The sequence below is a fragment of the Ruditapes philippinarum genome, unplaced genomic scaffold (genome assembly GCF_026571515.1).
Source record: "Ruditapes philippinarum isolate M1 unplaced genomic scaffold, ASM2657151v2 ctg3280_1_1_1_1, whole genome shotgun sequence".
NCBI classification, from domain to species: Eukaryota; Metazoa; Mollusca; class Bivalvia; order Venerida; family Veneridae; genus Ruditapes; species Ruditapes philippinarum.
Window position 1 is genome coordinate 264,196 of NW_026856131.1, and position 72,089 is coordinate 336,284.

Here is a 72,089-nt window from a genome sequence, read left to right on the forward strand (position 1 = left end):
TAAATGGTCCGATGAAGACTTTTGTTATATGTACGATGAAATGGAAAATCTTAGGAATGAGAATCGTAGGCTGAAATTCCAGAGAGAGATTGATAGTCTTCAAAGACAAATTGACCAGACAAGTATTGAGCTGGCTACATCAACACCTGCTATGGTAAAAACAGAGAATACTTATGAAGGTTTTACACCAAGTAGGAAGACTACCTCAAAGCCTAGACGTCTTTTGCCTTCATTGCCTGTCCAAAGTGAAAATTATGAGAGGGATGTGAAAGACAGAATGATCACCCAAAGAAGGAGGATTGTTGACTTGCTACCCCCTGAAACTCAAAAAGAACAACATAAATTGGATAACTATCAAACTTCAGACAAAAGTTTTGATTTCAAAGTAAAAGATGCCAGGTCTACTTTCATGAAACCTGCTACTTATGACGGAACTTGTGAATGGACAAACTATAAAGCACATTTTGACGCTTGTGCAACTTTGAATGGTTGGAATGAAAATGAGAAAGGTTTATACTTATCTGTATCTTTACGAGGCCAAGCTCTAGGAGTGTTCGGAAATTTGACAACAAAGACACACAATTATGAGGAACTTGTGAGAGCACTTGAAGATAGATTTTCACCAAGAAATCAGACTGAGTTATATAGAGTTCAGTTGAGAGATAGACATCAAAAAGCTACTGAATCAATGTCTGAACTTGGACAAGATGTTCGTCGACTTGCAAACTTGGCGTACCCTCATGCTCCTATAGATGTTCGTGACACTTTAGCTAAAGAACAATTCATTGATGCACTTGTAAATTCAGACATGCGTCTCAAGATAAAACAAGCCAGGCCCATTGATTTGAATGATGCAGTAAGACATGCTGTAGAACTTGAAGCTTTCTACAGGGCTGAAAAGAAGCAGCAGGGAATGATAAGAAGTTCGCAGACAGATAACTTGTCAAAAGAGTTTGAAGAACTTAAAACTGTTGTATCTTCTTTAAAACAAAGTGTTGATAGAATGCAGCGTCAAGGAAGATATGAACGGCAAGATAACAAATATGTTAAGACACCAAATAGTTATGATCAAAGGCGTTTAAAACATTTTCCACAAAATTACTTTCAACATTGTTATTACAATAAAAAAGACAAAGAAAATCGTACATTAATAACTCTGTTTATAAGCGGTCTGATAGTGATAACAAAAGAGAATATGATACAGTGCGAAATTGTAATGAAGAACATGGACATAATTTACAATTCATAAGTACTCACGCAACTCACAAAACAACAAGGAGCGTAAATGACAAACAAAATATCAATTCGTCAGGACATTTAATTGCTGGTTTATATGCTTATGCAAAGGTTGGTAATGTGTCAGTCAATTGCTTAGTAGATACTGGAGCTACCGTTACTGTTATCTCAGAAAATCTTTGGCTTAAACTTAAGAGCAAGAACAAAATTACACCTTTTGAACTTTCTGTATCATCAACAAGTGGTGATCTATTAAAAGTCAAGGGACAAACAGAGATAGACCTGAGGTTTAAAAGACACCTTTATAAGACCAAGGTTGTAGTGGCTGAAATCGAAAATGATGTTGTTTTAGGTCTTGACTTCATGCAACAGCATGGTGTATGTATTGATGTTATTGGTAATACAATGAAATTGAAAGGACATATTGTTAATTTATATTGTACCGGTAAAATAGGGTGTTTTGGCATTGATCTGTCTGATCAAGGCTATAAATCTTCTGCATCTAAAACGATGGTCAAATGTAGAGAGACAGAATCAGAAGTAAAGCAGAAATATAATTTTCAAGTTGAAACAAAAAGAAAACAACGTAAAAATCGAGATAGGGCTAAGCATTATGAAAGTTCTATTTTAAGTACTTCAATGGCGGGGACAAAGACAAGCGAAATAAAAGAAGGCAGTGTGAAAAATGGAAACCGGATTATGCGACCACTGTGCCCTGTATGTAAGACGAGCATTCCGGAGACTGTAACCTTCGAGGGACATATAACTGAATGTAGAAAGAGAGAAGAAATAAGAAGAACCTGCATGAGATGTAATAAGGTTTTCCTTAAATTACCGTACCTGAAGAGGCATATGAAAATAAAACATGGGTTAGAATCTGATTTTCAAAGATGACAAAGTTATTCAAATTCAATAATGATAAATAAGTTAAGAAACATGTGTTCTTGGTTATTGTTCTGAATAACAATTATAATATAGTTCAAATGATACGTATCATGCGGGACGCATGAATTTTGAGAGACGGGGGTAATGTGACGATTGTTCTCTTCTACCTTGATTCTGTAATGATATTTAGTGGTTTTGTACCTAAATTGTCGGTGAATTAAATTGTAAACAAATATGTTATCCTGTGTTTAAATGTATAGTTTGATCTTTTATAAATAAGTAAATAATACATAAAAACTAAATGAATAGATTTAACAACTTATTCGTAGCAATAATTTGATATAACGGGCATATTTTTATTATTTCTAAAATATCAGAACAATTCGTACTTAAAATCATTCGAACTCAATTCCATTCGTACCAATATTCGAACCATTACCAATATCCCTTGGATGCTTGATTTCTTCAACTTCAGTAAACGATATTATATTATTGGGTACAAATAGAGCTCAAAGCTGCGGACAGTCAGTCTCTATCCAGCTGCCGAAGTGTCAACACCACAGAAATAATTAATTAATATTTTAGTCTAATTACTTGGGTTCTTGCACTATTTACGAAGTATTTCAATTGCATCAATTTAACATTGCGTTAGGTGTAATTGTTATTACTAAAGTATTGAAAACTCGATATCCAAGTGGTTTTTCTATATATATGAAATAGCCTTAAAAGTGTCACCCCAATTTTATATCAAGTTCAAGGTCCACTTATTACCTTTCAAGCACGTTACTGTTATAACATAAGTTAATTAAACTTGATTCCAAAGTTTAAACAAATTATTGCATAATCATTTGTAACTAATCAACTGGCAAAGTAGCCACAAGAAAAATTATATATATAACAGCTAGCCCGTGCACGTTACACAAGGGCCACAACTCAAATAAATCAAGAGAAAAATATCTCCGCATTAAACATCTCTGCAGAAAAGAAACTAAGTTAGCCTATCAAAATTACTTAGAAGATAAACTAAACATTAACAACAACATCTCTCAAGAACATGAACAAACTCAAACCAGACCAAACACCAAAAAGCTATATTCACTATTAAAACACTCAAAACAAGATTCTTTTGGCATTGACTCACTGAAAAAACACAATAAACTGTATACATCAGATCAATACAAGGCAACAGTACTAAATGAACAATTTCAATCAGTTTTCACTCCTAAATCCCCTGTTTCTCTTAAACTCCTGGCTGATATGAAGGTACACTCCAGGACCAGGCAGATACAGGTAGAGAGGTTCCACACACATCATTTAGCCCCCATAATCCCATGTGTGATATTTATATCTCTGTAAAAGCTGTTGAGAAGCTTTTAAAAAACCTCAACCCCCAATAGGCTGCAGGACCTGATCAAATTAGACCCATTGTGCTCAAAAATACCAGTAAAGAATTAGCCCCTATAGTGTGAAATCACTGCAGTCCAGCACTCTACAAGACATTTTGTCGCCCCGGCTTTAAAAAAGGTAGCAAGTCAGACCCAGCCAACTATCGCCCTATCTCTCTTACCTGTATCTTGTGTAAAACCCTGGAACACATTGTCTCCTCTAGTATAACAAAGCACTTTACTAGATGAATTGCAGCATGGTTTCCGAGAAAAAAATGTCATGTCAATCCCAATTATTAATGCTTATAGATGATATCCTACAGTCAGTAAATCAGAGAAGCCAAGTAGACTTTTAAAATACTTCTTGACTTCTCTAATGTCTTTGATATGGTCAACCATGAACAACTTCTGTATAAGCTGCATTTCTACGGTATTAGGGGTCAAACTCTTAAATGGATCAAAGGTTTTCTTGATAACAGGTCACAGTCCGTAGTCGTAAATGGCTTCACATTCAGCTCCATACCATTCTCCTCCGGTGTTCCCCAGGGCTCGGTCCTCGGACCTCTTTTATTTCTTTTATACATCAATGACCTTCCTGAATATGTCCAATCCTCTAAAGTCCGCCTATTTGCTGATGACACGACCATCTATCTATCTCTGACTGTCTCGCTTCTCATTCTAGCTTACTGCAATTAGAACATTGGGAGACAAAATGGGACATGCAATTTAATCCATCAAAATGCCAGGTTATCCAAATCACAAATCGAAAAACAGTCATTCCAACACAATACCTCCTACACAATACCACATTAGAAACAGTTCCATCTGCAAAATACCTTGGCATTATAATATCAAATGATCTAACATGGAACAAACACATAAACAATTAACATCACAACAAAATAGAGAAATACAGAATCCCTAAAGAAAGCCCAACACAACAAATTGAAAATGTTGCAGGCTCGGTTTGATTGAGCCTGTTCATGGACGGTAATGGAAAGTGCAAGTTACCGTACACGCCCCCTAGCACCAGCTTAAGCAGAATTCAACATTTAACACAAAAATAGTGTCTAAACTTTTGAATTTAGAAACATATCCGCAGATGTGTTAAAGGTGAATCAAACACTTGGTTTTCTACGCCGAAACATCAAAGTTCACTCAGAAAGGTTAAAGTCAACCGCATACAAGACACTTGTCAGGCCCCAGCTCGAGTACAGCTTCACCCCTTTTCCGTTTCCCAAAGTATATCACCCCTCTTACAAGATCATCTCTATGCATTCAAGCAAGTCCAAACTAAAACTGATTACTATTAATATTCATTTTTCCCAAGAACAATAGTCCACTGGAATGCTTTACCACCTGATATCATAAACTTGTCTGGCCCTGAGTTCAGTCTGGCTTTAAGCCGGACTGAACATACGTCTCCCTAAAATACCTCTTCTGTTTTTAACCTGTTTTTAACAATATACTCATTTCCATTACTTTTATATTATTTCATTTCAGGTTTTTACTAACATTCTTGTCAGTTGACGCGCGTCAAGTCTAGGTCCCCAGCAGGTGTTTGACTAAATCAAAGATACATGAGATAGATAGAGATAAAACCGTTCCATTTTCCACCGTCGAAGACCGGATACCGTCGATTAGTGGGTTCCGCATTTCAGTACGGAATAAACACGAGAATAAACAAAGCTGTAAACGAGGAAGAAATTTTCTGAATTTTACTTTTTAGATAGACAATAATGGCAGATGAACTGGAAGAAAATGTCTCTATGTATAGGCTTCAGTTACAACAGGTATATGTTTTTTCTCTCAATATTCCTGAAATATACTGAATTGAGCTTTAGATTCACATCATTATTTTTTCATGGAAATGTTCACGATTCGTCCCACTCATGACTCGCCCCATAACGAAATGCATGGCATCATTTCAGTGATGATTCGCTCAACAAAAACATCATCATGTACATCATACTGTTTCAAAGTCGTTTACAATTACACTAAGCAGTCTTCAGATATACATGGAATTGAATTGAGAGACAGCTAGGAGATACATCTACATTGTATGGAATGACAGACTATTCTCTCCCTTACCAGTTCCTCCCCCTGACGGTTCTCTCCCTAACCGTTTCCTCCCCTGACGGTTCTCTCCCAAATTTGAAATATGCAGACAGTTCTCCCCCAATTTTATTTTTATAAGTTATCATTTTAGTTTTGACTTAATCTAATAATATTTCTTAATGAAGATTATTAAAAGAATGTGTTTGATATTAACTGCATTCTATGTTTTATGTTTATCAGCTGAAAAGTGTTTGTAAATTTAATACCTTTTTTTCAGTATTTTAATCCTATCAACACCTTTATTGTGAGAGATATAGATCATTGGACAGTGATTGATATACACCTGTAATTATGTTAAGGTCTAGCTTGTGATGTTCATTCATTTGTTAAATAGTGAATAAGGTGGAAACAAGCATGTTCAACAAAATAAATAAACAACAACTGGTATGCAAACACATTCCAGTCATTAACTTGAAACAATATATAATACCAAATAACTAATATAATACTTATTCATCAACACCTTTTCACAGCTACATGTATTTTAATCTAATCAACACCTTGATTCTTGAGTAATGAATTAATAAACACCTCAATTATCACTGACAGCAAACTTAACGCATACATGTGTGTATTGAACTCCTTTTTTCATTATACAAAAGTTTAGCAATTAAAATTTATTAATCATTTTTTGCCTATAAATTTCATTTTTATTTATTAAAAAAGAAATTTAGAAAATAATAACTTATGATTACTGTATCCTAATCAAGTAAATTATTCATTAATTATTTTCAATGACTAAACACGTTAAAAAGTATACATTACATCCAATTAAAAAATCAGAATAATTAACTAATATCATCATTGATCAATTATTATTATATGTTAAAAAAAAGTTTTTCTAATTCAATTTATATCAATTGATAATAAAGTTACAAATTTATTAAACATCTAAATACTTCAATAAAATATTTTTTTCTCTAATTTATATTAATTTTTGATAATAAACTTACCGATTTATTGTTGCTGATGATGCTAACAAAATTGAAACTTGAATTAAACATCTGAATACTTCATTAAAGTATTTTTCTCTCTAATTTATATCAATTTATAATAAACCTACCCATTTATTTAACATCTAAACACTTCAATAAAATCTATTTTTTTCTAATTTATATCAATTGATAATAAACTTACCCATTTATTTATCATCTAAATACTTTAATAATAATGTAATTATAAAAATAAGAATGGGGAGGAACTGTCTTCTAATTTGCAAATATGCAGACAGTTCTCCCCCAAAATAGGGAGAGAACCGTCAGGGAGGAAACGTCAGGGGAGGAACTGGTAAGGGAGAGAATAGTCTGACTACCCATTGTATGTCGGCACAATCACACTTGATTATACCGCGAACAGTCCCTAGCTCCTATTGAATTGACCCGTTGGTTCTTTCACATGCCCAGTTGATTCTAAGCAGTACACCTCTAGGTAGGTGGGAAACATTGAAAGTGTCTCTGTAAAATCCTAAGGTTGTTACCATGGATCAAACCTGGGACCTCAGGAGTGGTCTAACCAACTGAGCTATTGTGCCACCAACTCTCATATTTAATTAGATATTTTTAAATGTTTTATAAATTTTAATATACATCCCATTAGATTTCTTTTTTTTTAATTTTTAGGTAGAAGATTCACTGTCATTAGACCCGGAGAATGAAGATCTGCAAAAGTTGAAAACTGATTTACAGGTGAGGTTTTACTTCTCAGGTTCATTACTTATCCTTCATTTCTTATTATCATAGCTTTGTGTATAAACTTTATTTTCCTGAAATTCAATATGTGTTCATACATTTAAAATTCTTATTAACAAAAGTAAAGATGCAAAAATAAGTTTAAAAAATACACTTTTTCAAACTTGCTAAATCGTATGCAACTTTTAGGGAAGTGAAGAAGTATTTATAGATGGTTATAATTGAAGTTAAAATGCAGCTTTACTCACTGTTTCAATGTTACATGCATACCGATACAGACAAAAGTATTGACATTCTCTAATAGTAATACCTGTGTATGGGAAATGTGTTGTCTAGAATCTACTTAACCGAAAACCAATTATTGTTTACCCAATAAATCAGTTGCTGAATTTTGTCTGTATATTAAATGTAATTTTGAAAACTGATTTTTCCTTGGCAAAATATACTTCATTTTTTTCTGGCAAGTTAAGTTTTAAATCTTCGTGTACTCTTTGAATTTGAATCATTTTAAAAATGGCGGATACAAAGTACTATTGTAAGTGACTCAGTTAGTGAACATTTTTAATGTGATATTAGATTGTATTTTATAGATGAACAAGAAAATGTAAATGCTAAAGGGGCAGTCAGTTCTTGCTGTGTAAGTATATGCAATATGGGTAAAGATAAACACCAAAAAACCCTACAAAAATTCTTGATGCAAGACCACAAGAAAAATGAATAAGATTTGTATTTGATTTTTGTTTCCCATATCGGAAAGGTTTGGAAAAATGTTATTAAATCTGTCTTAGACTGCTGTGAAAAACCAAACTAATTTGATTGAAAGAGAAGATAAGAAATTGCATGACCAACTTTTCTATACAAACATAGTCTTAGTGAAATGGTCATTGCATATATGTATAAACATATAATATATTCTATTTATTTTAAATATGGTTAACTTCCATCAGTCTGCAGCAAAAGGTACTAAAAAGGTAGAAAATGAATGTCATAATATATGAAAACATTTAAGAGGCAGCATGTGAAACAAAAGACTCATTTCTTTATATGATTTATGTTAATTAAACAATTTATGCACAAAACTGTTTACGTTGTTAAGTACTTTACAATTAAAAAACGTTTGTTAGCTTGTTGGGTAATATTCTTTATCTAAAGTATTGTTGTTCTGTGTGTTTCCCTGATGTAGGAGGTGATACAGTTGACTGTTGATCTGATTGGACAAAAGCAGACGCCTGGTACCACCGATACCACAGAGTCTGAGACGGGAGACAGTGAACAATCTACAAGCTTGAAACGGGCACCAGTAAAACACTGGCAACCTGGCGAGAAATGTTTGGCTATTTGGTCAGAAGATAAAAAGTAAGTGATTATATATAAAATGATTATTATATTGATTATTATGTAAAAATAGAAGAATGCTTTCATTTGTGTAATGTGGCTAATTTGTTTATATTGCTGACTTAGAATTAGCACTTCTGGTATGAATCCGGATTCCTTTTTATGCTGCCCGAAGGGAGAGTATATAGTCATCCCTTTGTCTGTTTGTATGCCTGTTTGTCTGCATTTTGTCCGGGACATAACTTTGAAACTACATGTACATGAGGTATAAGTGTGGTTTAACCCATTACTTCATGAGCATTTTGTGAAAAATTGCTGTTTTCATTGAAAAGTCTCCCGTTACAAGTTCAAATTGCTATAATACTATAAAAACTGCGTCAACACTAATCAAACTTGGCACAAATGTTGACTGGACCATTGCCCTTGAAACAACATGCTCAGGCTTAAATTTTCTGTTACCATGGCAACGTGGGGACATCTCAAAATTGCCAAAAATCACTATTTTGCGTTGATTTTTTCCATCAAAATTGATTTCAAAGTGCTGCAATTTCTCAATGGATTGAGATAGAGTCAAATGCTTGTCAGCGTTGGTTACACGTTACGGTATGATCAATCTGGGGTCATTTATAGCCTCTCACAAGTCCAAAATTTTCTTGGCGATGAGGGGGACTCCGCCCCCCTTCAAACCCCCCCCAAACAGAAGGGAAAACATCCCCCTTCTGGCAACCTCCTGATGTATCTTTTGGTTGCAGGGCCGCGCCGAAAAAGTGGTCACTTTTTTTAACAACATTTCTCAAACAAAAACAAGTGTTGGGGGCCTAAATAAGGCATTTTTTCACCATTAGAGACAACAAAAAAAACGGGGGGGGGGGGGGGGGTGTTTGGTGAAAAAGGCGTTAAAAAGCGTGTATATCACGTAATGGGTTAAGTATAAGTGCAGTGCATAAGAACTATATCTCTGCATTGCCTAATTCTTGAGTTATTGCCCTTTTTTTCTTCATTTTTACACTTTGAAGGTGTCAACAAAAAAGTGAAGGGTCAGACTTACTATTTCTGATAATATACTGGTCAAACAAAAAAATATATATTCATTGTATTGAACTATATATATTTTGTTTTTGATAGTTACTATGAAGCTACTGTAGATGAGATATTAGAAGATGGATCATGTACTGTAACATTCGATGAATATGGTAACACAGACGTTACAGAGGTATGTACACAAAAAACACATCTTTCAAGTGGCGGCATGGCCAAGTGGTTAAGGGGTTAAGGCGTCATACTAGTTATCTAATGATCGCTAGCCACATGGGTTCAAACCTCACAAGGTCAAGTCATTGCTTCCTCAAGCAAGAATCTTTACACTCATTGCTCAGTACTGGTGGATTCTAGGAACAGATTCGAAAGTGTATCTAAATTATAATAAGCTTATAGCTTCCTACACAATCAAATTGAAATAAATTCTGTATAAACCAAAATACATCTTATTATAATACTACTTATTATTATATACCCCCAAAACGAAGTTGGGGGGGGGGGTATATAGGAGTCACTTGGTGGTCGTCGGTTGGTCGATCAGTCCAGGGGTCCGTTGCATTTTCCTTGTCCGGAGCATAACTTGAAAACAAATGGTTGGAATTCAATACAACTTCATACAGTGGTCAAGCACATTGAGAGGAAGTGCAGTGCACAAGAACCATAACTCTATCTACACTAATTACAGAGTTATTGCCCTTTGTTACTTTTCCTTGTCCGGAGCATTACTTGAAAACTACTGGTTGGAATTCAAAATAACTTCATACAATAGTCATCACAATAAGGGGAAGTGCAGTGCACAAGAACCATAACTCTATCTAAAGTTATAACAGAGTTATTGCCCTTTGTTACTTTTCCATTGCTTTCTTTTGTCCGGACCATAACTTGAAGAATAATGGTTGGAATTCAATATAACTTCATACAATGGTCAAGCACATTGAGAGGAAGTGCACTGCACAAGAACCATAACTCAATCTCCACTTACTACAGAGTTATTGCCCTTTGTTACTTTTCCTTGTCCGGAGCATAACTTCAAAACTACTAGTTAAAATTCAATACAACTTCATATAATTGTCAAGCACATTCAGCCGAAGTGGATTGCAAAAGAATCATAACACCATTTTGACAAATTACAGAGTTATTGCCCTTTGTTACTTTTCCTTTGACGGAGCATAACTTGAAAAGTACTGGTTCAAATTCAAAACAACATCATACAATGGTCAAGCACAATAAGAGGAAGTGCAGTGCACAAGAACCATAACTCTGTCCAGAGTAATAATAGAATTATTGCCCTTTGTTACTTGAAAACTACTGGTTGGAATTCAATACAATTTCATAGAATGGTCAAGTATATTGAGAGAAAGCGCAGTGTACAGAAACCAAAACTCTTTCTTGACTAATTTAAGAGTTTTTGCCCTTTGTTACTTTTTATTGTCCAGTGCATAACTTGAAAATTAATGATTGGAATTCAATGAAACTTCATACAATGGTCAAGGGCAGTGAGATGAAGTGCAGTGCACAAGAACCATAATTCTATTTGGACAAATTACAGTTATTGGCCTTTGTTCCTTTTTTGTCCAGTGCATAACTTGAAAACTAGTTGTTGGAATTCAATACAACTTCATACATTGGTCAAGCGCAATGAGAGGAAGTGCATTGTACAATAACCTTAACTCCATCTTCAGTATTTGTAGAGTTATTGCCCTTTGATCCTTTTTCTTGCATAACTTAAAAACTTATCTTTAGAATTCAATGCAACTTCATACAATGGTCAAGCCCAATGAGAGGAAGAGCAGTACTCAAGAAGTGTAACTCTTTCTGGACTTATTACAGAGTTATTCAATAAAACTTTGGTCTACATGATTGAAAGGAAATGCAACATACAAGAACCACAACTATCTTTAATTGCCCACAACCATAACTCTATTTCAATTCTTTTGCAAGGTATTCTTTTACTAGTAACTTCCTCATTTCCGAAATCTTGAGGGGGTATTAATCACATTTAGTGATAGTTCTAATTTTAAATGAATTAATTCTTATTTTCATTGAAGAAATGCAGTGTGATAGAAAAAACTTTTGCTAGGTTTTATGACATTGTCTAGTTTAAAAATATTTATTTAACCCTTTCCCCCATGAGCATATTGTGAAAAATGGCCATTTTCACTGAAAAGCCTCCTCTTACAAGTTCAAACTGCTATGAAACTATGAAAAATGCTTCAATACTAATCAAACTTGGCACAAATGTTGAGTGGACCATTGCCTTTGTAACGACATGCTCAGTCTTAAATTTTCTGTTACCATGGCAATGAGGGGACATCTCAAAATTGCCAAAAATCACTATTTTGCCTCGATTTTTTCCATCAAAATTTATTTCAAAGTGCTGCAACTTCTCAATGGATTGAGATAGAGTCAAAGGCTTTTCAGCGTTGGTTACACGTTACTTTATGATCAACCTGGGGTCATTTTAAGCCTCTCACAAGTCCAAAATTTTCTTGGTGATGAGCCCCCCTTCAAACCCCCCAAACAGAAGGGGGCACATCCCCCTTCTGGCAACCCCCTGATGTATTAATTGGATGAGGGACGGCGCCGAAAAAATGGTCACTTTTTTAACAACATTTCTCTAACGAAAAACAGTGTTTTGGGTCTAAATAGGACATTTTTTCACTGTTTGAGGCCTCAAAAGGGGGGGGGGGGGCAAAAAGCCGTCGAAACACGCTTATATAAGGGAAAAGGTTAAGCTCAGTTGGGCAACAAGTTCTTGCAACTTATATTAATCACTTTCGAGTCTGCTACCTGCAACCAATCAGTACTTGTGTCATATGAAGATACATGGTGTGTGACCCGAGTAGGGTATGAACCCATGATCCCTCGGTTGAGAGGCAGACACGTTAACCACTAGGCCACTGCTCACCTGCAATGTTTAAATGATGATTTAGAGCTTGTGTTATTAACTTATATAAGCCAGCAACTGTTGACCTCATTTAATTCTGGGCACAATAAGTTGTCAAAATCTTTATTACAGTACTATAATACCTAAGGTGAACTTGGCTGATCGACTACGAACATTTATGGAATGTATAGTCTATTTTTCTCTCCATTGTGTAAAACTATGAAAAATCAATAAATCAATTAATATCCCAATAATAATAAATGAGTGGTTAAGGTTGTTGATTTCAAACCACTTGCCTGTCACTGCTGTAGGTTGGAGCCGGGCAAGCATAGTGAGATTCTACATGAGAGAAAGCTATTCAGCTAGCTTACGGAATGTCAGTGGTTCAACACAGGTGTAGGGTTGGATATCGTTCTTCACGAAACGGTCCGATACCGATACCGGTACTGACGAAACGATACGGGTATTTTATCGATACTGATACTGATACTTTTACAATACCAAACCCGTTGCTGCAAGTATAAGAACTGAAGAGATATAACATGTAGTAATAGAAAATAAATATGTTACATTACTGGTCTTTCTGAAATTTCATGCTGTAAAGTATACTTTTCTTTTGTTGTTTTGTGTTTACTCTTTTTTACAACATTTACACATGTTAATTGTAAAATACTTTTACTTTTTCATCAAAAGAACATGACATAATTTAAACACAGCAAAATATCTTATGCAGGACAGCAGTCTGCAGCTGAGAAGTCTACAAATTATTGTCTTAATCTTGATATCTCTACATCTTAAAAAATTTAAGACAGTTGGTTATCTATTATTTTCTTACAGCTATTATTATTACTGTGTAGAAATTTTATTCTGATGCTGATATTCTTTTTAAATCACATTATTGTTTACTGTAATAAATGAAATCACTGGATTGGTTGGCTTACTTTGCAATTTGGAATTACATGTAAGAAATTTCATTAGATGTTTTTTCAAAGTCACTTATGATTCCAGTCTGTTCTACTACAACAGCACAAACATATTTTCCACCAGTAATTAACCTAAAAATTTTGAAAAACATGTATATGCACAGTCAGCACAGACTGTTTGTTTACATTTCCATGTTAACCTAATATTAGTCCTTGTAGAAGTCATAAAGCAAATACCTATGCTTTACAAATAATAAGGATTTGGTATTTATTAATATTGAATTTACCCTTCAATTTTATACATCTTTTATTTTTCAATAGCATGCACCGTGAACATCTTGCTACAGAAAAATAAAGTATTGTCCTTACCAAATTGCTTAATTCCATTGCTCAAATACGCAAAAATACTAGCCAACATTTGCAAAAAATCCTACAAAACACTATATGAAATATGTCTCAGTTGTTTAAAGTATCACAGATCTAAATGTGTAATACACACAAGTTGACCTTTGACAGGTGCATAATAGGCTATTCAAAAGAATATGCCTCCCTTTGATGTTGTTACTCTATCACCATCAAAGAGCCGCCGACATTCACACTTTTTGATTGAAGTTCTGTCAGCATTCTTTTGTTAAGAAAATGTATACATGTTTAATAATACTTCAGTGTTACACCAAAAACAAAAGGAGGCATATTTTGTTGGAATATTTCGGTCTCATTTATGTTAAAATCGTAATTCACGTGTGGATTTGTACATGTGGTAATGGATGAAAAGAACTTGGAAACATTAAATATGTATTCATTATGAGTGATTAGAGCCTTAACTGAAAAAAGGATTTAATTATTTTTTAAAAGCATTGTTTGAATAAACAATTGTCATATGTTGGATTTACATTGTCATTACGGCAAAAGCTGTGTGCGATGTGTTTGGAAGGACTGTGTGCGATGTGTCGATGATTACTCAAGTATTTGATTTGTTTTCTCGTTGTTTCTTTGACATTTAAAACTTACAAACTTTTAGCAAAATCAGTTCAAATAATTATATTTTCCTGCCGAGTACAAAAATATTATTATCTTGAACATAAGCGGCACAAAACTTTTACAAAAATATCGCCGCGTCACAAACTTCAAGTTTGCCGCGAAAGCCGTACTCGCCGCATGATAATAGTAATTCATAGTTTGTTTTACGTGTTTGTAGGCTGTTTTTATTTAAAAATCTTCTTATTTTTTTTGACATATTGACTATTAAATTATTTTTTTTCACAAAATTACAAAAGTATCAAATCCAGTACCGGAATTTTACGAAACGGTATATACCGGTAATTTACGAAGTTACTATTCGGTATAGGACCGATACCGGGAACCGGTGTCCAACCCTACACAGGTGCCCGTTTGTGCCTGAAATAATGTACAGAGGGGCACCCGATGTCTTCCTTTTACCAGTAAAGCTGGAAAGTCATCATAAAACCTATACTGTGTTGGCTGGACGTAAAACTAAAAAAATAAATATCCCAGTAATAAGTATACTCATATTGTTGCCAAACAGATGATTCTATTAGGAAGGGTATATTCATCTTGCAGTTTAAAACGACAATATAGATCAGCTTTACAGATTATTTTCTTTTCTCTGTATGTTTAAGCACTTGTTTATTGTTTCCACAGATGAAATTTCTTACTGCATTTTCAATTTTTAGGTGTCACTTTTGAAACCCCTAGAAACAGAATCAGGGAAGAGAAAAATGGCCGAAGGTGCGGGTGATTCGAAGAAACCTCTATCAAAGTAAGTTAGAACATCAGTAAGATCAAAAGAAGTCCTTGTAACCAAGTCGACTATCAGTTCTTTTACCTTCTTTTACTCAAAGACATTGTTTACTGATAAGGACTCTATTGAGGTGTTTTAACAGGACGGGATGAAAGTCCTTTTTATATGCCCGAAAGAATTTCGGAGCATAACTTTAGTTCCATTTGGCCCACAATATTCAAACTTCATAAGATGATGGTCCAAAATGAGTAGAAGACCTCAAATTGATTGACAAGGTCAAGGTCACTATTACCTTAAAACTGAAAACAGTTTCTGCTCAATAACTTAAGTATTAATCAACCTACAGCTGTAAAATTTTATAGAATGAACAGCCATGTGCAAAACATGGCCCCTATTAATTTTAGTGTCATAAGGTCAGGGTCACAATGATCTTTACACTGAAGATTGTGGTTTCTTGAGCATAACTTAAGTTCCATTTGGCTTACAGTGTTCAAACTTTATAGGATGATTGTCAATATTGAGAAGAAGACCCCTATTAATTTTTGGGTCACAAGGTTAAGGTCACTATTACCTTAAATCTGAAAACGGTTTTCGCTCACTAACTTAAGTATTAATCAACCTACAGCTGTTAAATTTTTTAGGATGAACGGCCATGTCCAATACATGACCCCATATGACTTTAAGGTCAAAGGTCAGGGTCACAATGACCTTATCACTGAAATTTGTGGTTTCTGGAGCATAACACAAGTTCCATTTGGCTTACAGTGTTCAAACTCCATAGGATGATTGCCTATCTCGAATAAAAACCATATCTATATTGGGGTCACAAGGTCAAAGGTCAATATCAAATGACCTTAATATTTACTTTTCAGGCATATAATGCTCTGCCTAGCGGTGCTCTTGTTGTGATTTGTGTTCCATTTCATGTAGGTCTTGACTTATGGCTCATATGCCAAATTTCAGATCAATGATGCAAACCCTTTTTCCAGAATAATTATTTAATTTAAAATGACCCAAAGTTGATCTGGCTAAAAATCATTCAAAAATAAAGTTTTTTTTAATTAAATACTAAGTATATTTCTTTATTATCTTTTGCATGTTTTTTTCCCGTTTCAAGTCCTCCAAAGGATCTAATTAGGAATTTCAAATCTTATTTTTTAAGACTTTTGGTCGAGGTATTTCTTATTTCCCTACCGTTAATCTGTAACCCCTTGCAAGAACGAAGACATGCATAGCTTATTATGATGTTGGTGGTTTTCACCCCAGATCACTGCAGTAAGCCACATTGAATATACTAGAGCTCAGTTCAGCCACCGCAATGTTCCTGGGCAGGCTGTCGAGCAGTTTGCCAGTACTACTTTCGCAAGGAAATGTAACTTCTGTACATGCTAGATCAGAGGTACAGTGCATATAATGATATACAGTACATATTTATATACTTACATTCCATTCATTTCAGAAAAGACAAACTGGCATTAGAAAGAGAATACAAACGTAAGAAGAACCAAAAGAAAGCTCAGAGACAAAAACAGTTAGAAGAGGAAAGAGAAACGGAGAAAAACAAATGGCTAGATTTTAATGCAAAGGTGAGGTTCTGTTTCAATAAGCACTTCTGATTTAAACTCCTGCTGAGTAGGGGTGTCCAATTCGCTTAAATGCTAACCGTTTAAACGGCAACTAAATAACCGCAACTAAATAACCGTGCTAATCATTTAAACCATACAACCATAATTCTTACATTTTAAACATTTAAACTTTGATAATATAGCACACTTTGTTTGTATTTTGCTTTTTTTGACAAGAATCACAAAACATTTACAATTATGGAGAAACTGTTGTCCGTTAGCATCATTCCGTACACAATAAGATAGCATGCAATCGGAAAAATACATTTATAATTCAACAAAATGTCATAGCATGTCATAAAAGAAACAAAGGTAATGTTAAAATCCAGTCTAAAATTTCTTCAGCTGTTGGTCTGATACTAGCTTCAGTTTCCGGTTATTTAATTTCCTAACCGGTTTTTGGTTAAAAACCGACCTTGACCTGTTTTAAACTGATAAACTAAACTTGACACCCCTACTGTCGAGTTTGTGTAATCAATATGCCATGCATTGAATTTGGAACAGTCCATTTAAAGGTAGAGGGTAAACAAAATACAAAACTATAGACTCCGACAGTATTGGTTTTTTTTGGTGGTTTGGTTTTATAGCGCTGGTGCTGTTTTTGGTACACAGTAAAGCTCATGATAATGGTACCGAAAGAGGACTGATGATTTTGGCTAACCTAGGGTGTTACAAACTTCAAAGCAAAACCAGGCCCGGTGTTCACAAAGAAAAGATCAGGATCAGGATCAAGTGATCCTGATTTTATTTTCTTTGTTTTATAAAACTAATATTGATCGTATTTTGTAGAATTAAATGGTACATAAAGATAATGTAAAACTTTGCTGATTTGCAAAGAAACAACCCTATTTTGGGATAAAATAGACAAATATCGAAACAAATACAAAAATAATCGGATCAAAATAAGGATCAATTTTAAGATAAAGATCAATATTTGGATTAACTGTAAAATGCCCATATCTTGCAAAATAACAATAAATTTATTCTAAAATTTCAAAAACATGCTATTTCAAGTCCAGTTTTATCATATTAATATTAAATATTTAATCTATGAGAATAAACAATGGAGAATATTTGAGTTTTTAGATTTGATCCTGATCCTTAAATCTTTGTGAACACGGGGGCCAGGGGTCAAAACCACCTCACCTGAAGCTAAGAAATGCTGTATTCATAGACTCCAGTTATTTGAACCCATTTAGTTGCCTCTTATGATCATTCAGGGATAATTTTTGGCTGCAATTCTTATGCCTTAACCAGTAAAGGCTACCCTTCAGTCACCAGCGGCTTACGACAGTATATAGCTTGCTCAGACTGCACATATGTACAGACAGGCAGTTTATGGGTTTATTTAACAGAACTGATATCTATATGTTTTTATGACATTTGACGTTTTAAGTACCCAGTCCATTACGATTTTGAATTTGATAAAATAAGGACATACTTAAGATTTTTATTTTAGAATATCTTTTTCTATTATTATTTCGTTTTCAAGAATCAAAACTTATTCTAATTTTTATATAAGTACAGGATACATGAACATTGTATAAATTATTTATATTAACTGTTGCTAAGAACAGTTCTTGAATAGAAAGTTTTGTAAATTTTTTATATGATTTTTTTTCCAGACATTTTCCAAGACGAGTAAAGGTAAAGTTAAGAAAAGTATTTTCGCCACACCAGACTCCGTGGAAGGCAAGGTTGGGGTCGGTACCTGTGGTAAATCTGGGAAACCAATGACACAATACGCGCATGCCGATAAATGGAAAAAATAGGATTAAATATATAATTCAGTGATAAAACAATTCATGGGCGTGTAAGAATGTTGCTTCACCATTCATGTTCAGTTTTGAAACATCTCAATCCTAAGCGAATAGCAATCTTATAAAGGACCGCATTTTTTTTTTTTTTAATGTTAAAAATGATGACTGTTCTCTTTGTGTTTTGATATCATTAAATGAATCGTGGTGAAAAATTCAGCAACTGTTGCTTGCCATTTGTGAGGTCATACTGTGAATTACATAGAAAAAACTGAACTTGTGAAGAATTTCAGGGAATATGTAGTGATTTTGTTATGACAGCGAGGTATTTATGTTGAATTAGTGTCTCTATTGTGTGCCTATATGTTATTATACTTGAAATAAGGAGTAATTGCCAAATTAAACTCTACATGAAAAACAAAATTTGATTTGTTATAACTTTATTATGAATTACAGCATTATTCTAGAGATATCATTAAAGGCGATTCCCAACTTTTTGAGAAATAAGTGGTCTGAAGCAAAATTTAAACTTGACCTATAATCAATGATGCTTTATCAGTATACCAATAATTATTACAATTAAATGCCTATCTTCCTTATCTTCGTTTGTGGGGGTATAACTAGTTCGCCCCACTTAGCTCGATAGGTAGAGTATCAGATAAGTAATACAGGGCTGTCTGATTCTAACCTAGGCTTTAAATTTTTCCAGTGACGATCTTGGGTTTGTTTTGTTTGTTATGGGTTTTACGTCACATTGAAACAGTATAGGTCATATCGCGGCGTTCCAGCTTTACTGGTGGAGGAAGACCGCAGGTGCCTTTCCAGCACGAACGGGCACCTGAGTAGAACCACTGACGTTCCGTAAATGATCATCTGCTTTTCACCGCTAATTCAGAAAAGTGTTGGATTAGTTGTTGGTCACTTGGAGAAATAGTTCATTACTGGTTAGTTATTCAGGAAAGCTTATTTGGTGGATGTGACCAAAAATGTGTAAAAACCTAGAAAAACAAAGTTCAAGGCACATTATGTCTCAGAAACCCATATTTATTAAAGTCTTTAGGAATGTCAAATAATGGCTTTGAAACAAGCAACAAGGGCACTATGAAAAGCCAAAAACAGTGGACTGCTAAAGCTTATTAATATATTAAACTTCAATTAAACATAATGATAATGTAACTTTTATACACAAAATTATTATTCAACTTGTTTTATGCTCCTGAAAATATAGCAGTGCATAAAATTTACTATGCTGTGAAAAAGTCTGAGGATGTTCTTGCATAATTAATGACATCTCACAGGGACTTTTAACATAAGGAAACTGTTGTCAAATTAAGGAAAAGGCCAATTTAAGATGGCACGATATGTTCAAAATAAAAAAAAAATTGGCTATAAAACCTTTCCAAAGATGATATTTTTGGTTCATCATTGTTTTTTCCTACTTGTAAAGATCATAAACAAATCAAATCTCTTTGGGCAGTTGCATAAATTAATTATGAAACCTGAGCCTATGACCCACTTCCTCACAGGTTATTAACAACCCTTCTATGTAAATCATTATAACAAACAAGATAAAATGGTTTTACCAGGCTGTTTACTGTTGATTACTCAATTCTTGTATTTTGATATTGAAATCACATATGGAACCTATCCAATCCTATCCAAAGCTTGGCAAATTCATATTATGCACTCAGTAGGTTTATGGCAGAAGGGTTAAAGCTGCATGCCTCCAGATGAGTCAAAATATTTCAATAAAATCAAACTTGAGAAAAATGTACTAAGAAGTAAGGAAAAGTAAAAAAATTTCAAGTGATATTTTACTTGTGTGCGATTTATGGCAAATTTTACAGTATTTACAACTATATTTCTACTGCGTTACTATTTATGCATATTTTGACCACAATATGGTAATTGACATGGTTTATAAGTGCCATTGATAATGTGTAAATTGCTTCCATTTGGTAACTTCACAATATTACACATTCAAATACATTTTCATGAAAATTAGCATGAATCTGGATGTGTGCAGCTTTAACACCATGAGATAGAGAAACAGAAACTCTTCACACTTTCTTTTCTTTCACAGTGTGCAAAGGTTTATTAGCCATTTCTCTGACACAGCTGTACTGGTAATTGTATAAAAATAATATATATTTGCATGAACAAGATATGTTTGTAAAACATGTATGCCCCCTATCAGCAGCCAATTAGTCACGTGATCAGGTTATTATGACTGACTTTTGACCTAGTGACCAAAAAACCAATAAGGATTAATTACTGGTGATGACTATTCACTAGGTAATTGTTACCGCAAAGGTTGTGTGCAGCAATTTTATGACAAAGTTATTTCAAATCTTACCAAATAATATATGCATAAATTTTATGAATCATGTAGGCCTCATTAATGACAGCCAAGTTGTTATATTACATAAGACCTTGAAATGTGTATACCATAAGGATTTTTAGTTTAATAAAAAAATATCAATCAAGTTGTTGAGTTATTGGTCAGAAACAGTCTTTACATGCAAGGTCAATATGACATTGACCTTTGACCCTTAAATCAATGGGGGTTATATACTTGCCAAGACCAATGCACCTGTGAAGTTTGAAGGTAAAGGGCCCATGAATTGGGATATTGATCAGAAAGCGTTATTACCTATAAGGTCAATGTGATCTTGACCTCTGACCCCTAAACGCCAAAAATCCATTGAGGTCATCCTCTGTCCAAAAGCAATGTATCTGTATAGCTTGAATTTCAAGGGTCCATGGGTTGTCAAGTTATTGATAGAAAACCATTTTGAAATACAAGGTCAATGCAACCTTGACCTTTGTTCCCCTGACCCCAAAATCATTAGGGGTCATCTACTGGCCAAGACCAATGCACCTTCAAAATTTGAGGGCCAAAAGCCCATAGCTTGTCAAGTTATTGATAGGAAACTGTTTTTACCTACAAGGTCAATGCAACCTTGATCTTTGACCCCTTGACCCCAAAATCAATAGGGGTCATCTACTGGTCAAGTCCAATGCACCTACCAAGTTTGAGGGCCAACAGCCCATGGGTTGTCAAGTTATTGATCGGAAACCGTTTTTACCTACAAGGTCAATGCAACCTTGATATTTGACCCCTTGACCCCAAAATCGATAGGGGTCATCTACTGGTCAAGTCCAATACACCTACCAAGTTTGAAGGCCAACAGCCCATGAGTTGTCAAGTTATTGATCGGAAACTGTTTTTACCTTCAAAGTCAATGTGACCTTGACCTTTGACCCCAAAATCAATGAGGTCATCAGCTGGTCATGAACAATCATCAAACCAAGTTTGAGGTTCCTAGGCCTTAACGTTCTTTAGTTATAGATCGGAAACCTTTTTTATCTACAAGGTTAATGTGACCTTGACCTTTGACCCTAAAATCAATAGGGGTCATCTGCTGGTCTTGAACAATCATCATACCAAGTTTGAAGTTCCTAGGCCTAAGCGTTCTTTAGTTAGCACTCGGCAACAATTTGGTCTACGGACCGACGGACAAATGCAAAGCCATAAACCCCCACTTCTTTGAAGGGGGGCATAATTAAAAGAATATACTATAGAAGATGGATCTTCATTTTTTTTCATTTTATGTATATATAGAATATGATATAAATCTACACTTTTACTGATGAAAATAAACAAAGTTAAGGAAACATGATTTATATCCAACCTCAAACTAAAATCATGATAATTATGATAAAAAAAAATGCCAAAACAAATTAATCAATCACCGATAATAATGTTATTAATAAAGACTCGTAAACCTGCCATGTTGGCGATAACATGTTTCGGAATGCGAGTCTGTTGTACCAGTCCTAATATGCAACAAAACACTTCAAACTTGAACACTGAGCACTTTAAGTTCTGTTCTGAATATGGGTCCTGCGTACTTGTCTAAATAGGCAGTAAAATGGTACAAACTTTTAACACTGAACACTTTAAGTTCTGTTCTGAATGTGGGTCCTACGTAATTGTCTAAATAGGCAGCTAAATGGTTCAAACTTTTAACACTGAACACTATGTTCTGCCCTGATGAATACACTTCCCCAAATAGTCTCATCTGAAGCATGTCTTTTTATCATATATGATAAAAAAAGTGGTAACATAATTCAATATCACAGTCTTGTATGATGTCAACAGTAATTTTACTTCTTTTTCTTGCCTTTTGGCTTTCCCGACATCTTCGTTAATGCAAGGTCTGCCTCCGGCTGTGCTGTGTCTTTCTCGTTACAAAATAACACTAACTTTTCTAGAATCTCGGATGCTTTCAAATGTTTCGTCTTAAATATTAATTTGTGACCATCAGCTGCAAAAAGATACATACAAAATTACAGAAATGATTATCCAAAAGGTTTAACTTAAATAAAATACATGATTTTTTTGTTTTGGGTTTAACGTCACATCGACACAATATAGGTAGGGTTGGATATCGTTCTTCACGAAACGGTCCGATACCGATACCGGTACTGACGAAACGATACGGGTATTTTATCGATACTGATACTGATACTTTTACAATACCAAACCCGTTGCTGCAAGTGTAAGAACTGAAGAGATATAACATGTAGTAATAGAAAATAAATATGTTACATTACTGGTCTTTCTGAAATTTCATGCTGTAAAGTATACTTTTCTTTTGTTGTTTTTGTGTTTACTCTTTTTTACAACATTTACAACATGTTAATTGTAAAATACTTTTACTTTTTCATCAAAAGAACATGACATAATTTAAACACAGCAAAATATCTTATGCAGGACAGCAGTCTGCAGCTGAGAAGTCTACAAATTATTGTCTTAATCTTGATATCTCTACATCTTAAAAAATTTAAGACAGTTGGTTATCTATTATTTTCTTACAGCTATTATTATTACTGTGTAGAAATTTTATTCTGATGCTGATATTCTTTTTAAATCACATTATTGTTTACTGTAATAAATGAAATCACTGGATTGGTTGGCTTACTTTGCAATTTGGAATTACATGTAAGAAATTTCATTAGATGTTTTTTCAAAGTCACTTATGATTCCAGTCTGTTCTACTACAACAGCACAAACATATTTTCCACCAGTAATTAACTTAAAAATTTTGAAAAACATGTATATGCACAGTCAGCACAGACTGTTTGTTTACATTTCCATGTTAACCTAATATTAGTCCTTGTAGAAGTCATTAAGCAAATACCTATGCTTTACAAATAATAAGGATTTGGTATTTATTAATATTGAATTTACCCTTCAATTTTATACATCTTTTATTTTTCAATAGCATGCACCGTGAACATCTTGCTACAGAAAAAAAAAGTATTGTCCTTACCAAATTGCATAATTCCATTGCTCAAATACGCAAAAATACTAGCCAACATTTGCAAAAAATCCTACAAAACACTATATGAAATATGTCTCAGTTGTTTAAAGTATCACAGATCTAAATGTGTAATACACACAAGTTGACCTTTGACAGGTGCATAATAGGCTATTCAAAAGAATATGCCTCCCTTTGATGTTGTTACTCTATCACCATCAAAGAGCCGCCGACATTCACACTTTTTGATTGAAGTTCTGTCAGCATTGTTTTGTTAAGAAAATGTATACATGTTTAATAATACTTCAGTGTTACACCAAAAACAAAAGGAGGCATATTTTGTTGGAATATTTCGGTCTCATTTATGTTAAAATCGTAATTCACGTGTGGATTTGTACATGTGGTAATGGATGAAAAGAACTTGGAAACATTAAATATGTATTCATTATGAGTGATTAGAGCCTTAACTGAAAAAAGGATTTAATTATTTTTTAAAAGCATTGTTTGAATAAACAATTGTCATATGTTGGATTTACATTGTCATTACGGCAAAAGCTGTGTGCGATGTGTTTGGAAGGACTGTGTGCGATGTGCCGATGATTACTCAAGTATTTGATTTGTTTTCTCGTTGTTTCTTTGACATTTAAAACTTACAAACTTTTACCAAAATCAGTTCAAATAATTATATTTTCCTGCCGAGTACAAAAATATTATTATCTTGAACATAAGCGGCACAATACTTTTACAAAAATATCGCCGCGTCACAAACTTCAACTTTGCCGCGAAAGCCGTACTCGCCGCATGATAATAGTAATTCATAGTTTGTTTTACGTGTTTGTAGGCTGTTTTTATTTAAAAATCTTCTTATTTTTTTGACATATTGACTATTAAATTATTTTTTTTTACAAAATTACAAAAGTATCAAATCCAGTACCGGTATTTTACGAAACGGTATATACCGGTAATTTACGAAGTTACTATTCGGTATAGGACCGATACCGGGAACCGGTGTCCAACCCTAAATATAGGTCATATCGCGACGTTCCAGCTTTAAAGTTTACTGGTGGAAGAAGACCTCAGGTGTCCTTCTGTGGATTATTTCAGGCACGAACGGACACCTGAGTAGAACCACCGACGTTCTGTAAGCTAGCTGGATAGCTTTCTCACATGAAAGAACCCAAAGTCCCTGTCTGGATTCTAACCCACAGCGGTGAAGTTTTGACAATTGATACATTTTTGTATTTTTAATGCTACAAAAATTTTTCCTATATTAAAGTTACAGCTTATATACTTGTAAAATAAACTTGCTTTTTTAATGAAAATTTAGTTTACCAAAACCTAGAAATGAGTCCAACGCTCAAAAGCCAGAGCATTGGACTTGTAATCCAGGACTTACTGATCAATACTCGAGCAAGGCAACATTTTCTCTGTGACAACTGATCTCAAACATAGAGGCTCACAGTCATTTGTCTCTAAATACAGATACAGAGATCATGTGGGATAAATAGCTAGTCACTTGAGAAGAAATTTGTAATACTGGCAACTTATTCAGGAAAGCCAGTTTGGTTAACTGCCTGGAAAGAATTAACCAAAAATGGATTGAGGGCATTGCATTCAAGCAAAAAACGTCTAAAATGAAACAACAATGGTATTGCTCAGACTGAAAGCATTAATAAATCTTATAGAGGTTCACTTATGGATAATTTCGGAGAAATTTGTCTAAAATCTACCAATGTCCATCCAAGTGGCTAATCAGATATTGTTAAAAGAAAAAATTATGGATAAAGCCATAAAAACAAACAACAGACATCATGTTATAACAAAAGCTCACCCCTGAGCACTTTAGTGTGCACTTTACAAACATGATAAACCTACCAAAGTCTACATCAATAACTGGGTCACATCTATCTGATTGTATATTGATCTTGGAGACTGCCACTGAGCTGCTCAAAACATTCTTGGTATTCAGGGAGTTCATTACAGTCCTGAAATATATTTTAAATAACTTTCATTTCACTTCTGTATGTTTTGTGATCGATATTGTTACTGTGTGAATACCACACTTGCAAACAATTATATATGTATATAATTATGCAAATAAAACAATTTTCAAACATCGAAGAATATGTAAAATGTGTACTGCAAATTTTTGTGCACATTATATTTAATCAATAATTTACATGCATACATTTTTTATTGGAAAAATTGACTTAGAATTTATAGAAAATGAATTTCTAATTACCTCCCTTTATTTACATGAAATGTTAAATTGGGTAATATCTTTGTAAATAATGCTTATTGTAACTTACAATACTGACAAATCTTAACTTGAGCATCATATTTATGAAATAAAACCATGAAAAAATTGTGTTACAGGATCTTTAACTATTTCAGTAAGATTACAATGTGTCTTACATTTATGTGAAATCGCAGCTATTTGGGTTAGGGTTTTAGTTAGAATTCAATTCATAATCATACTTTAAAGTTTCAAACTAAAATTGTATAATATTGATTAAAGTGCATAATTATGTATGAATGTCTTGTTTATAAACAGTTTTAAATTAAGGAGCAGAAGCAGAATGAAAGGAAGTTTACATTCTTGTAAGAATAGTACAACAAGAGCTGTTAATATGACATTACCATAGATTATTCTCAGTGCTTGATAAAAACACAAAAGCCTAGAAAATGTAGGAATTAACAAAGAGGAAGATTTCAACCGAATTACATTCACGAAATAGTTATTACAAGATTTGCATAATGAGCAAACCATTGAAGGAATTTGTCAAGCTCATAAAGGTCCATATGCTGGAATTATGTGTCTTGCAAAGTGACCTTCAATAATAATTCCAAAGACATGTATTTCATTGAGGTGAATTCTATCAGTAGTTTTCAAGATCAATGTTGCACCAGGAATGATTATGTTCGGAGATGTGCCATAAACCAGTAAAATTTCTTGCTGGAGTAGAGTAATGGGCCTTACATTGTTATCTTCAATTTTGATCCCGAGGACAATTACTTAATTTCAAGTGAATTTATTAATAATAATAAGTTTTGAAGATTGATGTTGAGTGCAAAACTTAACTAAGTGAGGCTGTACATTTGGCACCCAATGGGTGACAGCCTCGGTCTGAGTTTGCAACTTTCTAAAAGCAACATGGGAAAACCCTGCTGCCTTATTTTTTATTGCACACGTGATTTTTTACAACAATACGGTGACCAATTTACGATGTCGCAAATGTAAACAATGTCACAGAACAAGAAGAAAATACAATTGAGTGATGTTTGTAATTGTTTATTAAAATTGGACGAATTGTTGACCTTCCTGTAAGTGCAAGAGAATCCAATACATGTATCCCCTCGCAAGTTTGTGTGTCCGAGTAGCACAACATGGCCAAGTGTGGGAAATGTTTTACACTTGGGAAATAGTGAGCTTAGCACAACAGTGCCAGTAATAGTGATACAGTGGTAACTGATAATAATGTTCCCTCTGAATCAAATCAAGAACCCTCACATGTCCTACGTAAATTTTCTATAATTAGGAAATATGAGTCAAGATATTCTTGGGCAAATATAAAGTGGCAATAAAATGATCTGGAAAAAAATCCCTTCACTATGTTAACTTATGTTGGACAGAAAGCTCCTTAAGTGTGTTTGGAGGAAAATATGCAAATATATTATGATATTTCCCCCAAATGTGTGATTTAAATAAGTCTTTATTTATAGTATATCTGGTTATAGAACCACACACCGACTGCCTGTGGAAAATATATTTTCCCCAAAAGTATGAAAACCGCGTATTTTTTCCCCACAAAAAGGGCTAGGGCGCCTTCCCCAAAACTAGTGAAAAGGCCCTGCTGTGACATTTTGGCGCACAACATGGGTACAAGACTTCATATAGCACAGAGTTTAATCCACATTGTGTTGTAACTCTATGAATTTCAAGGATGACTTTCAATATAGCGGGGCAGTATGTCAACAGTCATGGTTCAGAACTGTTCACTATACAAGGAAGAAGATGTTTAAGCGGCAGATAGCTCAGTATTTATAGCCACATACTCATAAATTCTGAGGGTCCCGGTTTGAGTCCCTGTCCGGCTGCACATTTTTTCTCAACCTGTAACATTAAGGGCTCAACATGGGGCCATGACTGCATATTCCTCAGAGTATGACTAAAGTCGCATTGCTCTGTTTCTAATGCCATGAAATTTCAATATAGCAGGGGGAGTAGGTGACTCAGAACTGCACACAAGTTCGCCAAGGGGTGATGTGTAAATGGCTGGCATTGGAAGAGCCATGGCACGATATTACAAGGGTCCCAGATTCAAGTCCCTGTCAGGTTGCACATTTTTCTCACCTCTGAGACACAATCATCATTCATATGTTTTTCGCATTTAAGTTTAGTTCTACTAGACCCCAACAAAATTACAAATCTTAAAAATTAGGATAGAATCTCTACAGTCAATATAGGGGGTTTAACCTTAGATGAGAATGTACTTAATATATTGTGTATACGACCTTTCAGTTATATTTAAGTTTGCTTGGTCCTAAAACTTAACGACTAATACAAAATTATAATCAGGATTGAAAACTATATCGCGAAAATATGTTACAATACAATTAAAAATAAATATTTGCTACCGAATCGATGCTACATTGTCTGTAAATGGATCAAACGTGTATTGAATCTTTTTAATTGGTCGAATGTGCATAGTTTTCGTCATCATCCCAACCCTAATTGCGTCAGAAAAGTATTTTGGTCTTAGAGCTGGCATTTTTTCGGAAGGTCAGTTTCAAGGTTGCAAACCACTAAATATTTTTAACAAATGGTCAGATGCTGCCATTGATTTTAGCTGGAACATATCCCAGATTTTAGAAAAAAAACAAGAACCTTGCATATTACCATAGATGAACAAGCTAAACAGCTTTCTGCAGGGAAATGTTTTTTAAACTGTACAGTATTGTATTGGAATTTATAGCTATCAGCTTTTCGTCACTTTTATTCTTTTCACAAACTCCTCACAGTGATTACCTCCCTTCGCAGAATTGTACGGACAAGGGGAGATCACTGTGTAGGAGATTGTCAATTTATACTGTATTTATAAACGCATGCACCGGTTTCAATGATTTTTGTCAGAGTTATTGCCCTTTGTGATTTTGTCCGGACTAATCTGCATACCATTAATGAAATATCGATATGTAATATTACAGGATAGATAAGTAGTTCAAGTACTTGCGCATATTACACGGGTGTTCCGCTTTCAAGAATGATTTTTGACGAGAGTTGAGGCCCTTGAATAAAAAGTTTTTTTTGACCTGCTAATCATTTTTGTGTTTCCAGCTACACAGAGATTTGCTCGGACTATTTCTCAGAAAATACTGGTTCAGTTCCATCAAAATGGTACAGAAATGATCCGAGTCTAGTTGTGCATATCGTCGGCATATACTCGCAGGCGACACAATAAGGTGTTTTGGCCTATTATATAATGATTTTTGTGTTGCCACTACACAGAAACTGACGCATGATACAAAATACCCACAACTGATATGGCTAAATTATTTCTCGGACCTTACTTTTAAAAAGGGAAATAACCTTTAATAACAAGAAATAACAAACACCACTCATAGTTCATCTTTAGTATGGCTAACTTTTTTGTCGTCTATCTGCGACTCTGCCTGTCTGTCATAAATCTTGTCCGGACTAATACTCTGAAAAAACTTGTGCAATGACATCCAAACTTTACAGGAATGATCAGTACAAATTCTAGTTGTGCAGATCGTCGGTATTTTCCGGGTCAGTGATTTTTGTCAGAGTTACGGCGTTTAAACGATTTTTATTTTTTTAAAGTTTTGTCCGGACTATTTCTCGTGTAAACTTGTGCAAATCAAATGAAACTTTACAGAATTGAACGGCTACTCAACGCATATTAAACTGGTTTTCTGGTAAAATGATTTTCGGCTGAGTTATGGCACGTTTTGGCCTGTTAATGATTTTGTGTCTTCTGCTAAGCAATAGCTGCAACATGCTTTTGCATGGCCATCATCAAGCGACACGTGTGATCTTTTAGTTTTAAAGGATAATCACAAGTTATGTTATCATTTTAGTTTTAAAAAATCTTTCATGTTTGATTGCCTCTTTATTTAAGAAATAATATATCCCAAACTGTGATTTTATTGCTCAATAACATCACTGTTTGGAGTTCGGATGCGGGGAATTATATCACGAGGGCGTAGCCCGAGTGATATAATGATGCGCATCCGAACGACAAACAGTGATGTTATCAAGCAATAAAATCACCGATTTGGATATATTATTTCGATTCTAACACGACAGCAAAAAATAAATGCTGCCGTACATGATAATTAGATAAACTGCGCCTGATTTGTTTCCGTATTTATTTTCAGCGCGTCACATTTTTAGTGGTTACGTCACGTGTATAACGATTACGTCACATATCTAAATATAGAACGTCAAACAGTGATTTTATAGCATAATAATACACACTTTCGGTTCTTCTATGTTCAATAGGGAAAAATGCGGGTCGTGTTAGAATATTCAATAATGTGTAGGTTTGTATCATATGTCCCCTCTAATACGTCTGTACGCAAGAGCTGTTTTTTTTTAGAATAGTTAACCTTTAATTCATTATATGGTAGATGTCTTACATAGTAGACTAATTTTTTTAGGTTTTCTAATGATTCAGTTTTGCTTTTTTAAACCTTGATGGCACCATTACAATATTCCAAATTTGTTCTTATTAAAGTCTTGAGTAATTTTCGAAAATGTTTAGATGTAATATGTAGGAATGTTCTTTGTGTCAATCCAACTTTGCTATTTCTTTATACATTAATGTATTCTCTAAATGTCATGTCAGTACTGAATTGAATACATCAAGTGATTTTTTCTTGATTTTATTTGAACAACTTATTCGACGAGCCAACCCATTATACTGGACTTTCAAATCCCTTAATTGATCTTATACTGGTTGCAAGAATAAAAAGGTATCACGTTCCTGTATCTGTTTTTTTTTAAATTTAGAAAACCTCGACAAGTGGGTTTCGACCACATTGTTTTGGAAGATGACCATGGTGACTATGAAGCCTAACGTGTTGATACCAACAATTATCCTTTAATTACTTTAATGTAGACATAATAATACGAAAACGTTTTGGCGTATATTGTTATGCATCTAGTGGTCCGTCCGTAAGTCTGTTAGCAATTTCATGTCCGATCTGTATCTTTTGAACCGATGGAAGGAAATTGAAACTTCTTAGCAGAAATGTTTACAATAATGAGTCGATGTGCAGAGCACAGATTTGAACATCCCCTGGCCAAGGTTACACATAGTCATTTGTATGAACTTTAAATTTCGTGTCCGCTCTATATCTTCTTAACTGATAAAAAGAAATTAAAACTATTTGGCAGAAATAGTACTTATAACTAGAACTCCGCGAGTCGGATGTGTCGCCTTGTGAACAATGTAGTTTAGGGGAAATGGCCAGGACAAAAATGAAATATGAAAAATAACAAAGGGCAATAACTAAAAAAATAATAAGTGCAGAGCAGCAGTTTCTGTACACTGCACTTCTTATCAATAAGATCTATCATTCTATGATGTTTCAAGTCCATAGCTTTCATACTTGAGGAAAAATGACCAGGACAAAAATAAAGTAAGAAAGCAACAAAGGGCAATAACTCAAAAATAAGAAATGCTGAGTATCAGTTCTTATACACTGCACTTCTTTTAATGAGATCTATCATCCTATGAAGTTTCAAGCCCATAATTTTTATACTTTCAGAGAAATGGCCTGGACAAAAATTAAGTATGAAAATAAACAAAGGGCAATAACTCAAAAAATAAGAAATGCAGAGTACCAGTTCTTGTGCACTGCACTTCTTCTTAATGAGACCTATCATCCTATGAAGTTTCAAGTCCATGGCTTTTATACATAAGGAGAAATGGCCCGGACAAAAATAAAGTATGAAAATTAACAAAGGGCAATAACTCAAAAATTAGGAAGTGCAGAGTACTGGTTTTTGTGCACTGCAATTCTTCTTAATGAGATCTATCATCCTATGAAGTTTCAAGTCCATAGCTTTTTTAGTTGAAGAGAAATGGCCCGGACAAAATTAAAGTATGAAAATTAACAAAGGGCAATAACTCAAAAAATAAGAACTGCAGAGTACCGGTCCTTGTGCACTGCACTTCGGGTTATTGAAAGAAGCATGCATACCAAGTTTGAAGTCAATCAGACTTATAGTGACTGAGTTATGCTCCGGACAAGCTTTAGCGGACGCCGACGCCGACACCGACAACGACATTGACGCCGACACAGACGCCGCCGCCGCCGACACCGCCGACAAAAGTAACCCCTATATGTCACCTTTTCAAGGCGACACAATAAAATGATGTGCAGAACACTGGTTTGGGCTTCCTGAGATCACAATTGGCCACGTCCCGGGATGACTTGATTTATATAGACTTATATAGGAAAACACATTTAAGTTTCATTTGTGAAACTACAATGTCTAGAACTTAGATATTTAACATGGTGCATTGCCTTATATACCTTTACAAAACTGATACGAACCATATGTCTCTTGGTTTAATATTGACCCTTTCTCAGGGCTCAATAGATTTATATAGACTTCTACTGACACACCTGAGACTTATTGTGTGAAACTACAATACCGAGAGCTTAGATATTTGCCATGAACATCTCTTTGCGGACCACTACAAACAGCTTATTATCATGCCCCTTGGGTTGATATTGACCCCGCCCGGGGATCACTTAGTTCATATATTTTTGAATAGGAAAACACATAAGTTTTATTTTGTAATCAAAGCACAGAAGGCTCTGAATTTGTTTGGGTCTCAGAATGTCAGAAAGTTGAAGGTTGTGAGATTATAAACCAATTTGTTTTTGTATAGTGCCACCAATGCTTTCCAGCGTTTTAATTGTAGTAAATTGGCTATAAGACTAATTGCAATAATGATATTCAATTCAATGTTTATTTGACTTAACAATTTGAAAAAAAGTTGCCTTAACTAGAATTTGAACTGCAGACCTCTCGCTTCCTAAGCGAGCGCGCAAACCCCTCGGCCACGGTGAAGTTATATGCTTACGGCCTTAAGAAAACCATATTATTCTAAATTAGGGTTTGTAACCCTTATTATTTCGACGCTAAACCTGTTGTTTAACACAGATGTAAATAATCATGGAGCTTACTATAAGCATGTATATCTATAAAGAATAAAACAATATTAGAAACCTTCGACCATTTGGGAACTATTTTGCTTGAAAATTAATGCGCCTGTCATTTGACCATCTTAACCCAGTGATCTCCCCTGATTTTATCGGCGTTAGTGTACATATAAAGGGAAGTAACCGCTTAAAAAAAGCGCACTACTTTCGGCATTTGGAATTAACAGCATCAGAGTCTGAAATTTCGCTACCATTATTTGTTTGGTCTGACGACCCGAACAAATAAAAACCACAAGGAGGTCTAAAATATATAAGTTTGTGATTCGGTTGATTTTATGGATTAAATATTGGTATATATAGAAAATATGATTTTCATAAATAAAAAGTTAAATGACAGTTAAAATACAAAATAATAGATGAAATGACAGTTATTTAGAACAGTTATTTAGAAAAAGATATTGTAACTTCACCAATTCCGGTTTATGACAATAATGATAAGAATATGCGATTTTTTTTTAACTTCTCTCATGCAATACAAGAAACACAAAGTGAAATTAATGGCAAACAAAACAGAAAAAAAACGTCTTTATCATGTTCTAGCTAGGGAAAGGATATTTCTTATTTTACCGAAAAATGTACCAATGGCAAAAATGAAAACAAAAATGTGTGGTTTTTGTTAACTTTAATTCAAATTAAACATCATATACAAGTACATGAAATAATGAACGAGAGGTATTTTTTATCATACCGAACAATCTATCAATGACAAAAATGAAAACAAGAATGTGTGATTTTTTGATAATATACAAGTTTTTCATCAAAATTTTATACAAACAGAAATAAAACTTGATGGTTATTAACTTGTTTCACAAGAATAATTATTACTAACATATAAACAGGTTCATGACATGAACTCTTTAAGTAAGTGATATCTATCCGTGGACAGCATTGGATAGTCACGGATAAGTGTTCCTCTGAATTTGCTATCGTGTTCAGAAAAATTACGAAGATTAGTAAGAAAGCTAAATATTTTATAAAATAGAGGTACAGAACCACCGCAAGACCGCGTATTGAGAATGTATTTTAGACATGCGATAAGTTTTTCTTGTATCTGTTCAACTTTGTGAGGCTCCTCCAGGGGGCATCGGTCTAAAATAAATTAAAACAACGCATATGTATAGTTACGATGTGGTTTCAAAGATATAACACAAAATGATAGTTTTACTTCAGTTTTCTCTCATGAGCTTATTGATATCTGAAGGTATATGTAAACATTAGAAAAATATATATCTCTTCTTAATATGTTTTTTTTTTGCTAAATAAAAGCCCTTCAATAGCATGCAATGTGTTTTCTTGTTACTTCTACACGTGTAGTGATTTTAACCCATAACCTGCTATATCTCTATAATGGATCTGTTCAGCTTTGAATATGGAACATTCCATTCCAAGTTCAAGGGATTTCAATATCAAAATACAATAATTGAGCTGCCAACAGTATAGAGCCTGGTCATACTGCACAGATGTACAGACTGGTCTGGCTCTATACTGGTGGCAAAGGCTGATCACGTTTGGTTCCAGCAGGTTAAGGGTTAACAGAACCAGACACCTAAAATTGGTTGATATCGCAAGGGACCCTCATCCAAAGAGTAATGTTTACTAATAGTACTATGTAAGTGCCTTATAAGAACTAACTAAGAGTACACTCATCAGAAAGGCAGAGCTTGTATAATTTAATTAGGAAACAGGGCTTATCATAACTAGAAGCAAGCTGCTCGTTGGATAAATTTATTTCTGAAACGGCAATAAATAAAAAAGAGGCCATCTGTAAGCATGTTGAATATTCAAATTTTTCTTCACTAATTTCCAATTTAAGGTCGGCAAAATAGTGTTCTCCATTAGTTTTTTTCCCACTAATTCAAGCAGTAAATAGCTTAGCGAAGTGAAAACTAAACAACTAAATGCTTGTTTTATTGGTTATTGTCTTAGAAATAAAAAGAAATTAAATCTTCACTGTCTATTTTATTGGTTATTGTTTTAGAAATAAAAAGAAATTAAGTCTTCACTGTCTTGAAACGAAAAATTTATGTCAAAATTGCCAATGTTCTTGTATGTCAACTAGCAGATGTCATATTTGCAGACTAATTAGATTTTTAGTAGTCTTTAAAATCTTTAAAAGATACTTGGCCGAAGTAAAACCGGTTACCATGCATATGTTATAATTATCTAAACAACAACTTTAATTGCGCAAAAGTTTCACAACTATCCTTTACATTTTATTTCATAATGGCAAGAACTATCCTTTAAATTTTAACAACTATCCTTGCAATTTCATTTTAGAATGACAAGAACTATTCTTTACATTTTATTTAGAATAGCTAATACGATTCCCATGCAGATTTCAATATGTAATTTTAAAATGACCAATGAAAATTATTCTCATATTCAGTTCTTCCCTGTGAATTTTACAGGAAGTCAAGCTGATTTTAGACGACCTTCGACCGAAAAACTCACCTGTAAACATAATCACTATCGCCCGTATGATTGCATCTTCTTTCTCTGTTAGTTTCAAATCCACCAGTAACTGACACTGTTTATGTCTGGAAATAATGGGGTCTATGGGGTGAATTTTTGCAAGCACATCTAAATGAATTTCCTTGCCCCAGGGCGTGGTCAAGATCCGCCTGTCTAAATCCATTTGCCTGGAGCGTTCCTTGTACCCCCCAAATAGGGAACTCTCTACTCGAGAAGCTAAACATAGATAAAGAAATACAGTTGTCGAAAAGGAAGTACATATGACAAAAAGTCAATTACAAAAGGGATAGGACCGCATATCGCGGGGCATAAATTTGAATCCGTACCGGCTTTACATTTTGTTTGTCCGACCTTTGAATATTTTTTTTATATTAGCCGAGTGTGTGGTCTTTTAAAAATAAAATGTCAATTTAATATTATCTGCTAGTTTCAAAAATGGGTCAAATTTACGGTTTTATTAAACTTATCATTTCAAAGAAGAAGCAGGAAATTGCGACAATTACTTTTCATTTCAAAGACGGGAGGCAATTGCGACAATAACTTATCATTAAAAAGAAGGAGTAGTAAATTGCGACAATAACTTATCATTTCAAATAAAGAGGATATTGCGGCAATAACTTATCATTTCAAAGAAGGAGGATATTGCGTCAATAACTTATCATTTCGAAGAAGAAGGAGGAAATTCCGGCTGACTGAACTAATTCTGAAATTATAATGAAAGTGATCCACAACAATCTTCAATGAAATTAATCAAGGAATTTAAGTTATCGAATGAATATTGCAAACAACACTACATGTATTTCAATGACAACACACGAATCAATTTTTTTCTAGATGTGGATCCACATATTAAAATTGCTTTTTGTCTCATCAATAAATTCTATTTTACTTTCATTTGGCTACTTCCCACATTTTATCCCTAGGAGTCCAACACGATTTTTGCTATTTTTAGTAATTATTAAAGTTATTAAAAATTCATGTGTTGATGAACGGTATGTTTTGAGATAAAGGGGTAATAGAGAACTATTTACAAAACATTGTTTAACAAACATTCAAGCCATATGAACAGGTCACCTGATCCGTGTTCACTAACAAAAGATATCGATAAGGACCAGGATGAAATTACCCTGGTTTTATTTTCATTGTTTTATAAATCTAAAATTGATCATATTTTCCTTAAATGGTACATAAACAAAATTTTAAAAAATGCTTATTTGCATAAAATCAACATATTTCTGGATGACAAATAACAAAACAAAAATATCAATTTTAGAATCAGGATCAATATTTGGATCAACTGTAATTAAAATGACTAAATCTTGTTAAATAACGATAAATTTATTTTAAAATGTCATAAACATGCTATTTAAGACCCAATTTTATCAAGTTGATATTAAATATTTATTCAACGAGGATACACAATGAAAAATATTTGAGTATTAAAATTTGATCCTTATTTTGACCCTGATACCTAAATCTTTGTGAACACAGGGCGAAGGCAAGTTTCTGTAAGGATAAGGCTCCTAATTATAAAAAAAAATGTGAGAACAAAATATTTACAGAAAGTACTTATCAATAATCACCTTTTATTAAATTAGCCTGATCATTTAGACTCAGGCGTTTAAATCCTGGTATGGCCTTGGCAAAATCAACAAGTTTTGAAATTTTCCGTTCGAGGTAATCGAAAACCCCAGTCATATGTTCGATTCTCCCGTCAAGATCTATACCAGTGATATTGTAGAACTCATTGAATTCCTCAGCTGATAAAGTCATGTCGCCAAACATCTGTTTCCGCATGTTGTAGTTTTCCTACAAACACATTTAAAGGCCCATTATAGCTTTAAAATGTTACTGTTTTTTTATTATTATTCAAAAGGTTTGTTCTAGAAATCGCGAAGTATTGAATTTTCCAAGGGTTAAAATTAGAAACCACATCGCTTTCAAAATTATGAAAGCACGCCGATGATTGGCTATGTGAAATGTCACCAGAAATGATTTCATATTTTGTCACGGTCAGATCTTAAAGCTGAGCGTTATTTGGTTAATGATATGTATATAGACTTTACCAGATAGTCTGTTTGCTTTTGCCGTATGACATCAATAGGAACGTTACGAGTTTCAAACAAATCTGCTTTTGTGTGTGCATCTGTCAACCTGTCCACAATTGAATCCATTTCCTGTATATGAAAAGGAATTAAAGTACTAAATTTAAGGCAAACCTCCTCAATATTCGGCATTCTGCGTCATTTTCCGTCACCAATTAAGTGTGTACATAACGACGAGCGAGAAAAAAGCACATCGATTGCTTGTGGGTAGAGTTTAATAATTTAGAATATTTCCATATTTAACTATTATTGGTGACTAGTTTGTCTTGGACTGAAGTAAGAATTTTAGGATAATAAAAGTAAGCTGCGGAATGTTTACATATATTCCGATTTATTCTCACTATACATAATAACGGTCATTATTGAAAGGAGAATTCTAATGTGTAAATACGAAATGACATTTCATGCAAAATTAAAAGATAGCCAAAACAGAAGACAGATGAAAACAGATAACAGGTAAAAACAAACAAAAACAGAGATGAAAACAGGCGACAGATGAAAGCAGAAAATATAAATTTAAACAGACGGAAACACAGACAAACGAAAACAGAAGACGGATGAAAGCAGAAGACAGATAAATATAGATGGAAACGGAATAACCACTGAATTGTAGATCTGTTCATTAAACTCACCTCTGATGACATGAGCTCGTTTTTGCATGTTTTTGCCTTTTTCGTTTCTGGTGACAAATCGCAAAAATCTGTTTGAGAACTGGATGATACAACATATTTCTCCACCATATTTGAATTTTCGAAGTCGTCAAGTGACCCAATGTTAAAGTCTGCTATAAATATAAAAGGTTTGGAATGGATAAAGGATGTGTGCAACAATTCGTCATATTCCCTAAAATAACTTGTTTTCTAACATTTTCTTTTTCATTCAGACAATCAATCTTGCACAATTATGCTTACTGTATTTTGTCCATATATGGAATATAAAGTTGCAGCACGTGCAGTACAGTCCTGATCATGCAGACGCTTATTACAAGGAAGTAATCAAATTTTCACAAGCATATGACGATTTACCCTGTAAAAAGTTCCTTCAAAATAATAATCATGTCAATAAGTGTAAGCAGTCAATAATATAGAATTAAATAAATGGAATTTAGAGGAAAAAAGTCGTTTAGTACTTACCTAAACCGGAAGTGGATGATGGACTGTTCACTGACGCATGCTCACATAAATCGAAAGTGGATGACGGACTATTTTCAGGTACATTCGCAATGGCTACATCGATCATCTTATCAACAGCTTCAGCAGATTTAACTTGGTTTATGTTTTCAGTTTTGTGTTTAATTGTGTATCTACCAATTTTTATAGCTGAAAATGCATAATTTATTACATGCAGTTAACAAATTACATGCTACTTGAGAGCCCCAGAAATGCTCTTATTTTTATTTCTCAAAAGCTTTTTACTTCCGGTGTTCATATATATTTTATATTTTCCAAACGGTTACTCATTGACCAATTACCTGAACCATCTTTTTCTCCTGTCGCTTTTTGGCAATTAGTACAATTTTAGTTATTAAGTATTTTGTATGGAACCCAAACTACTGCTTCGCTTACCTTTTGCTACTTTTGGGACTAATTTTTCTATATAAAGTGATACGTTCTTCATCAGATAACAACCATCTTACTTGCTCTAAAACACTTATTTCTGTGTCACAAACCTCATGTTTCCCATTTCTAAAGAACTATAAAGATTTATTCATTTCTAAAACATAATGTGCCTTTCAATAGAAAAAATTGTAAATAGTTAATAAAATCTGCAAGACTTTGTGTAAGTAATAGAAAGAGTATCGAAACACGAGATTATCTGATTTGTACGAGGGGGCGTACACCCCGTGTATAAATCAGATTGCCTAGTGTTTTGATATTCTTTCTCTTTTGTATCATAGTCAAACATAAAAACGCGTTCCCTGTTGTTTTAATATGAAACCCCAGAAAAAGTAACCAATGAACGAGCATTTGAATATGAAATTTCTGTCGCTTTCCCTTTCTCTGCCGCCACAATAAGTAAACCCCAGCAAAAAAGAGCCAATCAATGGGCATGCTCTGGAGTGCGGGTAACTAATACCTGCACTCTAGTTAACGCACTGTGCATGTATACAATTTAACTCTGACACAATCTCAACAGAAAGCCCCCCCCCCCTCCCCCTAGCTATGATCCAATGCAGAAATACCAACCGTTCCTTGACATGCCTTGCTTCAAGCATCTTCTGAATCTACATGATGAGCAGCCATTTTTAACTGGGCCTCGTTTCCATTCTTCTCGCATATCCGGTTTGCATTTACATTTTAACCTCGATTCTTCCTTTTTAAGTGTCCTTCTGAAGAAGCCCTGTAAACACATTTAAAACAGGTTTTCATTTTTATTATTTTCGAATGGAGTTATCATATTACATGTATTATGGTGGCCATTTTGTTCCATGTCGTATTTTCGCTCCGCGGGGCGCCGGATGAAAACAAATTTAACATTTTGTCGTGCTTTCGCTCCGAGGGGCGAAAAGGAGAAAACACGATAATACGACAGTTTCCTCTATAAAACATGACACAAATCAGTCACCATATATTATGGCTTAGACAAAGTACACGACATATCATAATCATATATTCTTAGACCTTTTTACAGTACGCAACGCTATTGATACTTGGCGGCTGCGAGCTCTGCAAAGGGCAAAACACTGAACAATAGTTGTGAAGAATCATTTTCATTACAACATGTACAAAAAATCCGTTTTCCGAGGGAAAAACCAGTTCTTTACATTATCAAAAAAGCTGCCGAGAGCATATAGGTCAGATTTCTTTGCCAAGATACATTTACACAAAGTGTGCAACATTGAACACTTTTAACAGTTAAAATGTCCGAAGAATTTTAGTCAACTAACAGTATAGATGCAGATCAAACTGTAGAAATATGCATATAATAGTGCACGTCAAGTTTCATTGGATAATCGTGAAGTTTATCTAGTTTTATAAACACGGCTGCTGTTAATATATTATGAAGAAATCTCAATTTTCTCCTCAAAAAAGGAAATTTAATTTCTGTATTGTAAATTCGTTATGAATATTCCTTACGTTATATGACCGTATATAAACGGTTGTTGGCAATATTTTGGCATCGACTCGTCCGAGGCTTCGGTTATATTTCCAAAAAAAACGTTTATATACGGTCAATAACCTGTCAGAAATCTTTATAACCATTAAAATATACTGATGGCAAAGGTCAATCAGTATCGGTTCCAGCCGGGTAAAATTTATCAAGACTATGAAATAATGTGTCATAAGCTTACTTTGCAAGCCTCGCACGTGTTTGCCCCGTAGTGAAATCCAGAAGCTTTTTCGTTACAGATAACACACGGTGGAAGTATAGGATCTGGATACGGTCCAGGGTTCTTTTCTCTCTTTCGTTTCTTTTTAACTTTTATTGCCACGCTGCCAGGATTTTCAGCCTCGTTTAAGCTCTTTGAACTGTCAGGAAGAACTAGACTACAAACTGTCTGTTCTGGAGTCGTTAACATAGATGGAACGCATTTCTGAACAAGTTCTTTTTGTGATTCTCCAGTCTCCGCTATGTCACTAGGTACTTCATAAGGAACATCACAAAAACTGGCACAGTTTCTTTTTACTTCCTCATTATCTAAATCAAAAGACCCAAAATCAAACAGCGTCTCTCTGCGCTTCTTCGTGTAACGGTCTTTATCCTCAGCAAAAGGATCCGTATTGATATATGGGACGGAATATAAACCGTCAATGGTCTCCATTGCTAAACAAGTAGCACTATCATTATTCTCAACTTCGGTGTAAGCTATGCCAGTTTTCTGATTATTGTAAGAGCCTGGCAATGGAGAGTGTCTACAAGTCACATTATTATTATTATTATTAAATGACACTGTCCCAGGTGCCCCTTTTACGGAATCTAAATTACATGTTTCTGCGCATTCCGGAACCGGAAGTGGAAGAGCAAAAAGTAACGCCTGCTCAATAACGCTTGACAAGTCCTCGTTCATATTGCGGAATGCAAATCACATTAAACAGTAAAACAAGCTGGATGAGAGGTTGTCTTAATCCTGAGATAAATAGATATTTATCTATCTTGTTTTCAATGTGATATAAATAAACTTCAAGCTGTAAAAGAGAAAAGAATGTCCGTACAAATAACAAGCAATAAATTAAACTTATAAAAATAATGTTTGGTATCATTTACTAAGCATTCTTTTACAAAAATTCATGAAATGAAAATTTCACTTGATTTCTGTTGAAGAGTGTTCTTTCTGTGTATGAAAACATTCTATACTTGTCTATTCTATTAATAGCACATTTCATTTCTTAAACTTTCAAGAACATGTGCGACTTATATTCACAGTTCAAAAGACCCAAGTGTTAGTCAGTATTCAAGTCAAACTTTTGTATAGATGTTTTTAACGATTTTATATTCAGTCGGGATTCACGTACAGTACAATTTAAGCTCAGATTTTTGAACAGAGAAATTTGAACAGTTAACATTATTGTGAAGCGTTATTTCTATCCTGAGAAATCTACGTATCTACCCAATCTACTTTTTAAAAGTTTGTTAATTAATTATCCATATTATTGAATCACATTATGACCTGAAAGACATACATGTATATACCAATGATGGATATAAAGAAATATCTCACCGCAAAATTAATCCATTTGCAAAAATTATTTTTAGGAAAACGTGTAATATATTAATTTCTTATTCAAATTTCAAAATTCAAAAGAGTTACAATGCAACGTCCCCGCTTTTAACCTTTGAAAAAACGACTCATCACGTGGCGCAATACGCACTATCGCAACTATTCGGCCTTTTCCGTCAAATTTACGATTTATCAGGCGAGGTGTTCCGAATGATGTCCTCTTTACTTTTTTGTGTCGCTGTTCTTGTTATCAACTTAATGTAATCATGAATAGTATGGAATGCCGGTAGGGACATGCCACTTTGCTTATTTGCCAACTTCTGAATTGCTTATTTGCTAATTGCTGATTTGCCAATTTGCTAATTGCTGATTTGCCAATTTGCTTATTTGCTAATTGCTTATTTGCTTATATACATAAATTTGTATGCTATTGTCAGGCGATACGTCCGACTCGCGGAGTACGTTCTTGTTTGATATGAAATAACAAGTCTTTGTAGACTTTATTTCAAGCTCATGAACCTATATCATGTTATTATGTTTATAAAGTTTTGTGAATTATACTTGGGACAATTATGAGCAATCCATCATTACCTAGAATATAGGTAGAAAGGCAGATGGATACTTTTTATTCAATTTCGAAAAAAGAAATAAATTCAGTATCAAAAAGTAGTTGTTCTTTTTAATTATCTTGAGTTTCAGTTTTAGCACTAGGGATGCTATTCTATCCACCAAGGCATTGGTTTTCTTGGTAACTTGTTTTTTCTGTCATATCTCTGTTACATTTGCTGATTCATGCATCTTACTGCAACTTTGCATAAACTTTGCGTTACAAGCATGCATACAAAGTACATGAAGAAGCTGTGCCCCTTATATACTGAATGCCAAGGTCACCAAAGTATTGTACTACAAAGCCTTTGTTTTTTTTGTCATATCTCTGTTACTATTGCTTACATCTAACTGTAACTTCACATAAGCATTAAATAGGCATCACGCATACACAATATTCAAAGAGGCTTTGTCCATTATACCCTAGGTCATGATCATGGTCATGGTCACCTGATGGCATGTAAAATGTTTAACATGAAGAAACAGAAAAGTGTGACCAAATTTTACAGAGCTAAAAACGAAGCCTTTTGCTTAAATGCAAAGATAAACACCCATATTTGGCATGCACCAATTGGATCATTCGTCATACTATGTGTTCGTACCACTAAAATGAGGCCCTACATGACAAATCTGCTGAGAATAACGACATTTTATATGCCATAAAATAAGAAATAGTTTTGTTTTCAAGTTCTTTTATTTTCAATCTTTACCCAATAATTTTCACTTATATGTGACTATATCAAGTGTTTATTATGCCATCAATCTCTGACTTAGGCTGCACAAACAGATCTATAGCTGCAACACATTATAAGGCATTCTCAAGCACAGACGCTGGGGGTCAGATCCTGTCCCCAACGTGATACGCCTCTGTAAAGACTATATCAAAACTATTCTATTATTTATTTTAATACGAATTTGACATCCGTTACAACGATAAAACCATTAAGTACTTTATTGAGACTTGGTGGTATATGGTATTTTTTCATACTGGTATATTAAAAATTGTTTGAAAACCAGTTTTAACGATGTCCAATTCTTGTTTAAATATTAAAATATTTTTAATAGAGTGTTTACAGGGTCACGTATCACGTTGGGGTTCGGGATCTGACCCCAAGCGTCTATAGTTCTCAAGGACATGTCAGCCATCAGTTGTAGACATATATCTGCGTAGGTATCACAGCAATTAAATTCATTGACCAACAGTATTCTTGGAAAAACACTGAATTTACAAGAATACTGTTGGTAAAAGTGAACATTTGAACTTTGAACTTTTATTTTCAAATTCTAGGCCTCTGAGAGGCATCAGAATACAACATATTAAACATGAACAAATGACGTAATACAAATTTGCTATATAACATGAACAAATGACATGATACAAATTTGCTATGACTAGATAAACAGAAAATTATCATATCAGACTAAATTTGAGAAATATCAGACAAAATTTGAGCAATATCAGACACTGAGCCATTTCTAACACATAGGAAAATTTGCTATATAACATGAACAAATGACCTGATACAAATTTGCTATGACTAGATAAACAGAAAATTATCATATCAGACTAAATTTGAGCAATATCAGACAAAATTTGAGCAATATCAGACACTGAGCCATTCCTAACACATAGGTGATAAAAATACATGTTAGCCTTAAGAAACATAATATTATACTACACAATACTATTTACTATCAAAATGTATACATATATTACACAACCTCGTTTATCATTTGAAAACATGCATTACTTTCCTGCAATAAACAGCAAGTTTAACAAGCTCGTTTTTGTCTGTACTATTCATTAGCAATGAATATTTTCAAAGTATTTAGGATTACTAGTATATCTTACTGAAATATATTTACGACGCTCCTGCTTAAAAAAGTCACACACAAACAGGTAATGAAATTCATCCCCTAAAGAGTTTGTATTACATAAATGACATGTTCTTTCATCTCTCGGGATACCAAAGAATCTCCCCTTTTCTATAGGTAATCTATGGTTCGTACATCTGAACTTTAAAATAGCATTAGACAAATGGTAAGGCAAAGTATCTAGATAATTTTCAAAAACAAAGGAATCTTTGTACATTCTGTAATTAAGGCTTTTACTGGACTCAGCCACAAAACTATGCCATTGTTGTAAATATTGATCTCTCAATCTAGTTTTAACAATGTTCTTGAACAATTGCTGTGAAGAAGGTATATTATACATCCAGTAATTTGACATGCCCAGAGAGTCCAATAAATTGTGTACATAATTGATCCAAGGTAGTTTTACATTGTTATCATCACTATACAACTTATAAGAAACATTATACAATATATGACATATTTTCTCAGGTTTAGCATTTAAAATTCTATTCCAGTAACATAAAATATGAGCCTTAACATGAATAGACAAAGGTAGCACCCCTAGTTCACCATATAGCATACAATTAGGAGTGCTTTGTTTTAACCGAAGAATAAGTTTATAGAATTTTAACTGAAATTGATCTATCAAGTCTAAATTTTCAATTCCCCACACTTCACTTCCATATAACAAAATGGGTGCTACCATTGTATCAAACAAATGTATTTGCATACTAATAGGCAGGTTCAGCCTTCTAGACTTTACTATTACAGAGAACATTGCTTTTCTAGCTTGTTGTAACAAGTATTCTTTTGTTTTAGTAAATTTACCATTATACGAAAACTTTACGCCAAGATATGAAAAAGAGTCGACTACTTCTAACATATTACCTTCAAAAATGAAATTAGGAGCATTACGAATACCACGTACATTTTTACAAAATACAACAATTTAGTTTTTGCAGGATTAACTTGGAGACTCCACATATTACAGTAACTACTCATTGCATCAAGTGCCTTTTGCAATTCATCTGCAGTTTCAGCAAAAATTACAGTGTCATCAGCATAAAGTAGTATGTACAATTTAAAATAAACCTCAACATCGAAGTTACTCAGAGTATCATTTACTACTGAAGATAATGAAACTAGACCATTATAATGTTGTGACAAAAACTGGTTTAAATCATTCAAAAACAAAGAAAATAGAACAGGCGAAAGATTTTCACCTTGCCTAACACCTGTATGACTTGTGAAAAAATCTGACATTTTTACTAAAGGAGTTCACCTGAACACAAGATTTAGCTTTTTTATACATATCATATATTATTTTTATACATTTACCATCAACATTATAACTTAACAATTTTTGCCAGAGTGCAGTTCTATTAATGCTATCAAAGGCTTTCCTGTAGTCAATAAATGAACAATACAGTTTTTTACCTTTAGACAAATACAGATCAATTAACATTTTTAAGGAAAAGATGTGATCTGTTGTACTATAATTCTTTCTGAATCCAGCTTGCTCTTCACACAATATATTATTATTCTCTAAAAAATTATTGAATCTAGTATTAAGAACATTCGTAAAAAGTTTACCAAAACAGCTCAAAATTGTAATACCACGATAATTGTCTGGATCAGAAACATCACCTTTATTCTTATATATTGGCAAAATAATACCCTTACTCCATACTTCAGGAAATATTCCCGAGTCTAAAATGATGTTAAACAAATAGCAAAAATTTCATACATATTATCTGGTGCATATTTCAAATACTCGTTTAACACATCATCAAATGAAGATGAAGCTTTGTTGTTTTTAAAGTAAACGAATGGATCTTCTAATTTCCTCTACTGTAAAAGGTTTGTCTAAATCTATATTATTCGCAGATACATTTGAAACATTGAAATCATCTGGTGCGTCATTCGCTATATTTTCATTCAACTTACTAAAATGTTCATGGAACGCTTCAGTGGCAATATTATTAACAATTTCTTTTTTATTGTTACTGTAATTTGTTTAACATGCTCCAATACGCCTTTGGGTCTTTGTTTTTCAGCCCTTTAATTTTGTCAACAATTGCCCTCTGAAAATTCCTTAACTTTTTATTAAGTTCTTTCTTATATTTTCTGCTAGTATTAACTAATATTTCTCTATTTCTTTTGGAAGGGTTTTTACGAAAAATATTTTTACACTTGTGATAATCAGACCGAGCATCTATGCACTCACTATCAAACCAAGTATTTGATGGCTTTCTAGGTTTACTAATAACATGCCTTTTCTTAAACAAATTACAATCTTTAGCAGCATCTGTTAAAATAGATGTTACCTTCTCAGTTAACTGATTAACAGAGTCATCTGTATACTGTTGATTACCAAAAACATCCTTAAGTACATCTAACAAGTTAGAAACAACATCCGGGTCAAATTTATCTCTATAATCAGTATTTGCCTCGGTTATCCATATAGGTTTACCTTTTACTTTGTGACAATAAGTACAGTGACTTTGTATTTTGTGTGGAAATCAAATTACTATTTTGTTTACATTTTGCTACTTGTATGACAAATTATTTCATATCTAGCAGTAAAGAGCATATAACACCCTCTAAAACCATTATTTAAACGTTATAAAATTCATTATTTCCGTTCCTAAAGAAATAAAAATTTATTCGTTTCCGAGTCATAATGAGCACTTAAACTGACATCGAGCATGCGGTGCACATTGATCCGCCCACCTCATTTCTAAAAACGTAACTTTTAAAGGGACTCCACTGAGGTTTAAAAGTCTAAAAACATAACATTTGAATTTCTTACATTCAAGAGCTTGGGCACCTTAAACCAAAATATATGCAAAGAAAGTAAAGGGATATACTTTGAAATAAATTGAAAATCGTATTTTTATGCTTTTCTTAGCCCGTTTTGAGTTAAAAGCGTTTAAACGTCTTACATTTTGTGTCATTTTTTTACAATTTGAATATTGTTTTCGATAAAACGAAGTGCGCGAATGAGCTGAAATTTTGAAGATTAGTGGTCTAAACCCACTTCAAATGGTACATTTATCTGGCAAAAATATTTTCAGTCCCATCATGTCAAAAAACCTCAGTGGAGTCCCTTTAATACGAATGGGATATCGGTTTCAATCCTCGTTATCGCATTTATCATAGTCATATAGTCTTGGTCGTTGTCGACATAGTTGTCGTAGTACTTAGGCGTAGTGGTTACCTTCACAGAAAAGTGGTGATGATCTAACAAAAAAGGGCTATATACGGTGATATGCCGCACCTTGACGCATACAGCTAACGTAAATAAAGCTGTATACGGTGTAACTGTCAGGCGCATAAGCTATTTAAGTCGTAAGCCGTATAACACGATAAATGGTTCAATAAACGTAAGACAGTTTGTGGGAAATACATTTATATGTAGACTTTTTCAGAATTAGACTATCTACGAAAATTTAGGTCAGAGACTAAAACCAAATAAATCGACAAATTATTCAAGCAATGAAGGATTGGTCGCCTTATATGTTACAGTATGTGCATATTAATATTATCTCATACTCACCGATAAAATCAGCTCATTCATCGCATGTAATTATTGTTGGATGTTAAAAGGTAGGACAATTTAAATTATATCAGTCAACATTGTAGACTTAATAGTAAAAGTAATTTGACTATATTAAAGAAATACCATATTTTCTATACACGTATTGTTATTTATAAAAGTTTATACAGGCCCATATAATCTTTTTAAAGCTTTTATAATTGATTTGGTAATAATAATAATAATTATCATCATCATCATCATCATCATCATCATTATTATTATTATTATTAATTGTGATGATGATGATTACAATAATAATAATAATAATGATGAGGACGACGACGACGATGATGATGATAATAATGATTCTTAAATAATTTGCTGCAGCCATGTTAAAGATACTCGTGCCTGTGGCCGAGTTACGAAGACTTAAACAATGCAAGATTAGGACAATAATGAAATAAGACTTGGACAGAGTCGTGGAGAAATTTATAGATCTACATTGGTTTGGTTTAAACATATTTATTCAAGGTCGAGTTATTGCAACTTATTTTTTTATCATTTTCGAGTCCGCTGTTCAGTACTGGTGTCATATGAAGAAACATGGTCGTGACCCGATAAGGGCTCGAACCTATGATCCACGGGTTGAGAGGCAGACACCTTAATCACTTATAGGCCATTCATTATAGAATTATCAAAGATAATAGCCGAGATGTTCCGATTGAAAAAGTATTTGTAAACAAACATGACGTCATATATGTGCGTGTGAAAAGCTAGGACATTAATTAATATTGCAATACACCTAGATATCAAGTGCATGTGACAAAAAAATGTGACAGGTTGAAACAAAATAGTACTGCGTGGGTATGAGTAATGTCAGTCATATTCAAAAATACTTATAATAGAGCCATACCAACCTTACTATAGGAACACGTGACATGTCACATGACAAGGACAAAAATGGCAGGTTAATAGTTCGGACGGTAAGATTTTATTTTAATTCATTACCAGTTTACCATCCCATTTGTAAACTTACTGATGCGTTTAACTTTATCATTAATACTTCGTTTGTAATAATCTATTATCTATTTGGTAAAAGAACCGAAAAATTAATTAAAACCAGGTATAAACGATTATATCTAGATTTATTTTGTAGGTTAAGCATTGTTTTTTTGTAATATTTTCAACATTATCACTGTATGTAATATGCATCGCGCGGATAAGTTTACAGCCGGGATTTGCTTTCGACATATTGACGTATTATCATAGTATGTAGCGTCTATTTAAAACAAAAATATCACAAATCGAACTTAATGGTCATACACATAGGCGTTCGGCGCGTTGATTGGTAACTACCGTCCCACCCCCATTCCCCCCTCACCCACTCTACAACCCTCCCTACCTCTCAAACCCCTGTAATAAATCAAAGCACAGAAGGCGCTGAATTTGTTTGGGTCTCAGAATGTAAGAAAGGTACAGGTTATGAGTAATATGTATAGTGCCACCAATGCTTTCCAGTGTTTTAACTAGTAAATTGGCTATAAGACTAATTGCAACACTGATATTCAATCCAATGTTTATTTGACTTAAACAATTTGAAAAAAAAATGAGTTGCCTTTACTGGGATTTGAACTCCATCCCTCTCACTTCCTAAGCGAGCGCGAAAACCCTACAGCCACGGTGAATTTATATTTAAACGGCCTGAAGAAAACCATATTATTCTAAATTAGGGCTTGTAATGACTTTAACTGTTGTTTAACACAGATGTAAATAATCCTGGAGCTTACTATAAGCATGTATATTTATAAAGAATCAAAGGGCTACAAGTTCTGTGGTATTTTCTGATTTTTGCAATCTAAATCGTACTGTAGATCTGTATGTATTTTCCTGTATAAGTTTATTTTTATGTATTATAATTCATTTTGCAAGGCACCAGAGTTTGATACACACGGAATTCTGCATAACTAGAGTTGCATCAAAAAATCATTTATGTTCATTTTTACGACAGTCACACTTTATCATGGCTACTTCCTTAACAAAGACACTTAAAAAGAATTTAAAAAAAAAGTTCCCTCGACTGAGATTTGAACTCAAGACCTCTTACTCACTAAGCGAGCGCGTTACCCCTGCACCACGGAGAAGTTATACAAACAATGGCTGAATAACATCAAGTCATTCTAAATTTAAAACTTCCATTGCATTTCATGTTTGTAATCCATATTTATTTCGAGGTATTTTGTTCAGGATAAACCTGTTGTTTAAAATTGAAGTAAATAATTTAGCGAAAATCTTCTCGCCCAAACAGTCCGACATGTAGAATCTATATATTCCACTACTCGGTTAGCGTAGTATTCGGTAATAGACATCGCTAAAAATAGTATTTTCATTGATAAAATCATATTCATCCGCGTAATTTGTGATTGTGCATTTCTTGACAATTCGATAAGCCTACGCTATTTTTATACTTTGAATGCGTTGTAATTTGTTGGATACTTGTAACAAAATAAAAAAAATTCTTTCTTTTTAATCGCTAGTTTTAAGCTGTTTTGAGAACTACTTGTTGTTAGGTTTGTTGTAAACTTCTGTGTCAGAGATTGAATGTCCGCTTTGTATTTACTTATTTTCGATCAGAAAATGCAATCAAACAATATTAGAAATCTCCGACCATTCGGGCATTATTTTGCTTGAAAATTAATGTGCCTGTCTTTGACCATCTTTACGCAGTGATCTCCCCTGAATTTTTCGGCGTTAGTGTACATATTAAGGGAAGTAACTGCTTCAAAAAAGTGGACTACTTTCGGCATTTGCAATTAACAGCATTAGACTCTGAAATTTCGCTACCATTATTTGTTTGGTCTGACGACCCAAACAAATAAAAATGATATAATATATATTTAGTATTTTTTTGTTGTGGGAAATGAAGGTAATTGAATTAAAAGCATATACCAAATATTAAAACATGTGAATAAAATGAAAAATACTGCAGTTTACATGGTTTTGAGAGGTAGGAGGGTTGTAGAGTGGGTGATGGGGGGAATGGGGTTGGGCCGGGGGTAGTGAAAAATCAACGCGCCGAACACCTATGGTCATACACTATACTCCATAGGCCTAATATATAAAATTATAGTTTGCTATGCTCAGGCGCTGTTTACTAAATTATCTAGTTAATGTAAATCTCCATCAATAGTTAAGATTACAGGTCTATTTCAATAAAATAAGTTTAGTTTATACAATTTCATTTTAGTTCGATTGTATTGGAAGCTTTAATTAAGCTTATTGAAACACTCTCGAATCCGTTCCTGGAACTAGCTAGTACTAAGCAAAAGCCAATGAATGTAAAGTTTCTTCCTCAACCGCCTCTGTGGTCGAGGGTTTAGAGTCGATGACTTCTAATCCAGTTACCTCTCTGGCGTGGGTTCGATCCCCGGGAGATGCTTTGGTAGTTTAGTACGGAGGAAGGTAGTCTAGTACTGGTGTAACTCTCCAGGAACGATGGTTAGGAAACTACCCGCCTATATGACTGAAATACTGTTGGGGAAAAGGCGTAAAATAAAACAAACAAACAAACAAAAATTTGTGTTGGAAGCTTTAATTAAGCATATTGAAACACTCTCGAATCCGTTCCTAGAACCAGTCAATACTAAGCAAAAGCCAATGGATGTAAAGTTTCTTGCTCAAAGAAGTAACGACTTTGCCCTGACAGGGTTTTAAATTTTCGCTTAGCACACAGGGTCTTCAGACCATGCCGTTTGAAAGACCCTGGTTAGAATTATAATTTGGTTGAAAACATTCTTTGACTTTGGTTAAATAACATAATTTTAATTTATGTTAAAAAGAAGACAATAAAAAAATAATAAACGCATTAGAGTTGGTGTACATCATTGAGATGCAGTCTGGACAAAAAAAAAGAGAATTAACATAACAAAGATCAAGCTACATTGAAAGAATGTTAAACGATCAAATGACAATTACAAAACGTGTCAGGCCTAATGGCTGGGATAGGACTACCTTTTGTAAAAGTGCCATACACATTAATTGATTTTGTAGGCGTTGATATAATATTGTATATAATCATTAAAATTTCATGTCTACTTAAATGTAAAAAAAAATGCAAATTGTTTACCCGTTTGTCTCGAAATCCGTTTCTCACGAAATCCATTCATTCAATGGGTATTCATAAATTTAGTTTTTAACTTTAATAGGGTCTGTTCTCATGCCTGTGAGGTAGTTATGGAAAGAATGACAGTATGAAATTTAATTATACAATAAACAAACATGTAGATATGGAATAAAGATTATTTTAAATCGCAATACAAAAAAAGAAGAGAAAAAAAACAGAAAAAACAACAACAACAAGAGCAGTTTAATATGAATACTTTTCATGTCTGCTGGGAGTTTTCATGTCTCTGGCGTAGTTATTGAAAGAACGAACAATATGAAGAAAAAAACAGTCACCGCCTACGCACGGCCACTATTGCGCATGATCACTAACTAATTCACTATAGTACTCGATCAGTAGTCGAGCTACAATTATAACGATATAGTACCATGTCGATAATACACGTGTGGTGATTTACAAATATAATAACGTCTATAAATTTTACCATTTACAAGGATTCGCGCATCGCTTTATATTTTAAATGCCTTGTGGACGGTTTTGAAACGCTGAAAAAAAAATCAGTCTCACTTTCAAAACTAGAAAAGAACGATTACGTTGTATCATGTACGAAATGCAATATTTATGTTTAAATAGTTGTTATCAAAAACGCCCGTAGATAATTTACATTGGTTCAATAGATAGATAATTGGATAGTAATTTTGTTTTAATGATATAAATATTAATGGAATAATTCTAAGCCGGATAATTGTGTTCTGTGGAAAAAGTGATCAATATAACAAAGTGAGTACGTATTAATTTCTTCTTTTTTGAAAGATCACGTGATATGATTCTTTCAGCGTTCTCAGTAACATCGTTGTAACTGTAGGGTGTTCTGCGATCAAAATTTAACAACAATCTCATTAGTTAATACAAATTTATTTTAGTTTGATTGTCTTGAAGCTATAACCTTATTGAAACACTTTCGAATCCGTTCCTGGAACCAACCAACTAGGAAAGCTATACTTGCATGTTAAACACATCAGTTTTTAGTTTCATTTTGTTAAATATACCAGAAGGTCCGTCCAAACAAATTGTTTAAGAAAAATAGTTCTGTGTCCAGTCTCCCCTTTAAAAGAGGGTATAGGTGGATAGATTAGGTAGGCATTACGTTTTTCTTTATATATCTATCAATAAGGAAAACAGTATAATTATTTTCGATGATAATATAATGATTTGATATCCCCATTTTTTAACAAGTTATAAATGGTTCAGAAATCAATATTTCATCATTCTTAAGAAAGAGGAAACATGTGTGTTTAATAATGCTAAGTTAATAATGGATTTAGTGCGTATTAGATGTTTAACAACTGAACAAAGTAACACTGAGCATACATTAATGTGTCGTTCGGATATCAAAATTTAAACAAAGTAGTATTTTGACTTCAATACAAAATACTACCTCACTATAATTATACCCATTGACAAAGAGCAAAAGGTAGTTCATCTGGATGGCCAATGAGTAATTAATTGGAAAATGCAACAATTAGAAGTTTTTGAGAAATAGAAATAATAACATTTCGGGGGGGGGGGGGGGGGGGGTGTATTGGGCCTTTAAGTTTGCAAGCATACATGTATTTACATGTACATTGTATATCATTAATTACACATCATGTATGTTGACCTCGACGTGCACGTGTGTTTATATGTCATGTGTCAATTTTCATTCTATATACATGTAGTTTTTGAATAAGTACGTATTGCTGCTGTGTATTTGTTTTAAAATAAAGTATACAGTGTTGAGTTTTTGTAAAGCATGTTCAAAAGATAACATTAAAGCGACCTCTAGCATGTAAAATTGTTTCTTTTGACAGACTGTTCACGGCCATATCTATACATTAACTGTCGATAGATAAACCATATTTTATCTTTTCAAGTACCATGCATGCCCTTATTTATATAACATTCTTAAACAACTATAAAAGCGTGTTTAACGAACAAGTTGACTATTTTCTATAAAACAAAACAGTGGTGTTTGCGTGAGTAATTATTAATTTCTTTTGTAAAACATTGGATATTTGTTTGATCTGTGTCGGTAAGTAAATATACGGAGTAGGAGTATTTAGTGCAAAGTTTGTTCTATATTTAAAGTATACATGACAGTCGAAAAATGGTTTATCTGAACACAGTTAAAAGAAATTGATTTTTTTCTGGCATAAGTTTCATTAAATTTTATGTGTCTAACCATCCTCGGTAACCTAGGCTATTTTCCGTATACCAGTATATACGGAATGTATACCGTGGGTTCCGAGGGTGGAATCTAGCATAGCTCAGTATAAAACCGTTTACATACATGTAGGACATATATCCTGTAAAAAATCTTTATAACTAATAATATAACACATCTTTACTCAACATTATTGGTGAAAGCCTGTATATGTGCAGGTCATTGTTTAAGAAGTTTTAAAAATTGAATTTGAACGGGCCTCGAAAAGTTTACCTGTGATCTTGTGGCCCGACCCTTTTGCTTTTTAGCTCGACTTTTCTATGAAAAGGGGAGCTATCCTACTCGCCCCGGCGTCGGCGTCGGCGTCGGCGTTAGCGTTGGCGTCACACCTTGGTTAAGTTTTTCGTACCACCCCACTTTATTTCAGAAGTATTACAAGTATGGCTTTGAAACTTACCATACTTGTTCACCATCATAACCTCCATCTACAGACAAGAGTACATAACTCTGTCAAGGTTTTTGACAGAATTATGGCCCTTTTTTGACTTAGAAAGTGTATTGAGCTTGGTTAAGTTTTTTGTACCACCTCACTTTATTTCAAAACCATTGGAGGTATTGCTTTGAAACTGACCATACTTGTTTACCATCACGACCTTCATCAACAGACAAGAGGACATAACTCTGTCAAGGTTTTTGACAGAATTATGCCCCTTTTTGACTTAGAAAATACATTGAATATGGGTAAAATCCACTTATTGCCTTAACCCTTTGAGATATTGCTTTGAAACTTTTAATGCTATTTCACATCATTACCCCATCTGTACGCAAGAGAAGGTAACTCTGTCAAGGATTTGTTTTAAAAATTAAGGCCTTTTATCGACTTAGAATCTTGGTTAAGTTTTTAGTACCAGTCCACTTTTTGACTGAACTGTTTGAGATATTAATTTGAAAGTTGGAATACTTGTTTACAATCATGATTCCCAAACATGTCCAGGAGAAGGTAATTCTGTCAAAGATTTTATTTGAATTATGGCCCTTAACTGTCAATGTTTTGTATTATAGGCAAGCACTAAAAAAGTCGAGCGCGCTGTCTTACGGACAGCTCTTGTTTATAATAACTGTAACATCCATGTAATAACTGTAAATGTATTCGTTACTGTTTTGTAGTATGTTTACATGTGACAATGTATCTGTTTTTGTATAAAATGTAAAAGCAATAAAATATGATTAAACTAAATCTGGTTTAAAGGCCCATAATGCCAAAAAAGCTTGTTATTTTTTATGCACTTTTAGAGTTTCCGATTAAAACTCATTGGCCAATTATCTTAACAATCCTTATCCTCGTTTGCCTTTTGACAATTTGTATAGTCTTTGTGATTTAGTATTTTGTTATGAAAGCCAAATAACTACTTTGTTTACATTTTGCTACTTTTATGAAAATTGTTTTATATTTAGCGTAACAAGCATCCAACATAATCTAAAACCATTATTTAAACGTTATAAATTGTCCCTTTCTAAAGAAATGAAAATTTATTCGTTTTTGGGACATAATTATGTACGTGCCTTTAATACAGGTGATATAGTTAAACAATCATTATTGTCTTTTGTATAATTGTTTTATACTTTAAGGTATGAACTCAAACATTTTTGATGAGCACACTGATGGAAACATTATGAATGAGGAGCTATCAAACATTTTGGAGCAAGTGTTAATGTATGCAACACCATTTCCGGTTCCGTCGTCAAAAGAAAACATGGCGACGAATGTACCGGAAGTAAATGTCAATCCAGACTTGATTCTTCAACAAAGAAAAAGTTTTGACTTAGAACAATTATGTGAGGACTCTATGGATTCTTTCACAGAGTTTGTGGAGAAAGATTCGCCATCAAATAACTCAACGAGAACAATCCAAAACACGAACATTTCTAACCCTTCGAATATTTCCAGCGTGGAATCATCAGAATACATAGTTCTTAACGATTTCCATTGTAACCTAGGAAATCCATGTCATCAGATGGAATTTCCTTTTCTAAATATAGAATCTCATTCTACTGAAAGCATTGACGCATTTGAAACTTCCGATCGCGAACTACCTAACATAGACATACACGTGGTTGGTAGTTCAGCGGATTCAAATATAGAAATCCTAGAACCAGATGCTTCAGTAACGGAAATACATCCTGATTCCACTTCTGGTGCAATAAATGATCTTAATGACATTGCCGATGCATGTTTACGTTTTGAAAACGAGGCTAAACTGAATGCCGACAGTACAACTACAGTGTTTGTCGAAACTGACGGTGTTAGGCCAAAAGTAAAGCGACGCAGACGTCGGGAGAAAAATCCTGACCCGCCCCAACCTACCGTACTTCCCCCCTGTGATATATGCAATGATAAATCATCTGGATACCACTACGGTGCCAACACTTGCGAGGCTTGTAAAGTAGGTTTCTTCTGTTACCCTGAAATCTGTCTGTAAAGACCGCCGTAAATCCGATATCTCCCGCATGCATTACGCTCATTTGTAACAAAAAATACTATCCAGCACTTTACCGTTTACTGTGATATATAGATTATTGATATCATGATTGTCCATAAAACTGTGAATGCACCTTGATGACGACATCATACTCGAGTTAAAAAGACCACTTGACCGGAAATATTTTTTCGATATTAATATTTAATTTGATGAAGGTCTAGACCAATTGCTTGTGTGCAAAGATCATTCGTTCAGTTTCTTTTGTCCAGACTAATTATTCTAATTGTGAAAAGTGACCCACAATTGGAAAGCATTGAAATACTTTTCATTCAAATTGGATTGAAATAGCACAAAATACGATTTACATTTTATTTCCTAGTATATTTCTTAGTTATCTTTTACTTTCATACTTTCACTTTTAAGTGCATCAGCTGGTTTATGTATATTTCTAATTATGTTTTGGACCTCAGTGGAACCCAAAGCAAAAAAAAAAAAAAAACCACAAAAAAGCCACAACCTAATGAGTAGTTTATTTTGCAAAATGTCACATTTAAATTTATTATTATCTTCTTCGTTTGTTTTTTCAGGGATTTTATCGGAGAACTTTAAAGAAGAAGGAAGTGGATTACAAATGCAAGTGCACGCCGGATGAGAAAGAGTCGTGGAAACGAGGCCCTTTTAAAAATGGCTGTCCGGCATGTAGATATGAAAAATGTTTAGCAGTAGGCATGTCCAAAAATGGTAATTTATTATTTTGCTGGATAACCGTAGCTATGGTATCCTTTACAAGTCTTTGTATTTGTTAACTATGTCATTCTAGACATTTTTAACAAAACAACAAAACAAGGTACTACCATTGAATCAGTATTCACAGTGACTTTTTCAATTAATCTTGAATTTCTCTAGATTTTCCTTATATGGTGTTTATATAGATTTTTCTAATATGGCGTTTGTCTAGATTTTTCAAATATCGGTTTGGCGTTTGTCTAGATTTTTCAAATATGGCGTTTGTCTAGATTTTTCTAATATCGGTAGGCGTTTGTCAAGATTTTTCAAATATCGGTATGGTGTTTGTCTAGATTTTTCAAATATCGGTATGGCGTTTGTCTAGATTTTTCAAATATCGGTATGGCGTTTGTCTAGATTTTTCAAATATGGTGTATGTCTAGATTTTCTAATATCAGTATGGTGTTTGTCTAGATTTTTCAAATATCGGTATGGCGTTTGTCTAGATTTTTCAAATATCGGTATGGCGTTTGTCTAGATTTTTCAAATATGGTGTTTGTCTAGATTTTTCAAATATCGGTATGGCGTTTGTCTAGATTTTTCAAATATCGGTATGGCGTTTGTCTAGATTTTTCTAATATGGTGTTTGTCTAGATTTTTCAAATATCGGTATGGCGTTTGTCTAGATTTTTCAAATATCGGTATGGCGTTTGTCTAGATTTTTCAAATATCGGTATGGCGTTTGTCTAGATTTTTCAAATATGGTGTATGTCTAGATTTTTCTAATAATGGTATGGGGTTTATCTAGATTTTTCAAATATCGGTATGGCGTTTGTCTAGATTTTTCAAATACCGGTATGGGGTTTGTCTAGATTTTTCAAATATCGGTAAGGCGTTTGTCTAGATTTTTCAAATATGGTGTATGTCTAGATTTTTCTAATATCGGTAAGGCGTTTGTCTAGATTTTTTCAAATATGGTGTATGTCTAGATTTTTCAAATATGGTGTATGTTTAGATTTTTCTAATATGGGTATGGCGTCTGTCTATATTTTTTCAAATATCGGTATGGCGTTTGTCTAGATTTTTCAAATATCGGTATGGTGTTTGTCTGCATTTTTCAAATACCAGTACGGTGTTTGTCTAGATTTTTCTAATGTGTGTCTTTATAGGTTGCCAGTTATTAAAATTTTACTTATCTTTACAGCAATCAAAATCGGGAGATACACCTTGAATCACAAGACTCGAAACATAAAGAAGATAAAATCTATTGAAAGCATTGACTCTCTTATCACGTCCATGACAGAAATTGACTCGGATACTTCTCCAAAATCGATTCCATGTTCAGGTACGTGTTTTAAAATACTCGTGGGATGTGACAGGTGGATATACTGCAAGCTTATCAAAATTTATCAGATCTGTGAACAGTTTTTTATAATGTTTTTGGGGGAACTGTAAAAGAATTCTAAGCCAAACCTGATCCGATGTCATTTTAGATACAAAATTAAGAACTCCGGATGAGGACGAATATTATAAATCAAAATGCACGACCGTGAATTATCTTAGCTGATGATGTCACTTGATAATTTTATATAAATCTATTCATTTCTCAAAAACTGGTATCTTGTTACAGTTTCAAAAAAATACTCATTTGCCACATATATAGATGAACCATCCTTTAACTTCTTTTGCTTTGTTGTCAATGGGTATAATCATAGTAAATGAGTATTTTGTATGGAAGTCAAAATCCTACTTTGTTTACATTTGCTACCTTTACGACACATTACTGCACATTCGGAACCTTTTTTTTTGGACATCTCACATGCTCTTAATCCGTAATTAAAACATTATTAAACACGTTTAACATTTTGTATTTCTGAGGCATAATGTGCCTTTAAGAGTATATTTCTGCATGATAGGTCATTATGCCTGTGTAGACCTCCATTTATAAATCTTCAATAGCCTTAGAATTGAAATGAACAAGAGATCCATATCAACATTCTCTTAGTGTGTTAATGTCCCGGCGATACTTTCAGGGCCTTTGGATTCTTTCATGTGAGGAAGCTATCCAGCTAGCTTATGGAACGTCGGTGGTTCTACTCAGGTGCTCGTTTGTGCCTGAAATAATGCACGAAGGGCACCTGAGGTGTTCCTCCACCAGTAAAGCTGGAACGTCTCTATAATTATGACCTATACCGTGTTGGTGTGACGTAAACTCAACTAAACAAAACAAAACAAACTTTCAGACCAAGGCTTGCGTCGAAGACTATATCTATAATTACTTTCTTCCATTACGAACTATATTTATATCTATGTCATAAATAAACTCTTTAGATAAGATAAGCTTTATGCTTTCTTCTCAATCCTGAATGCAATTCATTTATTGTAATTTTGTCTGTAAATATTTAAGAAGAAATTAATATTGTTTTAACTAAATTATTGCTGTCTAGATATCGTTCTCAATGTGGCTATACCACGTGACTTTTCGGGTACGGAGCACGCCGATTTTTCACCCGATTCAGGAATGTTTTTTATTCACTCACCCGATTTTGATTAGATAAGGCGCAGAGTACCCGTAATAATATTGATATAATTACGGGTATTCTGCGCCTTATCTGATCAAAATCAGTTGAGTAATAAATAAGTTATGAATAAAAAACATACCTGAATCGGGTGATAAATCGGCGTGCTCCGTACCCGAAAAGTCACGTGGTATGGCCACATTGGTTCTGAATGCTTGTACAAATACCATTTAATGTTTACTGTTGATTCGGTGTTATCAGATGATGCCAGCGCAAGTTCGTCTGCAATGACAGGTGTGTCTGAACATTCCAATGAATCATTATCCACATCTGACGACAATTCCCGCCAAAATTCAACATCAAAACATTCGTCCTTGACAGAAATTAAAGAACCTGCATTAACCTTAAAGGTAAGCTATTTTGTGTCAAATTACTACAAAACATGGGATATCAATCTGACTTAAGTTCAGATCTACCTATTTCTTTAAGGAGACACTTTTAATTAGATTTCATGGGATTATTAGTTCCGTTTCCCGCCAAATTATTCAGGCCACGTGTTTCGCACAAACTGTTTTCCCGCCCCGATGCTTGTTACTAAAATAGGGCAAAATTATGACAGAGAATATCCACATACTGCCAGTTTTCAATCACAACCACTTTTCAATCATCCCTAGAATTTTTTTATTTTTGACCTTATTTGTCATGTAACCAAATTGTAAGCACATCTTGCATTTACCTTGACTACATTTATCAGCAGCAATGTCAATTATGGCGATAAAAAAGAAAATACCAGTATTTTAGTTCAAAATATGTAAAATGTGTGTTTTCCACTAATCCTTTATTTACCCAGTTACAAATCGCAATAATTTTCGAAAAATAATTGATTTAAAGACTCAGTTTTTTGTCAGTCTGCAGAAATGGATATTTAGTTTGACAACTGTTTCAATATCATTAAGTCATAATGTATACTGCACTTCAAAAGCTATAATTTTAATATGTACATATTTTACCATACAATTCTTAATTGGAAGGTAATACGTCAGTAAAGTAACAGTCACTTAACCAAGGAAAAACATTCTCTCTGATAACTTTTCAGAAAGCTGTCACTAGAATGGGGTCATATAGACCCTAAGATCCTAAAAATTTCACAAGAACAGGCTTTTTCTGTTATGCACATTGAGATGTACATCCATACCCCAATTGTGACAGCTTTACTACTGCAAATAGATATCAAGATTGAAAAATGGCATTATAAATAGGTTAAAATTGTTTATTACCATTTATCTGAAGTTGAGTTTGTCAAAATTTCTTCAAAATACATAACTGGTTATATTTTAACATTGTATGACAATTTTTATGTGGTACAGTTTATATTTTGTTAACTGATTGAAAAGTGGTTGTGAAATTTTGAAGAACAAGAAAATGGGTCAGTAATGATTTGTCCTCGATTCATAATAATAATTCAGGTAAAATTTTAAAAAGTTGTTGCATTTATTAGCTGAAATGATAATATTTGCAGAATTGTAAGAGAAATTTTATTTTTATAATTTCACTGTCAGTTATTATAGAAAAATCTGTTAGCTGATCGGAAAGAGGCAGTACGGGGATACTACAATTCATTTAAAACATGCAGGAAAATGTCGTTTCTTTAATAAAATTCAGGACAAATTGCCTGTAGGGTTTGTCTAGATCTGCGAGAAAGTACAAGTTAATTCAACTAGAATCTACTCTTTATTATAATAAACATGAGTGATAGGTCTAGAAATCTCTCTGTCTATCTTTATATTGATAATTATTATATTATATAATTATTAATAATATGAATAAACTATATTACCTATATTTCGCCTCCGTGGTCGAGGGGTTAGAGTCGATGATTTCTAATCCAGTTACCTCACGGCGTGGGTTCGATCCCGGGGAGATGCTTTGGTTGTTCAGTACGGAGGAAGGTAGTCTAGTACTGGTGTAACTCTCCTGGAACGTTGGTTAGGAAACTACCCACCTATATGACTGAAATACTGTTGGGAAAAGGTGTAAATTGAAAAAAACAAATAAACAAACAAACTTTTATCATAGTTTGGAGACATTTTATTGAAAATATGTCGGAATTAAATCGTATCCATACATGCACAATGCATTAAACTGTAGTGCAGGTATTAGTTACCCGCACTCCACGACTGTCTGTCGGGGATGAAAATAGAGCATTTCCGTTGATTGGCTCATTTGTTCTAGGGGTTTACTTAGTGTGACTACAGGGAAAGGGATAATGATAAAAAGGTCATAGCCATATGCTCGTACATTTTGTTACTTTTCTCTGGGGCTTCATATTGTGACGACAGGAAACGTGTTTTTTTTTCTAAATAATTTTTGGCCATTTTGCAAAAGAGAAAGAACACGAGAACACTCGGTTGCGCGCCCTCTTGTGCGCCCTCGTATAAATCAGATAGCCTCGTGTTTCGATGCTTTCTCTTTTACTTATGACCATCGAGTGGTTGAGCTGTACATGTTCAGGAGTTTGCGTAACTTGTAAAACAATAAATAAGTCAAGACAGGTTTGTGTTGTAAATGGGCTACTATTAAAGCTGTAAACAAAATAAACTACAAACCTGTAATATTGACTAAATTAAAGAAACATATTAATGTAAACATTTTGTTAATTAGAAAATCCGTTACTTATTACCTTCTTATACGTGAACTTGGTTCACTATCTGATGTGCTGATGATATATATTTCAGGAGATAGATTTTATAGTAAAGACATTAACAGAGGCTCATACCACGTTGATAGTTGATGACAGGTTGAAAATGTCTTCCGAGACAATCAAGAGGAACCAGGACGAATACTTGGTAAATACTTGTACTGTAAAGATCTAGTTAAGGGCAGTAGTATATGGGCCGGTTTGGCCCCAAGACTGCGCATGCGCGGCGACCATTTTGTTTTCTATAATTAGTAACTCATTTGCATAGAAGAAATGACATCACTACACATGCGCGGCGGTCGTGTTGAATAACAGACTCGCGGCGGCCATTTTGGATATTTTTTTAAGAATGACATCATCACGTTATAAATAGAAATAATATCTCCCGGAAGTATACGGAGCTGACTCGTATACACGACCTTAGGGCTTGAATCGCGGACATTGACTCTCTTTAAATAAGACAATTAATTTATTACTTTAAATTTGTTTCTTTATAAAAATTTTAAACATAAAACAAAATATATGAAATTTATTTTCAATTTAATTCGATATTATGACTCTGTCAAATAATGTTTCTATATAAAATAATAATAAGGACATTTACTGTAAAATAATTTGATAAATATCTGCGTAAAATGCATACATACGATGTTGACTCCTCGGCGGTCCGAATCCAAATGACACAAATCATCAGTGTATTATTTCTAAATGCTCTGATCACGAGTGTAAAGTCGCCACAATGTATGGCGTGTGTTTATTTAGGGACGGAAACACTAACATTGGCCTATTGAAATGTTAAAGTTAATCCCTTTAAAGTAGCCACTTGGTCTGGCGTATGTTTATTTAGGGACGGATATGCGGACAATGCTCCATTCAACTGTCAAAGTTTATCCGTCTAAAGTAAAAACGGGTAATTAATTATTAATTGAAGTGTCAGTTTACCACTGGGGCATAATTTAAACTCATTTTGGAAAACAAACGTTTTAAAACTGAACATCACGAATGTGCAAAATTATAAAAAAAAACTATTATAACCGAACAAAAATACAACAGAAAAAGCGTTTTTCGTCTTTTGTGCAACATTTTACGATATACATTTTGATTTTTTTCGCATCAAATGATAGACCTGACAAAATGCTTCAAAATAAACCCTAGGTTCTCGATTCGATTTTTAGCCGATTTCGAGTTATGGCCCATTAGCGGTTTTTAAACCATTTTTTTTAAAGTTTATAAAACCCTTAGATTTATATGCCGTTTGAAAGATCTCTGCCAGTAGATACAGAAAATGTATTATTATATAGATCTATCTTTTACTGTTTCTGAGATAGGAGAGTTTCAATATGGAAGACAAAATCACTCATGCGGAAAAACGCGCATAACTTATTCGTTTATGAACGAAACATAGTCATGTTTGGTATCAAATTGAAGGTCTTGACGAGTATATTCTGACGCTGGTGATAGTGAAGTTCATACTTGAAGTAAAAATCACTCATGCGTAAAAAATATGTATTTTGGTTACTAGAGCAACCGAATCCGATATGATTTTTAATTGTTGACTACCAATTGAAAGAACAGTTCATTACCTTTTATTTACACCCCCATTGTCGATTTAATTTTCAGCCGTTTTTGAGTTATGACGCAAGAGCGATTTTAAACCCTAAATTGCGAAAGTCAATAAAAACGTTACAACTGTTTACCAATTGATTCGTCTCGTCGCGCTGATTAAGAAAATATATAGTTTTATGGGTTTATCTTTTACCGTTTTTGAGTAATTCGAGTTTAAAGTCACCGGAAGTGACGTCACAGAAATTTCAAAATCGATTTCTTCGTTATTACTTGACCGAATATATACGTGTTTGGTATCGTTGGAAAGCATTTTACCACGCCTGTTACCTGACGCTATTCAAAAAGCCATTGGACCGGAACTGAAATCACTGAAGCGTAAAAACGTTTTTTCTGTAACACGCCTGGACCGATTTAAGGCGTGTTTGGTATCAAATGAAATGTCTTAAGCCGCTCTTTATGAATACGGACTAAAATCGAAATTAAAATCACTCATGCGTAAAAATCATTAAAATAACTAAAATAAGCTTACCCCCTAGTCTTTACTCCTCGCAATCTAAATCGGAAATGAATAAATCGCTACGGTTAATCGTAATAAATGGAGTAAAAGAAGCGTTCTGATTAGTCACTGATAAGACAGTACTTGCACATTTTCATTAGTCTAACTGCAACATGATTGGACTAAACAGAGAGAGGCGGGGACTAGTTGTCTTGTATTACGGGGCAATAGCAGTAGTATAAGGCTATTCTTATGGGAATAAATAAAAACAAAACACATGGTAATTTATATTTTTATTTCATACAGAACATTGTTTTAAAACTAGTGATATAATTGTTTTGTCACTTCTCTTTTTCAAATTAGTTTCTTCATTTTAGACACTACTGAACGATCATTGTGCTTCTTCTGATACGGATCAAATTCTTTGACGATGTTTTTCAAAGTCTTTCCCTGATATCGTTTTATGACATAGTATGCGCAGTAGAGGCCGCACACATTAGACGAAAGTTGTTGTAGTTGGGCGTAATTTCTGAGATATTTCTTGTTAAGTATCTTCTCAAATCCCACGCCATAGCTTTCTGGACTATTTCCAACCGAGTCGAAATATTCGTAAGGTCCATGTCTAGGAAAATAGAAGGCTACCCAATGTTTTCCCGGTCCGTTACTCGTATCTGTGTTTGAAATCACAAATCTTCCGTTTTGTTTACGAATTTCATCAGCCGCACACACTGTCACTGGGTATCTTTTCAATATATTTTCTAGCTGGTAATTATCCATTTTAGAAAGTGAACCGAGTCCAGTCAATATCCGTTTTACGCTTCTTAGGCGCCGACGTTTCTATATTGGAATCACGTATTCGTTTTACTTCCGACTTTGCCATTTCAACCGCTTGAGCCACGGGGCTAACCATATTAACCACAGTGCGTTGTGCATTTTGAAGCTTCTCTTCCGTTTCTTTAAGCTTTTTCTCCGTTTCTTTGAGCTTCGTTTCTAGTGTCACGAGCCTTCTACGCGAATTACCGCTACCTATAATGTACCGGCCTCTATGATCGGGTGTCACGTAACCGTCTCTTAAATCTTTAAAATGCTGATACCATTTATCTGGGTCATTTATATACGGCACCCATTTTTGTTGTTTGTGATCGTACACCTCTATGGAACCCAAAGGAGCAAAGATCATTCTTACGGTATTTTTATTCTCCATCTGATATGTGATCTTCATTGTCATCATCTTTATTATTCTCACCATCAAAATTCTTGATGTCGTGATTGGGCCATAACGCCTCAAACCGGTCTTTTCTAAGTTTAACGGCTTGTCGGATAGATTCTTCAATGGTCATGTCGTGCTGATGTCTAAGTTTCTTCGCTGACTGGAGAATTTTTTGCTGAGTGGGGTCCTCTTGTAATGCGTAAAAGTCAATCAGAAACTGGGCATGAATTTTGTCTCATCTTCTTTCTCAAATGTGGCAACGCATCATTGGCAGTGCGAGCATAAGCCTCATCAAAAAGAGTACTCTTGATCTATGTAATTGTTTAGCCCGTCTTTAAATTGTTCTTTACAAGACTGTCGGTAAAGGCTTTTGAAATCTTCTATCCCATATGTCATGACGTTTGCGTTCTTCTTTGAGCTCTTCTTTTATACGCTTACCAGGAGGTCCCGTAAAGAAAGACTTTCTTTTCATTCCAATATTTTCGTCGTCTGACTCATCCACCTCCTCCTCCTCATAATCATCATCAACATCATCATTTAAAGTATTGTCAGACAAGTTTTCTTCTCCACTAATCTCATTTTTCGGAATCATCCGCAGGCTGTCTTTTCCTACCTTGACTTTCAAAAATGTTTTTGCGCAAACGTCATGTTCTGGAGTAGAGGATTTCAAGTCTACCACTAGATAACCGTGCGGTCTCGATGTCGCTCGTTCGAAGCGTTTCATAAAGATGTTAAAGGAGGAAGGATATATTCTCCTCGCTAACGTAGCCACCTGCTGTCTGTCAATAGGGTTATTGAATAATACTAGGTACTGCGTATTCAACGCGATATCTCTGCAGGCTTTTCCTTGAGGAAATAAATTTTGAGTCAGATACACGATAGATATGTTCCTGTGGTGACTTCCTTTGGTAAAAAGATCAGCAATTCTTTGATCGCATTTGGCTTCTGTCATTAAATCGTCAAAAACAACCAAGTTCCTTTTACGGGTATTAATATACTCTTGACTATTCAAGTAGTCAGGGATACCTCGTACAAATTCTATCCAGGGTATTCTACGTTGAAGTTCATCGTACAGAGGCTGCCATTGCCCGTAACACCATATGATGCGCTCTGGTGGCGGATTTACTAGATCGGATAAAAGCAGTGTTTTAGTCCATTCAGTTTTTCCACTACCACTAGGCCCGGAGACGACCATGGAAAATGGGTGTTGAAAATTCATCTTTTCTGAAGTGTCCCTATGAGTGATTTGTTGCGATAAAGAATCACTTTTAACAGTGTCGTCACTCCCATGTACATAACGTTGATGTCTCAGCATGACATCACGTCTTGAGAAAGACTGCTGGCAAACAGAACACTGATTCATTATTAAAGTGGTCACAGAAGTACACTGCGGTATTCTTCCATCTATTGATATGATCATCCTTCTTACGCTGTAAGACAGTTTTCTTTGTGATGGCGGCGGTGAAGGTGGCGGCGGCGGCGGTGGCGGCGGCGGCGGCGGTGGCGGCGGCGGCGGTGGCGGCGGCGGTGGCGGTGGCGGCGGTGGTGGCGGCGGCGGCGGCGCTGGCGGCGGCGTGGCGGTGACTTCAAGAATTACACTCTTAATTCATGTAATCTCTCCGACTGGGGGTAAGCTTATTTTAGTTATTTTAATGATTTTTACGCATTAGTGATTTTAATTTCCATTTTAGTCCGTATTCATAAAGAGCGGCTTGAGACATTTCATTTGATACCAAACACGCCTTAAATCGGTCCAGGCGTGGTACAGAAAAAACGTTTTTACGCTTCAGTGATTTCAGTTCCGGTCCAATGGCTTTTTAAATAGCGTCAGGTAACAGGTGTGGTAAAATGCTTTCCAACGATACAAAACACGTATATATTCGGTCAAGTAATAACGAAGAAATCGATTTTGAAATTTCTGTGACGTCACTTCCGGTGACTTTAAACTCGAATTACTCAAAAACGGTAAAAGATAAACCCATAAAACTATATATTTTCTTAATCAGCGCGACGAGACGAATCAATTGGTAAACAGTTGTAACGTTTTTATTGACTTTCGCAATTTAGGGTTTAAAATCGCTCTTGCGTCATAACTCAAAAACGGCTGAAAATTAAATCGACCAATGGGGGTGTAAATAAAAGGTAATGAACTGTTCTTTCAATTGGTAGTCAAAACAATTTAAAAATCATATCGGATTCGGTTGCTCTAGTAACCAAAATACATATTTTTTACGCATGAGTGATTTTTACTTCAAGTATGAACTTCACTATCACCAGCGTCAGAATATACTCGTCAAGACCTTCAATTTGATACCAACATGACTATGTTTCGTTCATAAACGAATAAGTTATGCGCGTTTTTCCGCATGAGTGATTTTGTCTTCCATATTGAAACTCTCCTATCTCAGAAACAGTAAAAGATAGATCTATATAATAATACATTTTCTGTATCTACTGGCAGAGATCTTTCAAACGGCATATAAATCTAAGGGTTTTATAAACTTTAAAAAAAATGGTTTAAAAACCGCTAATGGGCCATAACTCGAAAACGGCTAAAAATCGAATCGAGAACCTAGGGTTTAATTTGAAGCATTTTGTCAGGTCTATCATTTGATGCGAAAAAAAATCAAAATGTATATCGTAAAATGTTGCACAAAAGACGAAAAACGCTTTTTCTGTTGTATTTTTGTTCGGTTATAATAGTTTTTTTTTTATAATTTTGCACATTCGTGATGTTCAGTTTTAAAACGTTTCTTTTCCAAAATGAGTTTAAAATTATGCCCCAGTGGTAAACTGACACTTCAATTAATAATTAATTACCCGTTTTTACTTTAGACGGATAAACTTTGACAGTTGAATGGAGCATTGTCCGCATATCCGTCCCTAAATAAACATACGCCAGACCAAGTGGCTACTTTAAAGGGATTAACTTTAACATTTCAATAGGCCATTGTTAGTGTTTTCCCTAAATAAACACACGCCATAACATTGTGGCGACTTTACACTCGTGATCAGAGCATTTTAGAAATAATACACTGATGATTTGTGTCATTTGGATTCGGACCGCCGAGGAGTCAACATCGTATGTATGCATTTTACGCAGATATTTATCAAATTATTTTACAGTAAATGTCCTTATTATTATTTTATATAGAAACATTATTTGACAGAGTCATAATATCGAATTAAATTGAAAATAAATTTCATAAATTTTGTTTTATGTTTAAAATTTTTATAAAGAAACAAATTTAAAGTAATAAATTAATTGTCTTAATTAAAGAGAGTCAATGTCCGCGATTTAAGCCCTAAGGTCGTGTATACGAGTCAGCTCCGTATACTTCCGGGAGATATTATTTCTATTTATAACGTGATGATGTCATTCTTAAAAAAATATCCAAAATGCCGCCGCGAGTCTGTTATTCAACACGACCGCCGCGCATGTGTAGTGATGTCATTTCTTCTATGCAAATGAGTTACTAATTATAGAAAACAAAATGGTCGCCGCGCATGCGCAGTCTTGGGGCCAAACCGGCCCATATACTACTAAGGGCATACTGGCAGTTGTTTTTCTCTCCTGTAAGAGATGCACTTTCAAACCTGCGTTTATAGGAATATTTACAAATCGATGTTCTTAAGAAGTCAACAATTTAATGATGCAAATGACATTGACCAGTTTCTTGCATATCTGACAGGACTTTCAAATGAAATTAACGGAGCCTGCAACGCTTTGAGTTCTGCGGTTTTGAACGTTCTTTACTGAATCTTATTAATTCTCTCTTTTTGTCTGTTTTTTCACCGATGCTAGAATATAAGAATCATAACGGCTGCCTAAAATGATCTTGCTCGACGGTAACTGACTCCGCCGCGAGTTTCCGCTTAACAATGATCCTAGAGCCTAGATATATCTTTCTGTACCGAAGCCAGTTTATGATACTTTTCCTTGTACATATAAATCATATTTCGCAAAGATAGTAAGAAAACTAATATTTTCATTAAGCAGTATATTCTTATAGATTTATAGCGAATTTACAACTTTATTCGTAACAGCGAAATGTCGTCATCCTTAAAGCATGCAATTTATTCATAAAAGACGCGTGGGAATGACGCAACTTCCCGTGTAAGACGAGCTTTTCTAGCACAGTTGAAAACAGATAATTTGACGAAAACAATAGAAAATTGAGTCTGATGTGAAAGAAAAATATAAAAATCATAGTGCGGCTGCAGGTACATAACGGAATATCGAGCTTAAGGAAACTGTTTATGGCTGTTACAGGCTCAGCCAGTTCCGCTATACAGTTTTTCGATATTCCGGGCTGTGATGAAAGCCGGTGTTTGTTTCTTTTCTTTGCATACTATATATGATTCATATCTTGAAAAAAAAATTCGGAAACTAATATTTTGTAGCATCTATTTTCTCAGAATGAATTTACACCTTAATTCATAACGGCGAAATGACATCATCCTCAGCTTGAAATTTGCGCGGGAATGACGCCATTTAAAGAAAGCGGCATGTCTTATACGGGGCGTAGGGCGGATTTTTATAGCACAGGTGAAAACAATTGATAATGTGCAAGAAAAAAAGCACCTTACAACACCAGTGTAGGTCAAGTCGCGTGATTTAAATGAAGTTCATTCCCGCGCGCCTTTTATGAATGCGTCCCTTTGACACAGATGTCTTTTGAAGTTGCGTTAATTTTGAAAATTTTCTTACAACAGTATAAAGGAGTAAATGGAAAAATTAAGTGCCACCCAAATTTGCTATTCTTCTTTCTCAACTTCTTTAGGAGAAATATCGACTAAAGGGAGAGGTCTTTGGATTTTTGCGAAATATCACACATGAAGAATTCAAGGACTTTTATAACGCAACGGGAATAGATATTGATGGTCGTCTCGAGCGGATTTATACAGCTTTTAAATTCTTTGAAGAAAAGATAGCCACGATAGTTGCGTTTGCTAAAGAAATACCCGGATTTAAACAGTTGAGCTTAGATGACCAAGCAAACCTTATTAAAGGTATTGTTTAGGAAAGTTTTTTTTTTTTTTTTTTTTCATTTGCTTTTTTTTTATTATAAATTGTGTCACTTAAGTAGTCTGCGGTTTTTTTTTCAATAAATGATGTCAAAAATACATGTATAGTTCTTTCATTTTTGGGGCAGTAAAAGGGTTTAAATTTCCCATTAAAAATATATAAGGAGTTAAAACCCGTTAAATGCACTTTAAAGGGGAACGATCTGTTTTTATTTATTTTTGTTTTTGTTGGGGTTTGAAATTTAGAACGGCATAATAAAATATACCCAAAGGGCTCAGGTAGTGAAAAAAAGCTTTTAAAAAGCAAAGATAAGTAATCCAGAAATTTTTCTGGCTCCCATCCCGGGAGCCGGGGTTTTTCCCCGAGAGGGGATTTTTTTTTCAACAATTGATAGATACATTATGTTTTGATTCCCCCTGCTGAAAGCAGAAAAACAGTTGGGGGTTTTTGTCTGTCACTTGAGGAGAATTTGGTAAAATTATGGTTACTTGTGAGTCCTTTTGGGGGGAAAGCCCTTTTTTTTTGGAAAGGGACAATTGAAAAAGATTCCCGATACTTGGTTTTTCTAATGGTC

The 72,089-nt window shown here is 34.1% G+C and overlaps 5 protein-coding genes across 6 annotated transcripts in view; 3 read left to right on the forward strand and 2 right to left on the reverse strand.

The window, feature by feature from the left end:
* The window catches only part of LOC132745500 (uncharacterized), a 2,124-nt gene extending 875 nt beyond the window's left edge, over nucleotides 1–1,249 (forward strand). The window contains exon 1 of the mRNA XM_060734449.1: nucleotides 1–1,249. This exon is cut by the window's left edge and continues 875 nt beyond it. Within this exon, the coding sequence (XP_060590432.1) occupies nucleotides 1–1,249 (1,249 nt within the window).
* Nucleotides 1,250–5,145: 3,896 nt separating this feature from the next.
* Nucleotides 5,146–19,062, forward strand: LOC132745494 (survival of motor neuron-related-splicing factor 30-like). The gene is made up of 7 exons (XM_060734443.1): nucleotides 5,146–5,299; nucleotides 7,244–7,309; nucleotides 8,496–8,668; nucleotides 9,773–9,860; nucleotides 15,190–15,275; nucleotides 16,717–16,843; nucleotides 18,508–19,062. Exons 1-7 carry the CDS (start codon nucleotides 5,246–5,248, stop codon nucleotides 18,652–18,654), a joined length of 741 nt encoding a protein of 246 aa, XP_060590426.1. The 5' UTR covers nucleotides 5,146–5,245; the 3' UTR covers nucleotides 18,655–19,062.
* A 1,642-nt stretch (nucleotides 19,063–20,704) lies between these two features.
* On the reverse strand, nucleotides 20,705–28,790 carry LOC132745495 (large ribosomal subunit protein mL53-like). Its single transcript, XM_060734444.1, has 3 exons — nucleotides 28,605–28,790; nucleotides 25,842–25,951; nucleotides 20,705–22,970 (listed from the first exon to the last, which is right to left on the reverse strand). Exons 1-3 carry the CDS (start codon nucleotides 28,736–28,738, stop codon nucleotides 22,810–22,812), a joined length of 405 nt encoding a protein of 134 aa, XP_060590427.1. The 5' UTR covers nucleotides 28,739–28,790; the 3' UTR covers nucleotides 20,705–22,809.
* A 5,050-nt stretch (nucleotides 28,791–33,840) lies between these two features.
* On the reverse strand, nucleotides 33,841–42,598 carry LOC132745496 (vitamin D3 receptor-like). 2 transcript variants are annotated; one of them, XM_060734446.1, is made up of 9 exons: nucleotides 42,468–42,598; nucleotides 41,100–41,934; nucleotides 39,994–40,147; nucleotides 38,941–39,126; nucleotides 38,440–38,588; nucleotides 37,769–37,879; nucleotides 37,286–37,511; nucleotides 35,682–35,918; nucleotides 33,841–34,319 (listed from the first exon to the last, which is right to left on the reverse strand). In XM_060734446.1, exons 2-9 carry the CDS (start codon nucleotides 41,814–41,816, stop codon nucleotides 34,072–34,074), a joined length of 2,028 nt encoding a protein of 675 aa, XP_060590429.1. In that variant the 5' UTR covers nucleotides 41,817–41,934; nucleotides 42,468–42,598; the 3' UTR covers nucleotides 33,841–34,071. The 2 variants fall into 2 exon arrangements, with proteins under 2 accessions (XP_060590429.1, XP_060590428.1); XM_060734445.1 differs by having other exon boundaries at nucleotides 38,440–38,591.
* Nucleotides 42,599–54,636: 12,038 nt separating this feature from the next.
* On the forward strand, nucleotides 54,637–71,491 carry LOC132745498 (oxysterols receptor LXR-alpha-like; the record flags this gene model as incomplete). The annotated part of the gene is given in 7 exon segments (XM_060734447.1): nucleotides 54,637–54,659; nucleotides 56,421–57,235; nucleotides 57,859–58,012; nucleotides 59,202–59,342; nucleotides 60,778–60,926; nucleotides 63,252–63,362; nucleotides 71,271–71,491. Coding segments are annotated over 6 exon segments (1,589 nt in total), but the record flags the coding sequence as incomplete, so codon positions are not given.
* Nucleotides 71,492–72,089: the final 598 nt, after the last annotated feature.

Bases quoted from the DNA above. Each gene is read 5' to 3' on its own strand.
- LOC132745494 (XM_060734443.1), top strand. From the start codon at position 5,246: ATGGCAGATGAACTGGAAGAAAATGTCTCTATGTATAGGCTTCAGTTA. The intron at 9,861-15,189 runs GTATGTACACAA...TTCAATTTTTAG, and splicing joins GTAACACAGACGTTACAGAG to GTGTCACTTTTGAAACCCCT. The intron at 15,276-16,716 runs GTAAGTTAGAAC...CATTCATTTCAG, and splicing joins TCGAAGAAACCTCTATCAAA to AAAAGACAAACTGGCATTAG.
- LOC132745495 (XM_060734444.1), bottom strand. From the start codon at position 28,738: ATGCCAGCTCTAAGACCAAAATACTTTTCTGACGCAATTAGGGTTGGG. The intron at 25,952-28,604 runs GTAGCAAATATT...AATATATTTCAG, and splicing joins GACAATGTAGCATCGATTCG to GACTGTAATGAACTCCCTGA. The intron at 22,971-25,841 runs GTAGGTTTATCA...ATCTTTTTGCAG, and splicing joins AGTTATTGATGTAGACTTTG to CTGATGGTCACAAATTAATA.
- LOC132745496 (XM_060734445.1), bottom strand. From the start codon at position 41,816: ATGAACGAGGACTTGTCAAGCGTTATTGAGCAGGCGTTACTTTTTGCT. The intron at 35,919-37,285 runs GTGATTATTGAT...ATCTATGTTTAG, and splicing joins TCAGGCTAATTTAATAAAAG to CTTCTCGAGTAGAGAGTTCC. The intron at 34,320-35,681 runs GTGAGTTTTTCG...AATTTATTTTAG, and splicing joins GATAGTGATTATGTTTACAG to ACCGATGCCCCCTGGAGGAG.